The sequence below is a fragment of the Thermobia domestica genome, chromosome 15 (assembly GCF_964235325.1).
Source record: "Thermobia domestica chromosome 15, izTheDome1.hap1.1, whole genome shotgun sequence".
NCBI lineage: Eukaryota > Metazoa > Arthropoda > Insecta > Zygentoma > Lepismatidae > Thermobia > Thermobia domestica.
The window spans coordinates 183,016,467-183,088,555 of NC_137468.1; positions in this window are offsets into that span (position 1 = coordinate 183,016,467).

The window sequence follows — 72,089 nt, forward strand, 5'->3', positions numbered from 1 at the left end:
TATGTTTTATAATACTTTCCGTATAAGTGTTCCATTTGTATGTACTTTCCGTATGAAAGAAAGAACTGTATATAGGTGGTAAGGATCTCATGCACGTATGTTTTATAATACTTTCCGTATAAGTGTTCCATCTACACGTACTTCCCGTATGAAAGAAAGAACTGTATATAGGTAGTAAGGATCTCACACACGTATGTTTTATTATACTTTCCGTATAAGTGTTCCATTTATACGTACTTCCCGTATGAAAGAAAGAACTGTATATAGGTTGTAAGGATCTCACACACGTATGTTTTATAATACTTTCCGTATAAGTGTTCCATCTACACGTACTTCCCGTATGAAAGAAAGAACTGTATATAGGTAGTAAGGATCTCACACACGTATGTTTTATTATACTTTCCGTATAAGTGTTCCATTTATACGTACTTTCCGTATGAAAGAAAGAACTGTATATAGGTTGTAAGGATCTCATACACGTATGTTTTATAATACTTTCCGTATAAGTGTTCCATCTACACGTACTTCCCGTATGAAAGAAAGAACTGTATATAGGTAGTAAGGATCTCACACACGTATGTTTTATTATACTTTCCGTATAAGTGTTCCATTTATACGTACTTCCTGTATGAAAGAAAGAACTGTATATAGGTTGTAAGGATCTCACACACGTATGTTTTATAATACTTTCCGTATAAGTGTTCCATCTACACGTACTTCCCGTATGAAAGAAAGAACTGTATATAGGTAGTAAGGATCTCACACACGTATGTTTTATTATACTTTCCGTATAATTGTTCCATTTATACGTACTTTCCGTATGAAACAAAGAACTGTATATAGGTTGTAAGGATCTCACACACGTATGTTTTATAATACTTTCCGTATAAGTGTTCCATTTATACGTACTTTCCGTATGAAAGAAAGAACTGTATATAGGTTGTAAGGATCTCACACACGTATGTTTTATAATACTTTCCGTATAAGTGTTCCATCTATACGTACTTTCCGTATGAAAGTAAGAACTGTATATATGTGGTAAGGATCTCACATGCAGATGGACGTACATATCACATAACTGAAATATGTAACATACGTATATCTATGTAATATACGAAACACTGTTAGATGTCAGACATTTTGCAGCAGCATGACGTAACATCTAAGCGAGAAAAAACAGTAAGTATGTAGTATATGGATAATGTATACTTCGTACAGTTTTCCGTAGTAAATATATGGATTCCTTACATTTGTACAATATACCGCTGTACGGATAACGGATTTCTCTCAGTGCGCTGGACAAACATTGATGATTATTTCTGGTTTGTTTTGTTTCTTTTTCTGGTTAAGCCTTCTGTGCTCAGTATTCGTTCAAGTAAGCATTACTTCAAATAAAACTGCAGCGTAATTGAAAACGAATTAATAATACTATATATTTAACGTGATCAAATTTTGCAGAACAGGAACTTCTTGACTTTACTCAAGATACGTGAACCCGTTAAATGAATTGAAAGTTACCGTATACATACACCAACATACATCAACACATATGAAATTACAGCTCGAACACATATGCTTCACCTCAATAAATCAAAAGTAAAGTATGATCGGCCTTCCCAATACACAATTTAGATTTTTTTCTTTTTAATACATGCTTGCAAAAATTCCTACGTTTCACTTTGCAGAAGGAAATAAAAAGAAATAATGTGAAACTGTTAATATAATTTGCTTAGTATCTCACCTATGACAATCTGAGGCACGTAATACATTCAATATTTTCGCTCTGTACTTACTGAACCTGAAATAAATTACAAAGATAAATAATTCCAGCAGTCTTCTTACACCAGAAATAACTAGTTCAAACGATAAATGCATGCGTGATAACATCTCACCATAAATCTACCCTGAGATTTACGGTTTCTTTTTTTTTTTTTTGGGGGGGGGGGTTATTTTAAGTTTTCTTTAAATCAAATATTAAAGATGATTTATTAGAGATTTGGTCTTTCTCACCTCCACAGATGTCTCTGTAATTAACATTAATTGAATCATATCTTTAGTTAACTTTTAGGTATTTTGTGAAACAAGTAACGTACATGAAGAACAGATACTTAAATAAGTTTTCTCATTTTGAGTACTCATTCATATTACTATGATTTTTGTTAGAAGATATTTCAGTAAGAACAAACAGTTCAGGGTGCTTTTTTTATGGTTTTTAGTTTATTTACCAACCTTTCGTTGCATAAGTAGAGTAATAAAATGGAATTACCCACGGACTTAATTATTCCATGATATCCTTTAACACTCTGCACTCTAAATTTTCGTGGTATAAGTGCAAGCAATATTAAAATTGTATATATTCCGTGTCAGGTCAAGAGACGTTAAAGGGACAGGTAAGGGCGTCCGTAAGTTGTAGGCGAGAAGTGACGAAGGGTAATATACAAAAATTTTGCAGATCAAATTTAGGCATACTACTCGAAGTAACTGTTGAAAAATTAAATCTTTTCACTCAGGAGTAAACATGAGGGAGAACTCGGGCGAACATCGTTCCTCACAAAAAATATGTAGGCCTATGTGTTCCCTCGGCACGAAGGACGGCTTGACGTCAAGCATTCCCCTACCATTTCAGATCTACTTTTCCCCCTGCTTTCACTAATTTCCTTCTATTGTTCTTTCAAAATTTGTACTTGACGACATGACATTAATTTACCTAGTATAGATGAATTTAAGGGAGCCAGCAGAAGTACTGTTGAATAATTACATTTCTTTTACAATTTGTGTATCAATACAGCATCCAGATATATAGACCCTACCATAAAAACTACAGTGCAAAAAAAAAAATAAATAAATAAAAATAAAAAAAATAAACCTAAAAAATTGCAAACTGTAAGGGGGCTCAAGCAGCATATCGTTGGAAGCCTGTTGGGAAATGAGAGAAGACAGAACAATTCTCGACTCTCTAAAATTACTTTGTTCAAAATGGCAGCAGGTCAAAATGTCAGCAAAAACGTAATTGTAAAGTCTATGACCATCCCCATAAATCTGAGGCAGTGACACAGATATCAAAACAGGAAAACGCGTGTGTCATCATATCAAAAGTTCAATAATTGAAAGTAAAAATATTTGTCCCATGGTCTTCCACAAGGTCCCAGACGGGGCACTACTCAAAATTTTCTAATGACAAGGGGGGTTAAGTAGCATTGTTTGAAAGCTGTTGGGAAATACAAGTAGATGGAATAAGCCTGGACACTCTATGATAACACTGCACAAACATCTTGCGTTTTAGTTCTTCTTTCTGTAATCGGGTTTTAGTTTGTTTTCACTTTAATTCTTGTACTCAACGGAAAGGAAGGAAATGCCCCTACTGTAAGATTCTGCTCTTTGAGCCCAGTAATGTCCAAAGAAATAAAGAAATATAATAAAATGAAAGAAAATTAAGAAATAAAGAAAAGAAAAGAAATAATATTTAACATCTTTGAGTATAGAACTGACTAATTAAGATATAATGTACAATTGTATTATTAATGCTCGTTGATTGGATTATCAAGTATAAAATGATTCAAACAAAAAATGTTCTTGCAACAGGAATAGCGAATACGTAGAAGTGTCATACAATGACAACAAGTGCCGATTGCAAAATGGAAAGCAAATGCGCTCGGAGAATCGAAATGAGGATGTACATTTTGACCGGCCGCCATTTTGCACAGGGTAATTTTAGAGAGTCGAGACTTGTTCCATCTTCTTTCATTTCCCAACAGCTTTCCAATTATATGCTACTTGGTCCCCGTTGCCATTTGAAAATTTTGAGTAGGACCCCGTCTGGGACCTTGTGCAGGACCCTGGGACAAATATTTTTACTTTCAATGATTGTACTTTTGATATGATGACACAAGCGTTTTCCTGTTTTGATATCTGTGTCACTGTCTCAGATTTATGGGGATGGTCATAGACTTTACAATTACGTTTTTGCTGACATTTTGACCGGCCGCAATTTTGCACAAGGTAATTTTAGTTAGTCGAAAATTGTTCTGCCTTCTTTCATTTCCCAACAGGTTTCCAACGGTATGCTACTTTACCCCCTTACCATTTGCAATTTTTGAGTTGGGCCCCGCCTGGGACCTTGTGGGTAGCCCTGGGACAACACTTCTTTCTTTGACATGTTGTACTTTTAAAATGTTCAAACACGTGTTTTCCTGTTTTGACATCTCTGTCACCGTTTGCTATTTCTAGGGGTGGAAACGGATTTTCGGGACACCCTGTATATTCATATAACTCGCACAGTATATGCATTCGTAAAAGTTTTATTACGGTTTTGCAATAGACGTCATTAGTGCTATCGATTGGTGTATAAAACATCTTCCACCTCGATATATAATCTCCCTCTCTTCCCTTGTATGACTAGAGTTACTGAAAAATAAGTATCTATGCAATAACATTTTATATAGACCGCAATTGTACGACCTGCTCGGGAGATTAATACTCCCGGAAGTGCGTTTATTTACGCGCTACCCTAGCTAGTTGTTTTACGCGCTACCCTAGCCAGTTGTTTTAAGTTGATCACAAAATTTTTATCATGGGGTCAAGGTAGAACAAAACGAGCCCTGCGGGGCTTCTAACCCATTCCTACTACTACTCCTACTCCTATCCTACTACTACTACTACTACTATTACTACTACTACCCTACTACTACTACTACTAGTACTACTGCTCTACTACTACTATCTGCACAAAAGTAAATAATTTTTTAGTACGATTTTAATCTTATTTTAATGAAAAAAGTGTTATGAAAATTTAATAAAACTCCTTGGGCCGAGTTCGAACCCACGCCAGAAACGATTCCCGTTACAAGCCTATAGCGCACGGTCACGAGGGCCAACAGCAAAAAGCGTCTGATTTCTGTTATATGTATGCTACTTCTCAAGAAACGGATAACACCAACCGATCAGAACCGTATATTTAGTTCCTTCTTCCTAAACTATTACTCTCCCGAGGTAGTCCTGTTATTGTCATAAATATGCACTAAAACCAGCTATTTTACTTATCAATAAAAATGTTTGAATGTTAATTAGGTTGCAATTCAAGAAAACTGATGTAAAATACAACACTTCTATTGTGAAACTTACTACACAGTAAACTTATCGCTACAATATATTTATTCCTGAAAGATAATCGATCATTACCGGTACTTCGAAAATTTTGAGAGAAAATTCACTACGATAGAATGAAACTGCAAAAAATGTCCAATATATTATCTTATATTCAGTGTTGCCAACAACCTCTGAAAAAATAGGCTAAATGGTCTTCAGAAATAAGTTTTTTTTACGCAAAAAATGGCTAGATTTTGAACTGCTAACCTATAACTTATATTGCAGATTTTAAACCACTTTTTTGTGTGTAGAATTGAAAGTGACTTAGCCCCTATAGTAAAATTTGAAATGTTAAAATTTGAAAACTAACAAGTAAGATAAGCGTGACGAACAAGGAAGACTTTAAATTACAATAAAATCCATCAACAACTCATTGGATTTTTTAATATCAGTCGAATTGATAATCGATGACGTCGGAGCTAGCCAACGCGCTGGAACTGGATGCACCATCGTTGGATTGTAGATAGGCTGTGTTTGTGTAGACTGCCATCAGTATTACTTCTTTCGGCAGGTCATATAGTTCTTACAAACACTTCTTATTTCTCTTTACACCCACATGAATCATCATGATTGCATTGAGAGTTTTCAAGCTAATTAGACACCCTATTTGTTTCCTTTAAAAAAAAAAAAAAAAAAAAAAAAACAGTCTCTGTGGCTTGAAGAACCAAACAGTTTACTTAATCTGCGTGGAAAAATTTTCGTTTTTGCAATGAAATGCGAAAATTAAAATAATTGAAAAGTAGCAAACGGAGCCGTTACGGGAGTGACATCAAAAATTCTTTCTAAGCCGATTAGTATTACTAAGTAGTGGTAAATCTGTGGGTGGGGAGAGAGAAGCAGAATGAAAAACAAGTGTTTGTTGCGTAATAAAACACCCTCTGTCTAGAGAAATCAATTAATACAATAATATATAATGACAAATATAACGACTAATAAAAAAGTCAAAAATGGCAAGAGAGTTTCATAAAATAAGCATTACTTAAGGCTACAAGTTGTTTTAAGGTTTTAAGGCTATATAAACATTTAGTAGATTTGTATGGCTAAATAGCTCTCCAAATAGGCTAGATTTAGCCAAAATTAGGCTAAATTGGCACCACTGCTTATATTTAATTTAATTTGTTTTTTGTATAGGTCATAGTAATCAAACTCCAGACAAAAGTATCGAATTCCAATTATTTTTAGTATTCACTACCACCAGTGGCGTATTTAGGAAGGCTTCCGGGCTTAAGCCCCCCCGAAATCTTTCTTACTATAGTAAAGTATATGAAATATCTTGCAGAATTTTTACATTTTCAGGCAAAGCCCCCCTCCGAAAGTTAGTAAAGCCCTCCCCGAAACAAAATCGTAAATACGCCACTGACTACCACTAAAGGCATCATTCCAGTAGAGAACATTTCTCTTGATTCCCTAAAACCACGTAAATCAAAGAAGAGTGAGTACATATGGTTGTTAGCACAGAGTAAATGAATTGTGATATGATAAATCATTCCCTTAGGTGGCATGTAAAGCATAAAATATTTTTATTTTATATAATTACTTTGAATACCTATTCATGTTTTCAATCTCTGCTGTTTCCACTATTTCAGAAAATACTTTTAAAATTAAGATTTTTACATTAATATGTTTAGTTTGAATAAAGTAATGGTTTCATTATTACAAAATTTAATATGGCAGAGGAATACAACCCTTCTGATGAGAATATGACTGATTCATCACAAAGCAGTGCTCGTAACACAAAGTAAATATTTTTTTTCGCAATTGTCAAAGATGGCATAATCTATTTCAACTTGAAGTCAGCTCAGTGCTGCTTATGGAAGATCTAATGTCAATATAGAAAATCAATGGTAACAACAGAATCGAATGAATTGTGAACTGTGTAAGTTAGCCCGCCAGGTGGCACGTCAAACATAAAGATATTTTAATTTCATACTAGCATCGATTACCCCCTTCGCTGGGCTAAAATAAAACCTTATCTAATATGTTTGGTACGTGTGAAATATGGTATTAGTGTTTTTAGTGGTATGGATTTAAACGGGATCGGAATTGTCATTGTTCATCTCAGCGATCCCGAGAAATATGGGTTAGACACTAATATGGGTCATTTTCGATCATTTTTATGTATCTCCCTCTCTCCCTCTCTCCCTCTCAAACGTTGCGGGGCTGAATTTGGATATTAACGGGAATGGAAGTGTCACTGTTCAACTCAGCTACCCGAAAACTATGAATTAGACACCAATATTGGTCATTTTCGATCATTTTTGAATATGTATATCTTCCCCTCTACAACGGTAACGGGCTAGAAGTGCTTACAATTAGCACTAGCCCGAAGATTAAAAAAAAGAAAAGAAAAACATAATTATAATTATTATAGAAATACAAGTGAAAGAAATGATTTGGGAGTTCCGGGGTGATCCAGACAGTGTAAACATCTCGGATAGTGAGCTGCTGAAGAGGAAGTGGTTAAAGTGGAAAATCTTCATCATTCACCATTTACACTCATCACATTAGAACACGAAAACATTTACACACAATTACAATTAATCTACACATACTCAATTCATTTCTTTTTCACTTTATCCAACATTTTCACCCCGATCATCTGGGTAACTGGCCCTCTTCTTCCCGCTGGAACTCCGTCCCGATTTTGACATTCTCTTACCTGATTATGACATTCCAATTATTACTCGGATTTGATTAATTGTTTTTTTTTTCATATACCTTAACTAACGAACAATTTATACTTATATACACTTAATACTACATGTTACAGGTAATACGACTAGTAAGTCGACCAACAAAAATGCAAATGGCGGCTTCCGCCATTTGCACGATTAGTTACAAATAATACAAACTTTTCAAAGAAATTATCCGACTTACAATATTCTTTTTAGCATTTATGGCACAAGCTGGTTATTTCCCGGTGCCCTTTTTCAAACACTTTTAAGAGTGAAGAAGACAAGACAAGACAAGAAATGATTTACAACGAAGGAATCTCGCAAGTACCGGTATTTAATTTAATGAACCAGGGAGTGTAAGTAACAAATAATTATCGTTTCATTTGCTCAATCAAGGAAACGGTGATGATGAGAAATGAATGAAATGGTGGAATGAAGAAAGTAGGTGGAAACGGGAGAACCCCGAGAAAAAAAAATCTCGTTTCTGTTTGCAAAGTTACGTACACATTTATGCCCTGACTTTCTTCTTAATTTCAACTGGAAGTTTTTAGAATGTTTCCACATCACGTGAGTTCCGCGAAGGGATGTGATATAACTACACTGAAACCATATTTGTTATGGAAGGTATCATGTACACTGAAAAAGATTGAAACACAGAATATTGTGTAGTTGATAATTGCTCTTAATCATATTCGTATAATTGCTATATCAATTTATAGTATTTTTCTATGAATTATGCAGCACTAAAGCAGAATTTCAGATCGAAGATTTGGGTGAACTAAACGGCGTGACAAACATCTTGGCATTTGAAGGCGGCGCTCCGAGTTCTCTTTAACTGCTGCTAGCAAAATGGGAGGCCAGCGGTATTGCCACATTTATTTTGTACATATCCACGTCTATCGTCTACCACCTGATCGCGCTATAGTTAGTCTGCTTAGCCATAGCCACGTCTCTTAGCACTCGGGAACGTCGCGTTAGAGCTTGCGTTTTATTCGTTTAGCTGAAATGTCAAGATATTTGTCACAGGTTTTAGCGTTGCCCACGAGAAAAGTGAAATTTCATGTTTCGTCTCGAATTTGAAAATAAACTTTTCGTCTCGTGTTCGAGACAAAAATCGAGACGAGATTTAAAAAAAATTCTCTTCTATATCTTGGGTAACAATAATACTTATTCCTACTCTCTAAGAAACAATGGAGTCGAGTTGAGTTTAACGTCCATTTCAGCAGCGAGGCTACATGATTTAGGATTTTAGATTTCTCGGCTTTCTGCATCTGCCATTTAACCCTTCACGATTTTGAAGGATGACGTTCCTCGGCGAGCACAATCCGGGGAAACGGAAGGAAGGAAGAGGCCTGGGACCTATAAGTTAGGTACCACCCCGGTATTTGCCTGGTTTGAATGAGGAAAACTCAGGAAAACCTCATTCAGGGTGGCTGGTCTGAAAAAGCGTGTTACACTTTTTCGACAGAGTGCCCCCATCGGGGATCGAACCCGGGACCGCGAGGCTATATGAGACGGGACCTATTGATTAACGTGGAATCCGAACCACATGACCTCCCGCCAGGAAACGAACCAAAATTTTCGAAGAAACAATGGACTAGAAATACTAAATTAACTAGAATTTTCAATTGAGTTCTCTATTTCGCTCCGGAATCAAATCAGAAATTTTGTATTTTGCTTGCAAGAAAATAATCGGAAGTGGATGGAAGTTCTACCACTTCCGGTTAGATAGAGAAATTAGCATGGAGATAAGAATTTCACGATTGCTTATATTTCGTGAATATATATTTGTCTGAACAAATAACTCAATGTTTTTAGAGTATTGGCCCTAGTTCCACGTCTGATATAAGCTCGCTGCTGATAGGGAATGCTAAAATTTAACAATAACTTAAAGAAAGGTAAGGCACGGTGGGTCAGTGGCAGTGCGCTCACCTCTAGTACACGGAGGTCTCTGGTTCGATCACAGACCATTTGGCCTCCTAATGGATAACATCATGTCCATGGGCTTTCTCGATATTCTCCCGTTACTTCCAACGTTTCCATTCTACCAATTATTCTAAAATTGTTCACATTCGTAACTCATCCGCCTCCTTCAGCCTACGGGACAAAACGTGGAGCGTAAAACTCGAATCTTCATTTTATTTCATTTCATTTGAAGAAAACTACTTGCCGAATTCCATTAAAAATTAAAATTTGATAAATTTTACAAAAAGCATCGTGAAATAGTTGACAGACACAAAAGTTTACATTGAGTCAAATGGCAGAGGCGAACGTGATTGAGACATATTTCCAACTGGAAAGTTAAGTGAAAGAGTCTCTTATACGCCAAAATAGATTTTTCCCGGCTATACCAAATGAACAGTCTCTGGTAGTAATTCTTTTATCCCAAAGATAAATCAACCCAGGGTTTCTCAACCTGAGGTCGCGAAGATAAGCGCAAAAGATCAATGTAATTAGAGTCTAATACCCGAAAATATTTTTAAACATTATTTTGAATTTTATTGTGAAGGGCATATTTTTATTTTATACATACTGTTAAGAATAACAAAAAATAGGTCTACTAAACATTTTCAACACTTTTTTTTTACCATACGATCCAAAATTAAGGGAGTTATGAAGTTTTCAAACTACCTCAATTTTGAAACTGTATGACGGATCTGATTCGATATTTGTAATATGGGTGAACTGACCATCCATTTAATCCATTCTCTTTTAGGGAAATTACTGTGATTTCTTGTTAAAACTTATGAAAAACTGGAATTTAGGTTTTATTTCCTCGAAAGGGGGCGCGTTGGCTCAGTGGCAGAGCCTTCACCTCCGATGCTTGGGGTCCCTGGTTCGATCCCAGCTCGCGCCGTGTGGACTTTGTGGTGGACAAACACAGTGCTCGTGGGTTTTCTCGGGGTTCTCCCGTTTCCTCCCACTTTCTTCATTTCACTCATCTCTCATCATCACCATCTCCTTTAGCCAAACCAGCATAACCGTGGGACGTAAAACTTAAAGATTTCATTTCATTTTTTATTTCTTCGAAAGTATGAATGTAGCACATAGATAACTTTGGCATTCAATCCTTGGATTGTCAGTATAAATAAAACTCACAAATGAATGAAAATTATTCAAAATAAAAAAGCAGAGCACGCACGAATTGAATTACAGCTGCACGGGCGATCTGTAACGTAGTTCATCCATCATTCTTCATCGTTTCGTTGGTATTCATAAGTGAAAAGAAATGATATGTGATAAGAGAAGTAAATGATAGTCATTAAGATGGATCAGCGGATAGGAAACGTTCATTGGCAACTGTCGAAAGCTTGACAAACTGTCTTCTTAATTGTAGATTGCTCCTTTGCTTCTCGTCGAGGCAGCTAGCTACCTACCTTCTTTATAGCCAAAGACCATTTTCGACGAATCAAGAGTTATTTGATACAAGAATAAAAGAAATACCAACGTTTATCGCTCTAGTCTTGTTATTGTTTGACAAAACAGTCTAACGAAAGTTATATATCTTATTTACAACACTGAGCATCATGGGCAGCCGAAGGGGGGCAGAATCGAGTCGTCCCCCCTGTCTCACGAAAATGTATACGTAATATAGAAAATTACGTAAATTAAATATCAGTCGTAAGTTAATATAGCAACCATGAAGATGCCCCCTAGAAAATTTTCTTCGGGCGCCACTGACGAGAATACGTATATTTTTTCCACTTCATTCATAGCTATTCCTGTTAATCACAATATATCCATCTGACAATTTTGAAGGAGTTTGGTTGAGCAAAGCTGGCTTAAGGTCTTTAGACACATTCCGGAAATCCGGAGAGGAATAACTGCACAGTTATTCCTTTAAAGATTTCTGAATTCAATAGAATAATAATAAAAAAAAAAACTAGCCCACACACGTTCAGGGAATCCGGAGAGGAATAACTGTACAGTTAGTTATTCCTTTAAGGATTTCTGAATTCGATTTTAAAAAAATGCCCATTATACAAATGACCATTATATTTTTCATTGACAACGATAAAAGCCATTTATTGGTAATTGAAACATAAAATATCCACTAAAATACCCATTTCGGGTAAATACACGGGTATTTACCCGCTGAAATAAATACCCAGGTATTTTACATCCCTAGTCCCGCCCAAATTTTTTTCTTATGAAAAGTTGGCAACCCTGCTGGTAAGTTGTCTGTCATGAGTCCGAATCTTACTTAGGGCATGGATGTTATATATTATTGTTATATTGCCGTCTATATCGTCTCCTTGAGACTAAAGGCAGAGAAGTGACACAAAACTCCAAACTAACTAACAACGAATTCTATATGTTATTAGAGTTTTAACAGATTGAAAAAAAAAAATGTCCAAAGATGCCACATATACAGAGTGCGGCACGTAAAACCGGCCCGTAAAGTGAACACATAAAATGAAATGTAATGTATTGAATATGATTAACTACAACACATAAATGAAATGTAATGTATTGAATATGACTACTCACCTTTACAGCAGCCTTCACAGCAGGTGCTGAAAGTGTCCTCCGCCCACTTCAACACACATGTGAGCACGATTGAGGAGATTCATATATACCCTTGTCAGTTCTTGTGTTGTAATGCTATTGGTGACATCCTGGATCCTGGTCTTGAGTTCTTCAATTGTGTGTGGATTTGTTTCGTATACTCTTCCCTTTAACAGTCCCCATAAGTAAAAGTCACACGTGGACAAGTCTGGTGACCGAGGAGGCCACAAGCCTTTGCTGATTGTCCTCTCTGGTGTAAACATCTCATGCACAAGGGACAATGATGCAGCTGATGTGTGGCATGTTGCACCGTCCTGCTGAAAGTAACATAACTGACGCTCCTCTTCGGTCAAGTGTGTATAAAACTCTTCCAGGATTCCCATATACACGTCACTGTTCACTGTCGTCTCAAAGAATATGGGCCCAATAACGCGTGTGGCGGAAATGGCACACCAAACACCAATCTTCTCATCATGCAAGGGTACCTGGTGGATTGCGTGTGGATTTTCTGTCGACCAATACCGGTTGTTTTGGGAATTTACGTACCCAGACAGGTGGAACCACGCCTCGTCACTCATGATGAGCATTAGTGGATCCAAGAAACCACTGGCAACATTGCTCAACAGCCATGAACAGAAATGCACCCTCTTCTGCAGGTCAGGCTCCTTCAGTTCTTGCACAACACTTATCCGGTACGGTTTTAACTTCAGTCCCCTTGAAACACGTCTGCAACTTCTCTCACTCGCATGAACCTTTTGACTCAATCTCCTGGTTGACTTTCTAGGACTTCTTGTCATTATCTCCTCCACCTGCATCTTTAATTCAGGTGTGCAGACAGATGGTCGTCTGTTCCTGGGAGCATTTTGAACCGATCCTGTACGCCGCCATTTTTCAATCAATTCCTGAATGGTGCTTTTTGCTGGCACAGAACGTCCTGGAAATTTCTCCCGAAACAAATTCTTTGTTTTCACAAAAGATCCAGTGAGAAAGAACCCTTCAACAATGGCAACACACTCGGGTATCGAATACGGCATTATCACACACTGACACTCACCCGGCTTAACACAACGAGGCCTTTTTCTCAACTGGTTTCGACAAGTTTCACTGGCTGCGGCTGCACGTGACTGCTGCAGGACACGTAAGTCGACCCGACCTCGACACGCCATCTCTTGGTAGGAAGGTAGATTATTTAAGTGTTGCCAAAAACACAATATACCAGAATATTACGACGGGCCGGTTTTACGTGCCGCACCCTGTACTAACCGATAGAAGTGGTTGATCTGAATATACATATGTATGTAATATACGTAAATAATATACGTAAAAAAACCGATGCTTAATATTTATATAATGGAGAGAAACTAATTTATTTGTAAGCCTAAAAATTGATACTATACAAAAACCGTGACATGTATTGAGGTGAAACTAAGACTCCCTTATTAAATTCTTTATTACGATACTTTACTCGTATTACCTGATGATAATACATTGAACGGTTCATGATATAACTAAAAATTGCACTGGCTTACAGTGGTTTTGGTGCCGGGTGTTTCTTAGCTGATTTGAAGTAGAATTGGGACGCTGAATCCAAATATGGCGTTAGTTTTCCCCTAACAGCTTTAGTTTTTGAGATATAGGAATTGCAAGACTGACCTGCTACAACGTTGAAAATTGCATAGGTGCTGTTTTACTGTAAGTGAAAAGAAAACTATGACATTTAAATCTGTTATTTGGAACACTTTGAAAATAATGAAAACCATATAAACACAAACATCAAGTACATAATAACTCTGTAACTACATTTTATAATAGTTTTTATGAATAAAAAATCAAATAATTTGTTCAAAACGATCTATTCAACACTTCGGAAGCTTCGTTTTCGTGACATCCTTGAATGTTTCTTTGCACAGTCTCTTTTTAGGTTCCAGCAGTAATCTGCCATCATATGGGCATCCCATCTTCCTTGGTAGCGGTCCTCCATTGTTTTAATATCTTGGTGAAATCTTTCACCTTGTTCTTCACTCAGACTGCCTACGTTGTCTGGGAAACGGTCCAAATGGCTGTGCAGGTAATGAATTTTGATACTCATATTACATCCAAGTTTTTGGAATGCGTTAAGCATCTGGTTCACTAGCTCAACATAGTTATCAGCTTTATTATTGCCAAGGAAATTCTTGATAACTTCTACAAATGAGGTCCAAGCTCTACGTTCAGTCTCATTCATGGACTCCACGAAAGCCGGATCTTTCATGAGTTGTCTTATTTGGGGACCATCAAATATTCCAGCTTTTAATTTTTCTGTGCTGATCTGAGGTAGCTTGTTTCCCATGTAAGCAAAGCACGGCCCGTCCTTATTTAGCGCCTTTACAAACTGCTTCATCAAACCGAGCTTGAGATGTAGAGGTGGCAAAATGATTTTGTCACACTCAACAATAGGCATGTTAATAATATTTTTCTTACCAACAACCATGTCGTCTCTCTGCGGCCACTCTTTTTTTGACCAATGGTTTGCTTTGTCTCTGCTATCCCACAGACATAGAAAACAAGGATATTTTGTGTAGCCACTTTGCTGTCCAAGAAGAAAGTTCACCATCTTTAAATCCACACAAATCACCCACTGATGGTCCTGATATTTAATTTTTTCCATAACCAAAGCAATTGCTTCATATTCTTCTATCAGTCGTGTTGAATGAGCGATTGGAATTGAGCCATATTTATTGCCATTGTGTAGAAGGACGCATTTTAAACTTCGCTTGGAGCTATCAATAAACAGGCGCCAATCATCTGGATTGTATTCTGGAAGACCCATGTGTTCTAGGAGACCTCTAACATCGTGACAGAATACGAGATTTGTGTCTTCAGTGAAAAATGGTAAAAACTCCTTTTCCCTTGTTCGGTAGAATGTGATTTTAGTTCCTTGTTCTAGTACGTTTTTCTCCTTCAAACTGGAAGCAAGTAATTCAGACGATTCTTTTGAAAGATTAAGGTCCCTAACTAGATCATTTAGCTCATCTTGATTAAACTGTTGAGGAATTGTTGACATTCCCTCATAATCACTGTCACTTCCATCATCCATGTCACAAGAATGTTCACTACGTTCGTTTTCAGTCTCACAAAGCTCTGGCAAGTGGTGAAACGTTGGGATTGGTATTTCATCGGAATGAACAACTGGACGTCTTGCTGAAGGCAGATCAGGATATGTCCACTTGTTCCGGTTATTTCTATTCATACCCGTAACATTTACCAGGCAGAAATAACAGTCATCAACATGGTTTGTGGGTTCCCTCCAAACCATTGGAACACCAAACTTAAGACTTTTTCTTTTTCCAGTTGTCCACTGTCGCAAGTGTTCAGTACACATTTTACACACAATATGTGGAGCCCACGTTTTATCTTGGTCCCCTAGGCGTACACCAAAATATGCATGATATGCTTTTTTTTTTACAAAGTCACTGATATGTTTTCTATTGTCTTTAAATGTGTACTCACCACATATGTAGCAAAACACATCAGGATGGTTAACACAACTTCTTCGACTTGAACTCATTTTATGTTCAGGCCACTAACACGGATGTTAAATATAAAGCCTTAGTATACGCGATACAAGTTATGATTTCAGAACAAAACTCACATGTTCCAACATGTCACTCCACCTGCAAGACAACAACTACGATCCACTAGCCAAGTAGAATACCAATGCAATCTAGTGGACGTTCCTGGACCTACTATATGACTAGTTTCCGTTTAGTACCGACAGATAGCAGCACTAATGAGAAAAGAGCGCCGTTCTTCCAAATAGAAATCTCTATAGAGCACAGTAGGATTTATTTGAGTTGCAGAGTTTATAAGATCATATTCAAACTTGTTATTACGAGAATATTTGTATTTCTTTTGCTTATTTTGTATACTATTGCAAGAAGCATGCAGAAATAGTGGTTACATCATTTATAATTTACATATTTATTTTGGATTGTAATATTTCTTCCACATACATTGTAACGTAAATAACACTACTGGTACAGTAGCCTGTATCTACCAAAGTAGAGCTGATAGAAAAAAACTGCTTACATTATTGGATTCAGCGCCCCACACATAGTTAAAATCAGCTCTAAAATTTTAGGCACCAAGAAAAAAAATTTTTTTCTGTAGGCCTGTGTTGTATTTAGCTCATAGGTCTACATTTTAAGCTCTGTTTAATTAAAATATTGTCCAGTACCAAAGGTAAGACAGGTTAAAAGGAAGTTATCGTGGCCCCATAGTTTTCAACATTTTAGGGGTTTAAAATGTAGATTTCGATGAGCTGTGTCCAATGGCACCACTTTTGATTTCTGGAACCGACCGCTTCACGGTCAAATTAGGGATCGAAAATAAAACGTGGGATCATTTGGGCAATGCAGACAATCAACCGACTGGGATTAAACGGGTCTCATTTGATTCCTATCCACACGTACATAAATAATTTATATGCCATTTTCCCGAAAATTCAGTTTTGATCTGGAAAGTTAACGAAAAGCCAAGATTCAAAATTCCAGATTTTCGTTCATTTTCGGGGCCGAAATAGAATTTTCGGGAGAAAAGAATATCAGTTATTCATATACGTGTGAATACGAATCGAATGCCACCCATTTCGTGCCAGTCGGTCACTGGTACGTATCGCCCAAAATCCTGGATTTTCGTTTATTTTCGAGGACAAAATAGAATTTTCGGGAAAATAGCATATCAATTATTCATATACGTGTGAATACGGATCGAATGATATCCATTTCGTTTTTCAACATTTTGTTTTTGAACCCTAGTTTGACCTTGAAACGGTTAGTTCCAGAAATCAAAAGCGGTGCCATTGAGCATAGCTAATGCAAATCTACAGGGTGCGGCACGTAAAACCGGCCCGTCATAATATTCTGGTATATTGTGTTTTTGGCAACACTTAAATAATCTACCTTCCTACCAAGAGATGGCGTGTCGAGGTCGGGTCGACTTACGTGACCTGCAGCAGTCACGTGCAGCCGCAGCCAGTGAAACTTGTCGAAACCAGTTGAGAAAAAGGCCTCGTTGTGTTAAGCCGGGTGAGTGTCAGTGTGTGATAATGCCGTATTCGATACCCGAGCGTGTTGCCATTGTTGAAGGGTTCATTCTCACTGGATCTTTTGTGAAAACAAAGAATTTGTTTCGGGAGAAATTTCCAGGATATTCTGTGCCAGCAAAAGCATCATTCAGGAATTGATTGAAAAATGGCGGCGTACAGGATCGGTTCAAAATGCTCCCAGGAACAGACGACCATCTGTCTGCACACCTGAATAAAAGATGCAGGTGGAGGAGATAATGACAAGAAGTCCTCGAAAGTCAACCAGGATATTGAGTCAACAGTTCAATACATTACATTTCATTTATGTGTTGTAGTTAATCATATTCAATACATTACATTTCATTTTATGTGTTCACTTTACGGGCCGGTTTTATGTGCCGCACCCTGTACATTTTAAATCCAAGAAAGTTGAAAAGTACGGGGCCATGGTAACTCCCTTTTAACCTATATCAGTAACGCAAAACCTCAAACTAAATAAACAAATTCTATATATTAAGAGTTTAATAACAGATAAGAAAACAGTATCCAAAGATGGCACGTACACAAACTGCTGAAATGTATTGCGCTGAACGAAATGGTATACATGAGAGTAAAAACTGATGTGTAGTTTTTGAGAAAATGGAGGGAGTCGAATCTATTTGTAAGCATAAAAATTGATACTCTCCGAGAACCATGCCATTTATTGAAGTAACTGAAACTGCCCCACTAAGGTCTTTATTACCATACTTTATTATGAGATGACGCAGGGAAGTCATTGAAAAATTCTTCTTTACTCATAATGCGGTTTATGTTAATGAGATCTGAACAACAGGTATGATTCGGTCATAGATTTTAAGTTCTGTTTAATGAAACTACCATCCAATCCGAAAATAAGACATGTATATCAGTCAGTGACGTATTTAAGGCGGTTTTCCGGGCTTAAGCTCCCCCGAAATTTCACTTACTATTATGAAATATCTTGCAGAATTTTTGCATTTCCAGTAATAAAGTTAGCAAACCCCACCCGAAACAAAATCTTAAATACGCCAATGATATCAGTCAATAGAACACGTCAAGCTAAACTAAACAAATATTTAGTGGTACATTCTCATGGTTAATTTTCGAGCAATTTTCGTGGGGCAGTTTAACGAACTTTTGTTGCACTAAAAAGTCTGTCGTTTATAACCAATATTAATTAACGTTTTTTTTTTTATTTTGCTGCAAGAAATTATTATTTAACTTACGCACTGTATACATAGTAAATTGGGCATTTGTTCTGTTTCGTATAACCACACGAAAATCGAAAATAAGTACAAAAATGTACTACATGTGGTTAGATTAGATTACGTTACATTAGGTTACGTTAAATTAGGCTAGGTTAGGTTGAGTTACAAGTGAGTCACCCTCAAAATAGAAGCGTTCTGATATATGACATAAAAACTACAGTACGTAAAACACAAACTAACTTGTTCTAGGTGGACACTAAAAAACACAAATGCTGTGTAACCGCGGCAGGGTAGGACGAAACTGGTGAGCCCGCTCGATAGCGCGGGTTTTCGTTCGAAGGGAGAACGCACGTGAGCGACGTTGGGTATGCGCGTAGACAAGGGTAATGAAAACAAGAGGGTCTTGGCAATGATACGAGTTTGAATAGTACTTCCCATGGTTGCATGAACAACAACCAATACACAACATATAGTAAAACCGTATTTAAAGTGAACGTACTTCCTTCGAAAAAACCGTCTTTCGTATGACCTTTTTGCCACTTACATTAATTGTCACGTACTCTTTTTCCACACTGAAATTATGTTCCACTTCTTTCTGTATTTTTAATTCGTTTCCACACTTTTAATGACAACTTGTTCGCCTGTTCATAGATCGTGTCGTTCACACAATTTCAACAGCTGACGCTCGTTATTTTTGAATAATTCTATAAAATTCCGACACGATATGTCACATCCTTGTCTTTCCCGTCACTAAATTATAACAAGTGTACCTCTCCGCGAAATAGTCCCTTCCGCCTACACATACAATGCCACTTACAACATGAAAAACACCCTAAAACCAGGGGCGTCATTTAAGGGAGAGGAAGAGGCAACAGAGGTATTTACAAGAGAGGAAGTGGGATATAGGTGTTGTCCAGTCCAGTCGCCTTCTCCAACTAATAAATGACCATAGTGAACAATATTACATACTTGGTGATCCGTTTAAACAGTAGGCTATTAAGGAATTAAAACTCGATTTTCTCAATAAGCTAGTTTCATGATATTTCTGGTTTTCTCCCGACATCCTCTATATTTGTAGACTTGTGTTACTTTAGTCTTTTACAGTGAGTTCTTATAAGACAATTTAGCACGGATTTCGCCAGGATTTTTAGTTTGGGGGTTTAAAGTCAAAATTGGGAGCGTATAAGTGTTTTTCACGGTTTGTATCGAATTTTGATTATAAAAAATTTAAAGTTGGTGGTTCATTCAATAATGTGGGGGCTCACTCCCCCACCACAGGGAGGGGGCAGCTGCCAGAAACCTTCTAATAAGATCTAAAGATGTCATAAATAGGGTGAAATGGAAGCAGATACAACAGGATCGTCATTTCAGACTTCCCTTGAGGAGGGCAAAAGTACCATTGACTTAACTTTTCACGTTTTGCACTAGTATATTAGTAGACAATCGATTAAAGTATATGTATTCCTCAAATGTTGCGGTGGGGGGGCACCCCCTCCTGCCCTCCCTAAATGCGCCCCTGAGATAAAATTTTAGTACTTTTTTCCAATGATCTAGTACTTTTTCCCGCGTAGATTAGTACGAAATATTTTTGCTGGGTGGTCACACTCTTATTCTACTGAGATCGATCCGAAAATTGTGCTCATGTCTTAGATTTTAAGCTCTGTTTAATTAAAATATTGTCCCACTCGAAGATTAAACATATATATCTGTCAATAGAATGCATCGAGGTAAACAGATTTAACGGTATATTCTCATTCACAATTTTCGAACAAATCATAAAAAAAAAAAAAAAAAAAAACGAACGTCTGTTTCACTAAAATGTTTGTCGTTTATAGTCAATATTAATTAACGGTGTTTATTTGCTGAAAGAAATTATTATTTAACTTACGTACTGCACACATACTAAATTGGAGTATGGACTAATAGATTGTATGAGTGTGTTTATGTTTGTTAGAGGAGGATCCAAGGGGATGCGATGCCCCCCCCCCCCCAGAAGAGGAAACTTTCTTATTTTATATATAAATAAAATCCATCCCCGAGTTTGGAGTTCTTAAAAGTAGCTCTAAGTAGCAGTATTACAACCTCCCCCCCTCCAGAAGTCCATCATGGGTCCGCCCCTGATGTTTGACCTTTCCTAACTGTGACTACACATTCTCCTTTTATTTACGCACATATTACTTGTTAGCAGTGGCGTATTTAGGGGGCTTCCGGGGTTAAGTCCCCCGAAATCTTAATAACTATAGTAAAATATATGACAAATCTTGCAGAATTTTCACATTTTCAGGCAAAGCCCCCCGAGACAAAATTGTAAATACACAACTGCTTGTTAGAATTAGGATTAGAAATTACAAGATTTCTGGGCTTTCAGCATCTATGGCAATGTTAGTCCGTCACACATATAAGGGATGACGTCACTCGGCGATCAAACTGTCCGAGGAAAGGGAAGAGAGGAAGCTGCTTGGGAAATGAAAAATGAAATTTTTGAGTTTTTCGTCCCACGGTTATGCCGGCTAAACTAAAGGAGACGATGATGATGAGAAATGAATGAAATGGTGGAATGAAGAAAGTGAGAGAACTCCGAGAAAACCCACGCACACGCTCTTTGTCCACCACAAAGTTTACTTGGCGGGAGCAGGGTTTGAACTCCGGATCTCACGTACCAGAGGTGAACGCTCTACCACTGAGTCACCGCGGTCCATAGGAAGCTGCTTAGGACCTATATGTTAGGAAACATCCGTATATACCTGGTATGAATGAGGAAAACCTAAGAAACCTCACTCAGAAAGGTTAGCCTAAAAAGCCTTTATAATTTTTAGACGGGGTCTCCATCGGGAATCGAACCCGGAACCGCTTCCCATCAAGATAATACTTGTAATCTCTGTTAATTTTGTAAAATTTTAATTTGAATTATTGTTAAGTTGAAATGAAATGAAATGAAATCTTTGAGTTTTACGTCCCACGGTTATGCCGGTTAGGCTAAAGGAGACGGTGATTATGAGAAATGAATGAAATGGTGGAATGAAGAAAGTGGGAGGAAACGGGAGAACCCCGAGAAAACCCACGCACACGGTGTTTGTCCACCACAAAGTTCACTTGGCGGGAGCAGGGTTTGAACCCGAGACCCCAAGCACCAGAGGTGAACGCTCTACCACTGAGCCACCGCGGCCCCTATTGTTAAGTTGATGACGTAACGTTTTATTTCATTTACTTTATCAAAAATGTAGTAAATTTTGAGCAAATCCTCCAGAAAAAGAAAAAGGGGCCGCGATGACTCAGTGGAAGAGCGTTCACTATTAGTTCTTGGGGTCTTTGGTTCGATCCTTGCTGACTTCAAGTGAGATTTGTGGTGGACAAACACCGTGTGCGTGGGTTTTCTCGGGGTTCTCCCGTTTCCTCCCACTTTATTCATTCCACTATTGCATTCATTTCTCATTATTATCACCATCTCCTTTAGCCTGGCATGCATAACCGTGGCGCGTAAAACTTAAAGATTTCATTTATATTTTATCTATATTATCAAAAATGTGGTAAATCTTGAGTCAGTACTGGAAAACGAAAAAAGAAAATACTTTTCAAGGCATAATCTTGGTAGGGAAGGAAGTCCTATCTTGAATTAGAACCGTAAATTATAAATCGAGGAATGTTGATTGGATCGTTGTATTATGGTTGATATCCGAAACTCGTCTTGACACATAACATTATATACATTTATATATTTTTTTTGTCTCTCGCTCCCCCTCCGTCACTGTTTAAGCTCGTTTTCTATGACGAGAAGAAGCAAATCTCCCAATTAACTTTAGAGTTTCAAGTTTTAATCAGATACACATGTTTAAAAGCCTATTGAATCCATGAAATGAAGTTACTTTAATGCAAGAACCATGTTAGGTTAAGGTGATCTCGCTACAAATAGGTCTACTTAATTTTTTTAAAAGATTTTTATTTTTATTTTTTGTGTTATACAAAGAGATCTTATTAGTGCTTCTGTTCAAAACTTATTTTATTTCTCTAGTCGTGCCCTCTAAGACCTTTACAGAACTTTTTATATTTATTTTCCGGTTTCAGCCAGTCTTAGTTACAAATAAAGGCATATTTGGAAAGTAGACTCGTTTAGTGTTGCAAACTCAATCATTTTTCTGCGCAAATATGAGTTTTTCTTCGTTTCAAAATATTTTGGCGTTTCAAGTATCTGTTTCAACTTTGTGTTCTTATTGATTAGGAAACAAAGGCTCCAGATATGCGTTGATCGATTCTCAGTGGGAGTGAACTCTTTTTTTTTTTCTTATCGAAATTTTATTTCGTTTAAATCATTAGTTAGTTGAAACAAAAATTCAAAGAAGTTATGGTGGGCCAGTGGTAAAGCGCTTACTTCTGATGCGCGACTTCCCTGGTTCGATTCCAGCCCGTGTCAGTTTATGTTGAGTAACGGGCCTATTGTGTCCATGGTATACTCGAAGTTCTGCTGTTTCACCCTATATTCTCATCTATTAATCCGTTTACATTCTATAGGTTAAAAGACATAAAATGGAACGTTAAATAATATCTATCTATCTATCTATCTATCTATCTATCTATCTATCTATCTATCTATCTATCTATATATATATATATATATATATATATATATATATATATATATATATACAGTGTGTCTGTAAAGTCGCGCAACCCAAACTTTGCGTATATCTTTTGTTCTAAGAATGATAAAGACCTGAGACTTAAAACAAATGTAAGCATGTTCAATGTAGATACTTTCGAGATCATGACCAATGCTGCAACCTGTAACGTTTTTGTGTAGTAACGAAAGAAATTAACGTAAGTGTAAAATACAAAATGTGCAAAATGAAGCAAATCAATATTCAGTTACTGAAAACTGATTTCCTGCGGGTGAATTCCTGTGTATACGTACAGTACGCATCAACATTTATCCATTGGTGCGAAAATGTGACAAAGTTGATGCAGTGTTACCATATAAAAAGACTATTTAATGCAAGTGTGTAAAATGGGTGTTTTTTTGACAGAAACGCGGCCCCTGGCAACACTGTTGTCGTAAAATTACTGCAACAGGTGTGTTTTTAGGTTAATTAATGATAAGCAATGAGAATTTGCACATAATTGATAACATGAATTTTTATTCCAAAATTTGCGATATTGTTCCATTCCACTAATTCTTCCATCATCCTTTATTTGCTTAATCATCGCCTCCCTTAGCTTAAGGGACATAGGCCTAACCGTAGGACGTTAAACTAAAAGATTTCATTTCATTTTATCTGAGCCACTACACTAAATATACATTACCTCAAATCTTCAATTTCTATACGGTGGTTGTTTCTTGAATTTTGTACCAAAATCTCTTTGCACGTTTACGACAGACGATGTTCATGCAAATTTCATCACACAATATGCACAATCTACTTTCATAGTCGCCGTTTGCATTGTAGAATGTTTACAGAGTAATTAAAAGCCTCTAGCAGTTTTAACCTAAACTTCAAACGGAGACCATAAAACCTACAACTTTTCTGTCCAAGTTTGGTTCGTATGTTGATTCAACACATAATAAACACAATTTAGTTTTGTACCATTGTTTTTGAATAATGCTTTGGCTATTGACTTGAATTTCAGCTGGGACCACGGCAGGGGCGGATCGGGGCGATCGCCTTCCCCAGAAGAAGAAACTTTATTGTTTTTTTATATATGAATAAAATCCATCCCAGAGTTTGGAGGCCTTAAAAGTAGCATTATGACAACCCACCGCCCCCCCAGAAGTCGGTCCTGGATCCGCCCCCTGGACCACGGTGGCTCAGTGGTAGAGCGTTCACCTCTGGTACATGGGGTCATTGGTTCTATCCTAGTTCGCACCAAGTGAACTTTGTGGTGGACAAACACCGTGTTGTAGATTTTCTCGGAGTTCTTCCGTTTCCTCCCACTTTTTCATCCCACCATTTCCTTCATTTATCATCATCATCGTCTCCTTTAGCCTCCTCGACATAATCGTGGGATGTAAAACTTAAAGATTTCATTTAATTTCATTCTTGAATTTCAGCTGTTTCAAGTGTTATTTAGCTAACAGCGGTTAGCAACACTGAACGTGATCAGTTTTTCTTTCTATATAACGACGACATAAGTGAAGCAAACCTATTTAGATAGTACGTTTTTCCTTATTAAGATGTTTAACATGCAAAAACTACTCACAATATTCTTTCGTAAGCTCGGGAATCACAGTTCGAAAGAACCCAATAAAAAACAGAAGAATATATATATAATGTTTCTTCTTTTGTGAATTTTATCACCCGGTTCTCGCTCTAATATATTTCTAGTTTTAAACGACCGTAGTGACACTGATTATGTTGTATTGAGCTATACAGGTTGGTGAGTTCCACACAAGAACTCTCCACGCACTACTTAAGAAGTTGTTGAACTAACTGCTTCACAATATTATTCTTAAACTTAATGGATTTGCCATATTTCCTTGGCAAATTATGTTGCTGATTTATATATAAAATATAAAAGTATAAATGAGGAGACCAGTATGTGATTGGCCGTGTTTCTCATTAAGATAGTGAACTCCTTGGTGACAAATTATCCTAATAGCTGTGAACTTCTTCTGTCGTTAGTCAGGCAAACCAGTAGCTATAACTCCTCGAAACATTTAGCTAATGTTTATGTATATATATATATATATATATATATATATATATATATATATATATAGGGGCGAATCCAGGATATGATAAAGGGAGGGGCTAAATCATATTTTGCCGTTTTATCCAGTGTAAAGCAGGATTGAAGCCCATTTTATCCAGTGTATATCTGAGTGATAAACATATATATGTATATATATATATAAACAACTATCAAGATGTATTTAAGAGCACGAATTATCATCGAGAAGAGGGGTGAGGCACAGGAGAATACAGAATTGAACTATAAGCATGTTTTTCTACAATATATATAGTTCTATTTAACGTTCTACAATATATATAGTTCTATTATTATTATTATTATTATTATTATTATTATTATTATTATTATTATTATTATTATTATTATTATTATTAAGTATTCTGCTTCTTGGCAGGTCCTGGAACTAATAAGTTTTTTTTTTCTTTTCTTCTTAATTTTCAGTTTGGACCCTGGAAATGTTTCTTCCACGTTTCTCGATTTTCAGCTTTCTCTTTTAAGTCCCAATATTTTCTTCTACTTCTCAAGTCATCGTTCAGTTGTGTTCTTCTTCTTCCTATTCCTAGCTTTCCTTCCATCTTTCATTCTATGGCGGTGCGAAGAAGACAATTTCTTCGCAAGATGTGCCCAACCCACTTGGTCTTTCTACGAAGAATGGTGGCTAAAATCCTATCCGTTTCAAAACATCTCCGTCTGTTACTTTCTCTCTCTGTCTGTTTTATCTTCTCTACCCTCCTCGAACACCATATTTCGAAGCTCTCTAAATATTTCTTCTCTAACTTCGGTAATGTCCAAGTTTCTGAACCATACAGTTCAATACTCCATATATAGCACTTGACCAATTTCTTCTTAAGTCCATAATAAGGCTACTAATTTTGAATGATCTTTTTTCGTTGAATGCTTCTTCAGGTATGGGAATTCTTGGCCTTATCTCTTTATTACAATAAGCGTCTCTCGTCAAAATACTTTCGAAATACTTGAAATTATAGACTTCTTCAAATTCTTTTTGTTCTACTCTGATCCATAAAATGGCGTGTTTCCACGGGATATTCTCATGATTTTTAAATTTTCAATGTTGATTTACATTCTATATAGTTTTCCAGTGACAGCTATTTTGTCAACAATCTCCTGTAGTCCTTCTTCGGTTCTAGCTATAATAACCATATCATCTGCATACCTTATCTTTTTAATGATCTGCCCTCCAATCTTGAAATCTTTCACTTCTCGTTAATGCTTCCTTCATTAAACAGATGTGTTCGAAACGATATCGAATTTCTGCTATAACATCTTTATTGCTCATTGTACAACATTTTAAGCACTCTCCCCCTTAAAGTAGTCCCCTCCACTGACAATACACCGTTCTCAACGTTTCTTCCATTTTTCGAAAACCTCCTGGTACGCAGGTCTCTTGTCGCATTGTCCTCAATCTTCTCTATGGTTTGGAAACGATGTCCTTTCAAAGTGATTTTAAGTTTGGGAAACAGGAAAATTAGACCTAGTCTGTTGGGGCTAGGTCCGGAGAATATGGTTAATGGGGCACAACAGGTATCTGATGTTTTGCCAGATAACTGCGGATGTAGAGCAAAGGGTGAGTAGGCGCATTGGCACGGTGTGTCATCCAAGTCTGGCTTTCCTTTAGTTCAGGCTCCTTTCTGCGTACAACATTTCTCAACCGTGCTAAATCAATTTAACAGAGAATAGTACTCATTTAACTTAATTTCTCCTAGAGTGTTTAGACGACCCTGCGAAAAAGTCGAGGTTGCCCTTTCTCGATACAAATTGTTAACTTCATTTACATGTTACTAAAACAGAAATTAGCATCGCGCGTTAGTCAAGATCTTAATACAACGCTAAAAGCGATTCTGTATCGGGCCTAATATATTTTAAAGCTTGCTACCCCACACTAATTCAACAGCAGAGTCTATCTATCGCTGTGGCGGGTTTCGCCTTGTTCCCGTTTCGTCATCTCACGTGGTTCTCCTCTAATGGATTCAGAGTGATTCAACGGCAGAGTCTGTCTCTCGGTATGGTGGGTGGGCGATGTCCAATGAACTGTTTCGCCTTGTTCCCGTTTCGTCATCTCACGGGGTTCTCCTCTATTGGCTTAGCGGAGATTGAATAAAAAGATTCCTCGTAATTGCAGTGCTTATAGATCATCGAGTTAGCAGTCCCGAATAAAAAGGTGTGACCCATGTGGTCCGATAACATCGTTGTCTACTATAAAAGCACACAGCTCTTTTCTATCCAATGTAAGGACATTTATTGTAACACGACGTATTTTTAACATTTACGGGAAGCACATTTTGTCTTAAATTTACTGGATAACATTGTACGCAGTTTGAGATCAATTTCTCGTAAGCAAAATGTGCTGTGAATGTGTGGACCTAGTCGAAACGATAATATCAATGTGATTTCCATTACGAAGAAAAACGGTAATGTATATTACTTGACGTAATCTGAGATATAGATATAGAACCCATCAGAGATATAGCGTATCATTAAGCCAAGTGGATAATTGGTGAAACTGTTACACGTTATTAATTTTTTACAATAAACATATCTGTTTTGCTCAGCTGGTAGTTTTAAGTCGGATTTAAGAAACTATCCTAAAAGATAGCAAAGTTTATGCATAATTAACTTTCCGAATTTTGATGGCAGGATAACACACGTAAGACGACATGTACGACCCAAAACGAATATTTGTATATGTAGTACGTAGAGTTATAATAAATAGAATTTGTAAAAAAGAAGAAGAAGAAGAAGAAGTGTCTTAATTGAGTATTTTATAGTTCCAATATTGCAAGGTGTTTCATTCTCTCGTAACTCCTCATTTCTCCTATTAAAAAAGCTAACTATTGACTACTTTGTACTACAATTCGCTACTGAAGTTCATTAATGTATATGAAGCAAAACTAAAGCGTTAGAAGTGACATCTCTTATTGTTACTGTGCAATAATTTCAGCCTCTCAATATAGTGAAGAAAGTAAATTATTGTTACTGCTTCAATTTGTCAATGAATATTCCAGAATCCTTGACGACACATGATTCTTCTACTGTAGTTTACTAAGAAACTTCGCATAGTGCACGAAATACCTTTTCACGATAAAAAAAAGTTAAGTACGTACTATTATTGATTCCAGATGTCTACACAATAGGGCAGGGTTTCTCTACCTAGGGGTCGCGACTCCTACGGAGGTCACACGAGGGTTTCATGAGGGCCGCGAAGATAAGCAGAAGAGATAAATATAACTAGAATCTAATACAGGAATATATTTTTAAATATTATTTTGAATTTTGTTCTGATATGTGTATTTTTATTTTCATACATACTGCTAAGAACAATAAGAAATACGTGTATTAAACTTTTTCAACAGGCAGAGTTGTTTAAAAATCAATTTAAAGGAAAGAGGTACGATACGAAAGTAATGAGAACTGCATATTGAAATACCAGAAAAATACAAAATGCAACAAAACCTTGCATATTGAAATACAATTAAAATTGAAAGCTAATGAGATACCTGAGCCTGGTATGATTTCACTAGTACAGCTATGTCCGGTTCAATCTTCGTGACGCACATTATCAAGTCATTTAAAATAATCAATATATATTTTTAAACAACTGTCCAAGTTTTTTAAACCAAAATACGAAATCGCTTTATTTTTTTCATCGTGTTCCAAAATTAGGGGAGTTATGAAGTTTTAAAATTTCCAAACGACTTCCATTTTGAAACAGTATGACGGATCGAATTCGATATTTGTAATGTGAATGAACTGATCAAATTTGGTTTTAATCCACTCGCTTTTAGGGAAGTTATTGTATCCATTATATACAAGGAATGGATTCTACTATTATAGGAATAGGTATGTTAAAAGTTCTCACACAAACTCATTACAAACCAGAAACTATAAAGGGGTAGCTGGAAAGAGAATGTGATAAAATAGGGGTCGTGATAGAAATTAGGTTGAGAACCACTGGAATAGGGAATACAGTCTACGTCGAAGTCTATGTTTGAGTAACTAGGTACTCCGTAATGGTTAATTTCAGCAGGATGGCGTCAATTTTCGCATTTCTAACGCCAACATGTAAGAAATTGTCCTTCTTTTAAGATAGTCTCATTTTCAAACCAGTTGGTCATTCAGATAGTCTGACCTTACTCCATCAAATTTATTTTTATCGGATATGCTGAAAAGAAAATACTATCGCTATAAGACCAGGAAACTGCAGTACATCATATGACAGAAAACTGACACTGTCCCTAGTAGCAAGAAAGCTTTCCGCCAGTTGGCACGTGCTTGGCTTTTGGCTTTCTACGCTTGCACTAGAAACGCATGCTTTTATACAATCTGCCTTTTGTTATACTTGCAAACGATGCTTTAAACCCTTCGCAGAGCGTCATAGCATGACTGTCCGTTCATTGGCTATTGATTTTACTTATAAAACGCTTGCGTCAAGCTTGAATGGAACACTGGATGCAAGCTTGCCCTCATGTAACTTCTTTACTGGAATCCAGCTTGCGGCATGCTTGCACGTTTTCCAATCAAAGTGAATGCAAGCTTGGCCGACTTGCAATTCAAGTTTACAGCAAGCGGTTTGCAAGTTGTCTTTGCTACTAAGGGTCGTTCATACATGTTGGTACTATCTTCTGTAACATAAAGAGGCGTCTACAGAGTGAATTAGCTTTTTACATACAGCAAAGTAGGCTACATCCATATCAAATTTCACTTCATTTGTATAAGTGAAAATCAGGGTTCCGGAACGAGTGAAACACCCTGTATTATATTCTTAAGAATATAACTCATTAATACTTGGGCAGTTTACTTGCTTGTGTTAACTGTTCCAAGCACCGTCACTAAAAGATAAATTTGTCTCTTATTTATCGAAGCTAAAACTCAGACAAAAATAATTTATTTGCAGAAGCAGTTTAACTTAAAATAACAATGGTAAAAGAACATCGGACAGTACAATTTATACGTTTATTCTGTTGTGGTATTTGAAAAAGGAAACAAAATGGTCTACTGGTATTTCCACGTTACGCTACAAGTATATAAACGCTACATAGCCACAAGGCATTAAGACTAACGAAGAAAAATGTAATTGTTTTGTTTCTTACATTTTAAAAGCAGCATATCCTACTTTATTTCAGCTCTGACTTTCAATTTTCGTAATGAATAACTAAAGAGAAAATAATGACAGTATTTAAAATACATTTACGTTAATACAAATTGAAGAAAAATTACAGTATGGGGGGGAACACTAGTTTCTGGGACTGGGTATATCTGCGATTGCTTACATCTACTAGTAGTCCGCATATCGATAAATTTCTCTTTTACGAAAGAATACGAATGGTACCAAAACTAGACACTTCCGGTACACAACATTATTTTTCATTTCCGGTACACGGAAAAGTGGATATATAGGTTGCATGTACGCAATCGCTGAACGTATCATACCCACGAAAGAAAAAAAAAATCCAGAGTACTAGAACTTTCTGATCTGAAGTGCTCAATATTTGTACAAATCACGTTTTTCAACAAGACGAGTTTAGCTATATATAGGGTGTCCCGGAAGAAAGTGGCAATACTTTGGTAAATGCCAGTATGGATGATAAGAAGTTCATATGAACATGGGTCCAATTTTGAAGAACAACTGAGATATGAAGAGAAATTAAAATACCACCAGAAAAAAATCATTCACTCCATATTTTAGAAGTAAATAATTTATTGAAATAGATAGGAACTACGTAGTAGCTAGTAGATAAACCACCATGTTCCCTGGCAATTACTGAATAGTAAGTAGCTTCAAAACTCACACCTCTTGAAACGATCGTCGATTACAAAAACTTCATAACGAGTTCACAAGTTTGCCAACAGATGGCAGCACATGTGACAGATGCTAATTGAAGCGTCACACCTACAGTATTGTGAGAGTGTCTAACTGGAATAAGTGTACATCTGTTGGTTGCTGATATCAGGTTGTTTCCGAACCTTGCCACATACAGCTATCATAAAATGGCACCTACGTATATGAATGGCGAGCATGAAAATATAGTGTTTGTGTACGAGATTTTTAATGCAAGTACTCATGTGGCTGTTGAAGAATGCAGGAGGACACCAAATAAGACAGTGTCTACTAATACATTTCGGGCATTGAGAGAGCATGGAACAGTTTCCAATGCTGCAGTGACTTCCTAACGTGAAACCAGGTAATCTGTGGAAGAATAGGAAAAAATAATTGCCTCGGTACAACGAAGCCCTACCACAAATACTAGACGAATGTCAACACATCTGGGTATTCCACGTACTCGTGTGTGGCGTACACTACACGCGAAAAATTTGTATCAAATTCACCACTCACCGGTGCAACGCGTACACCCTGCTGATTTTGCTTCCTGTCTTGAATTTTGGCGTTGGTTATTGCATTCTTGTTGCCCCCTGAATGCACAGCGATATTTTTATCTATTACAAAATGATTTGACAGATCAGTTAGGTGATGTTCCTTTGTACACAATATGGAACATCATCTTGCAGCTTCTCGTGGGAGACTCGGGTTCGATTCACGGCGGGAGCTCATGTGGTTCGGATTCCACGTTAATCAGTAGGTCCACGTCTCATATAGCCTCGCTACTGAAAGGGACGCTAAACTAAAATCAACTCAACTCAACTCAACTCATCATCTTACAGCACGACGGAGCACTGGCTCATTCAATCGGTAGATTATTGAACATCTGAATGCTACCTGCTCTAATCAATGGACTGGTCGTGGTAGAATGGTTACGTGGCCACCTCGTTCTCCTGAGCTTACCCCCTCTTGATTCCTGTTTCTGAGTGGTGGATGAAAGGGAGACTTACCAGGAAATGATGAAGTTCGCGTTAGGAATGCGCGGACATAACTGGGAGCTTTGTCATGAAAAAAAAAAATGTCTTCTGACGCTCTCAGAAGTACATTGACTAGTGACGGCATTTTAAAGAAACACCTGTGACCTGCTAGTGCCCTTTTCACTTCCTTACAACCGTTCATGTCAGTACTGGCCAGCACGTGCTAACATTGTAATTTTCACCATTATTACTTGCTTAATTACTTAATTATCATGTACTAATTTGAGGTACACCATAAATTTGTGCAGTAACAATTATTATCAGCATGTTACTTTTAGTATTCACTTACACAAATCCTCTACATTTCCATGTTTCACGTTACTTATTTTGTCTGTCTACATGTTTCAACTTCATTTTTTTTATTTGTCCATGTCTCAGTTATCATTCAAAATCGGACACATGTTATTTTAGGGTGATAAGAGGATTGCTAAAAATAACAGTTGATGAAACACTCTTAGATAGATTAGAAGACGAGAACAAATTAATTCATGTATAATTTAATTTTAAGCTTGTTTATATCTTGTGCTGTACATCATTATGTGGATCGAATTTATTTGTTATATTTTTTTTTATAAAATTATTATTTAGGATGTGTTTTGGAGTTTTGTAAATACACGTATTAGAGTTATTTTGCTGGTGTGTTTATAAGACCTCTTTTCATGATAAACTTGTTGCAGTTCGTTTTTGATAATTTCGGCCATCTTAAGTACGGAAATATACTAATTTAACAATTTCTTACAGTTCACATAAACTTTTCTTCTGTGCCTATTGCCATTTCTTCTCGGAACACCCAGTATATGTTGGGTTTATTCAATTCTTCGATATATCCCATCTCCGGAAACTAAGTTAATTTCGTATTTGGGTATTCATAAGCATCATATTTCCATATTTCACTCAGACGCTACAACAGTCTATAGCCTAACTCTATGCCCTATAGAACCCGAAAGTGCAATGCCGTATTCACAAAAGCTTTTTCATTGACTTCTGTCCTCAACCTACTGATCTAATAGTGAGGTGCACTATGTCTGAAATTACACATCCGTGTGCATTTCTTGTTAAAATTGAACTAACACTTGATTTTTGTCCTTTCGATAATGCTTTAAAATTCTGACACAGTTGCCATTTTTTCGTTCATCCAAATCCAATATGGCGGCTATCAAAGATGGCCGCCTCCGCGAATGCACAGCGCTGTCTTCAAAAGTCTATATCTCCCAAACTAATTGACCAATCTTCATGCAATAAACACCAAACGACATAGAAAATAATACATTTAAAAACATGACAAGAATTATTACTTATCAATGCAAATAATAACGTGAGAAATAATTTTATTTCAAGTTTTGCACATTTTATAATGTATTTTATTTATATTTTTTAAATAACAAGCAAACGGCAAATAATTGAGAACAACGTTGTGTACCTTTTAAAGGAGTAATAAATTGTCTTTAAACTGTCACATTGGATTCGGATGAACGAAAAAAATGGCAACCATGTCAGAATTTCAAAGCATCACCGAAAGAATAAAAACCAAGTGTTAGTTCAATTTTAGCAAGAAATGCACTCGCAATTACACAATATTCCCCACTATAGCTTCGACTTTGTAGTTCTTTCTGCGAGATCCATCTTAAGAGTTCATCCCGGCGAAATTAAAATTCAGCGAATTTTACAGTAATTATGTGATATCTTCTAATAGATAAAAGATAATTGAAATATAGAACAAGAGCGCCCTAGACAATATTATTTAGTATCACAAGTCACCTAGTGGCTTTCCGTTTCAGCTGTTTAGAAACGCGAAAATAAATGCCGATTTTCAAAATGGCTCGAAATCGAAAGCAGATAAGTGAGTCGTGATAACGGTTTTTCATGTAAAATAATATTGTCTAGGGAGCTCTTGTTCCACATTTCGATTATCTTTTATCTATTTGAAGATATCACATAATTACTGTAAAATTAGCGGTATTTTAATTTCGCCGGGATGAAGACTCTTAATATTGTTCCTCCATATTCTTTCTATTTATCTTTTTCCGAATGGGCTTGCAGTTAAAATATTGCGTTTTTCTACCTACTTTTATTCTGGCAACATGACCTACTTACCTGAGGCTTCTAGACTTAACGACCGTAATAATGTTAGATAAACGCTGCAAAATATACAGTTCCTCATTATGAAGTTTCCGCCATTCCTCAGTTCCGTCCTTCTTGTGTCCAAGTATTCGCCTCAGGATTTTATTTTCAAATATTTCCAATCTGTGTTGTTACCACAAAGTACACAGAGAAAAATCCGTTCTCCGGACAGCGATATATTGTACAAATATACGGTATCCACTTGCTTACTAGAGAAATCAGTACGGAGCATACGTTATCCGTATGCTACATAGGCACTGACCTTAGATGTTACATCATGCCGTTGCAGCATGTCTGACATCTAACAGTTTTCCGTATATCACATGCATATACTTATGTTACCTTCGTCAGCTAGATGTTATATACGTCCATTTGTATGTGAGATCCTGACCGCCTACATTGCTTCATACAGAAAGTACGTATAGATGGAACACTTCTACCGAAAGTATTATAAAATATGCGTTTTCAGTTATACGTCTGTTGTACGTTAAGTCCAAAAACTACAGGAATTACGCATGTAACCTATCTTTTTAAGTACACCACCTACATTTTTTTCTCAGTGTAGCAGGGCCGAAAGCAGCCACAGAGGTTTGGGGGGGGGGCATGAATATGTTAGTGGGGAAGTCATAAAAAAGTTCTCTTACAAATTTCTAAATTGTGTTTTTGTTTTAATCTTACGTAAGTGTAATTACTAAGTACTAACCTAATCTAACCTAACCTAGCCTAAACCATTAAAAACACAGAAAATATAGGAAGAAAGTAGGAATTTTAAGCAAAGAATTCTTGCTCCCCAAATCCAAATATCCTAACCTAATCTAACCAAAACTAACCCAAACTAACCTAACCTTCCTAAGCCATCAAAAAATACGGAATATATGACAACAAAGCACGAAATTTAAGCAAAATATTCTGACTAGTTCCAAAAATATGCCTTCTACATATTTTATTATTGGGATTTAATCAGGCCCGTATCCAAGGGGGGTCTAGGGGGGCCGGGCCCCCTAAACTTTTGCTGGCCCCCTCTAAAATTTTCACGGTAGGTTTACAAATGAACTATAATAAGGTGATGAGCTATAATATTGTTGGATCGGGGCCCCCCTAACTTCAGCCGGGCCCCCCCTAAATTTTTGGGCTGGCTACCGGCCTGGATTTAATAGATATGTGTGTATTTTCCGTCACACATGCTCAAAAATTTAGAGGCCTAACTTGAAAGTTATTGACGTAACTAGGTTTACGAGATAAACTTATAATTTTTCACTTATATATATAGGATTCTTATTATAACGATGCATCTAAATGTTAAGTGTTAAAGAATGAGTTGAGCTGTGTTTAAGCGTTCCTTTGAGTAGCGAGGCTATATAAGACGTGGACCAGTAGTTGGCAAGAAAACCGATTTTTCGGTTTTAGAAAAGTCAAAATCAGCGTTTTAAAAACTTTAAGAAAACCAGGCAGGTTGAGTATTAAGAACGGATTTGAATTTTCTAAAACCGGTTCGACCAATTTCAGTTTTAACATCGGTTCGGTTTTCTATCAGACCGGCTTCGCTGAAAAATTAAACCGGCTTTTGAAAAACTTAAACCAGTTTCGGTGAAATAAACGAACCAGTTTTAGAGAAAACCGAAATGTCAGGAACTCTTTTTTCGGTTTTCCTAAAAACTGGTTTTCGGCTTCTACAGAAACTAGTTTTACAAAATCGTAAAAATGGACTCGCTCCAACTTAACTTGGGATCCAAACCATATAAGTTCCCACCGGGAATAGAAATAGGGGTTTCTTACGTCAAAGATGCTTATAGCTAGGAAATGAATACTTATGCCACTGGTAAAAAAGAAAAAAAAAAGCTAATGCTCACACTTCGGTAAATTTCTAATTGCCTTTTTTATGCTACGTACTTTGAGGACACCGAATCATTTGAACTTTCTCTATTCGTTTATGGGGTCATGAGAAAAATGACCTTAAAATGTTGGGATATTAAGCGCTCTTGTATACGATAGAATTGTCCACTTGTGGAAATAAAATCTAATTGATCTATTTACACTAATTTGGCGGATGCTCCATCCAATGACATTATTATTTTTTTTTTAAATCCATTCACTCATGAGGTCATGAGAAAAATTACATAAAGTTGAAATACTTCTATTTATTTCTGTCATAACTTTGAGGTCATTATTTCATTACCCTATGAACAAGACTAACTCTACCATACGTTCAACACAGACGAAGTACGGCAAAATGTGTCATGAAATATCTATTTAAAATAGATATTTCTTGTTGGAGGCAAACTTTATAATGATGGTAGTTAAATTTACTAAGCTGACCTTCTATTAAAATACTACATTCTTAAATCATGTTTAGGTCGCATTAGTTTAACGTTACATAGACAATGCTAAAGCAAATAGTCAAACAAATCCCAGTTTGTCAAATACAAGAACTCAATTCTCGGAACAGTAACGAAGACTTGTCGTATTTAGTTAGTTATCACAGTTTTGATATAAAAATTAATCTTGTCTTTGTCACAGGGAAAAAAAAATTGTCATTGTAGGTAGAAACAAGTTTTTTAAATATTTTTTTAACAGACGTAGGAGGAAAATGAAGAAATAAAGATAAAAAGCTAGTTGCACTGGAATTGCAAACTGGTATATTGAGATTGATGCTCGATATTGAATTCTATAAAAAGGATTATCATCTTTCCTCTGCATGTGTGTTTGCTTTATCTTTCACTAATATAATAGATTATTATTTAAAGAAAAAAACAGACATAATGAGATTGTATTCGTAGTGTTTAGGCCTTTCTGAGTGCATGTGCTATTTCCCTCCTTTTTGTTGTTCATGGTGGGGTAGGATCATCCTTAAAATCGTGACTTTTAAGATTTGCTCCTTCTGGAGAAAGAGAGCAAATAATGCCGCTGTATGAGACGACAAATTATCTACAGTCGGCCCTGCGTATGAACGAATAAGGTTTAGAACAATTCTATTAAATTCAGCGTGCTTAACTTAAAAAGAAAATCAGAAATCTATCCAAATTGGCTCGTTTACTACTGGCATGAGCGGTATCTCTTTTTACGGAAGTTTTCGTAAACAGATGGGTATATAGATACAACAAACGTATATTGATTCGAGTGGTAGAAGCTAATGATGTGTGCTGTTTTATTACAAAATTATTGAGGAACTCATCATGAACAGCGTCATTTAAATTTAAAATAATTCCCAACCCTGATTACATATTTAATAGTCTTGGTATTTTGTCATGCGAGTGACCCTTGCATGAAGACAATCTCCTATACGGGAAGAACAAAGAACTAGTTCGTCGCTTCTTCCAGAAAAAAAGGACAACAAAATTAAAGTTATTTAGTAAAAAAAAAAAAAAAAAAAAAAAAAAAAAAAAATCAGAACAATGAACCGAGGACCTGCACTTATTTGCACTCGGGTGCTTGTGCGTAATTCACTTCGAACAACAATGCAAGACATGTCCAACAGTAGCCAATTCTCTCCCGAAGCTTTTCTCTATAGCAGACTTTTTTTTTTCTTTTTCGGTTCTTCTCCTTGTGGTCAGATTCAAGCCGCATTCTTAATTACCTGATGGAAAAGAAGAATTTGACCTTTGACCTGCTAACAAGGTCACCGGACAATGTAACATTCCCTTCATTTTCCCCCCACCGCACCGCACCACAATTCTTCTGCTCTTATTCCTGTCTAGCCTCTGGACTTTAAGAATGTAATAACAGTGGTACAGAAGGTTTTTGGACTTGCCTTCCACACAAAAAAAATAAGAAAAGGCTGCTTCAGCGAGAGCCGAATTCTTTATGTTATTAATCTCTTCAAATTTGCTTTTGGATCGACAGGTTTCTCCTTATTAAAAAATCTACAAAATGATCAAACTGTCTGATAACAATGATAGAAGGGTTATTTTTTATTCTTCCTAGATAATACTGGGTCTCTTCTTCAACTTTGGCAAGTGCAATTTGCAATTGTTATCTTTTGTTGACTTCGTATGGCACGTAACAATTTAAGTCTCAATTATTGTTATTGTTTGGTGTTGGGTGTTCCAGCTTATCGGTCATTTGCACCGTTACTGTAGTGTGTTTAGATGTTTCAAATTTGCAGCACCCGCTGATTTTTTTTCTTTATTTCTTTGATCGACAATAGTTCTTTATAAACGATACAATATGGCGGGTTAGGTTCGGCAGAAAAAATCTTAATTCTACTCTTACTATTATTACGGATTGAGGAAGCGCCTCGTTCAAAGTGCAAGTTAAATAGAGAGGTTTGGGCGAATATTACGTACGTTTTTTTTCAAATGTGATATAGTGACAAACAAAACGTCATGGCGATTAGAACGAAGCGGTCGTTCTCAAATATGGAACTAGGAGGAGAGAAAATAGAACAGGTGACTAGTTTTCGATACCTCGGTAGAGCCTGTCTATCTCAAGTGTACCCTCGGAAAATATGCGAAATATACTTCGGCCCAACCCAAGCCACCCTCTGACGGAGGAAACCCTCTCTTTGGTTAGGGAAAAAGAAGTGAATGACCTTAGCTGTTCTGCCGATTTGTCATTCAGTCTTGACGAGTGAAGATCGTATCTACTTAGAACGGCTAACAAGAAAAAGCACAGCAAAGTCCGTGAAATAATTCATTGAGGCAACGCTTCCGCATCCAACAATTGAAAGAGCTCGGCCGCATCAATTTGTCCCTCCTCTTTCAAGGGAAAACACACATCGATAGTAGCCCCAGAAGGGACACAGTTCAAATAGAAAGGCTATAGCTTGTTAGTGATGATATGAAGTGTAAACGTGAAATAAAACAAGAATTTTAGAAATGATCCAAAAAATGAATCAAAAGATTTAGGAATGATCCAAAATGTGCAAAAAAATCGCGATCTTGGTCAGTAATTAGTTTTTGGATCAGGAGTCACAATTTTTTTGAACGACCCCTAAATCAAATTTTCGTATTTTCTATGGAATAAGCGCATCACACTGAGTTAAGTGATAGTTTGAGTTTGGCTACACTATATGTAATTGTTCAGATATAAGGCGTACAAAAAAATTTTGATTGAAATGTATTGGATCTTTTGATTCGATAAGAATAGAAATGGCGAAAGAAGTCTTTAGGAGGAAGAAAATACTATTTTGTGGGACCTTGAATAAAAAAATTGAGAAAAACTCATAAAATACTTCGCATGGAGCATTGTATTGTATGGGACAAAAACATGGACATTACGTAAAAATGATGAAAAACGACTGAAAGCTTTCGAAATGTGGGTGTGGAGAAGAATGGAGCGAATTAGCTGGGTCGAGCGGAAAACGGATGAGATTTTGGTGAAAATGGTGAGGAAAGAAAAAAAATAGATATTATTCAGAAGAGGAAGAGAAACTGATTGAGACGTTCACGAAGAAGGAATTGTATCATGAGGAACGTTCTAGAGGGTATGATGGCAGGAAAGAGAGGGAGGGGACGAAGGAGACCAATATTGATTGACGATATTAAAACAGAAAACATCGTACGTGAAGACGAAGAAGTTAACTGATGACCGTGGAAGCTTCTCAGTTGCTGCAAGTGACCTGCCACCTGATTGACAAGCATATTTTCTGCCCTTATTTATACACATATATTACAAGCACAAAAACATAAAGATCAGAAGAATGTACAGTCTTTATAAACAAGATATCATTATATGACTCTTCATATTCCATCCATGTTCTTTGTATTTTACACGGACTGACTTTTCAAACGCAAGTGAGCACTTTCATCATCAGAGTTGCAATAATTTAGAGAATTGGTATAATTTTCAGACATTGTTATCATTTTCATTTTCAATATACAACGATCAAATATTTGTTACAACTTTCTGTTTAATTCAAATTTATATTAACCGATTACTTCGAATCGGATCCCACGTTGGAGTGTCATCTACTCTTGAGTTTTGAAATACACACAAGAATATATTGCAGTATATGTTCTTCCTAACGATGTCAGTGACAGTGGAATCTGGAGCAGTGTTGCCAACAGACACCTTCAGAAAGTAACTAAATGACGCACAAAATCTAGCTTGAAAATAGTAAAAAATCTGTTAAATGTTTAGCTAAATTTATGGCTACCAAAATTTAACAATAAAACAAATAAAATGTAACTTAGTTTTTTGGGCACTGCTACCCTATTTGTAGTAGTATTCTGAAATCAATTACTTTCATCCAGGGCCGGATTAAGGGGGAGGGCTTAGGGGGGCTATAGCCCCGGGCTTTTAGGTGGAGCGTGTCGCCACGTTTGGCCTAATCCTCGTTTCGCCTAACCAATTATCTGACACTTTAATGACAGATATATGATAAGATTTGTGTCCGCCATTTTAGGCGAAAAAAGGATCCTCGTTTGGCCTAATCCTCGTTACGCCTAAAATGGCGGACAATAAGAAAAAATCGTGGAAATTCAACTAGAGGGAAATTATATAAGAGAAAATTCCCTAGTATATAAAGAATTAAGAAATGCAAAATATATAGATTAATATTATATTAACTATTTTCGAGGAGTTAGGATTACCAAAACTCCATAATGTATTTACTAGGACCATGAATATATACGAATATATATGAGTAGGTGAATAGCAAAACCCGTTAAATTCACATTTTAAAATTTGTGACAAATCGAGAAAAACTGTTTAAACACGTCATAATTGTAAAATAACATTAGAAACTAGAGAACATTAAAAAATTAAGAATAATGTGAGTGTTGGTCTGTCGAAAGCTGTATAATCACAATAGTCTGTGAATTGCGTTATTGAAGAAAATAGTTTGGATTTAACAGGTTTTGCGTATGTAAATGGAAAGAACACCTTTTGCATCTGGACGAGCGGCCATTTTTGTTGAGGCTCAAGGTACAAAACCTATCAAAAAGAAAGGGAGTCAGAGTCAGAAATCAATATTATGCCTACTAAAATATTGGGGAAGGAGGGGAATGTATTATCAACTATACATTGCACAAGATTGGCACAAATGAATGTGGATACATAAATGCTATATTAATTTTGTTCTAAATTGAAAACAATGCATCCAAATGTGCAAAAAATTGAATTATGTAACCTCGTCTCCATCATCATCTTCTAAATGGAAATCCATATCGTCGTCGTCCTCTGGTGCATCACCGTTTTCTCGGTTTTCTATTCCTCAAAAACCTCTTTGTAAAACGTGAGCTTTGAGTTGCTTTCAATCATCAAATCCTTCGTAACTACAAGCGGAGTTAATTATACCTATCCGTATACATTTCTAAACTGAATGACTATAATTTGGAAGAGTTTGTAACCTTTTATGGACTAACATAGGGTGAATATTAATTTGCCAATTATCCCAATATATGAGTTTGAAATATAGCAAAACAAAATGTGCAAATGTTGAGTTTGAGCAAAACAGTGGCAGAAAGAGAATCAGAAATGATAAATAAGTGACAAAATTTTTTAACATGTTGTACCAGAAGCATGTTATAATTTTGAATGATAATTGACACGAGACATTTTAAGAAAGAGGTTCTGCTGAAGCTGAAGAAACCGTTTAGAGAAGAACCTAATCCAACAATGTTCTGTTCAAAGTAAAGAGTTACCCTGAAATACAAAACAAACGACTTTTAACCATAGGATAGTCCACTCACCCTGTCTTTTTGGCTACATTTCGTTTCCAGTTTTTCATGTGTCTTGTACGTTTTCTAGACAATTTTGGTGTTGTCTGATAATAAAATTATGATCATCGCTGCTTGGAGTATCGTTTTCTTTCGATTTTTCGTGTATTTGTCTAGTAATTATTAAAGAAAAGCTAATAAGCACAGAAAAGTTTCACGAATAGTTAGGTTAAGACGTATAGTATCTCCATTTTCAGTCCAGGGTGCGCAGTGGCTCAGTAGTAGAGTGTTTACCTCCGGTGATTGCGGTCCCTGGTTCGATCCCAGCTCGCGCCATGTGTACTTTGTGGTGGACAAACACCGTGCTTGTGGGTTTTCTCGGGTTCTCCCGTTTCCTCCCACTTGCTTCATTCCACCTTTTCATTCATTTCTCATCATCACCGTCTCCTTTAGCCTAACCGGCATAATCGTGGGACATAAAACTAAAGATTTCATTTTCTTTTTTTTTTTTTAATTTTCAGTCCGAAAATAAAAAAAATAATGAAAGGACACACTCCAAATTCTGCCAAATAAAATTTCGAATGATTTACGAAGAGTTGCAATAAATATTCAGATACAGTATGAAACCTCAAATTGTTTGAAATATGGAATTAACCGGGTTTGATTGTGCTTTTCTCATTAGGTTATTTGTAGGTTTGGGATTTAACAGTTTATGAAACTGAATATGGAAGAGGAATTTAACTGGTTTTGCATCTGTATTTCTCAGTTCTTCACATAGGGAATATTTTTTTCGAAAAATTTCCCTCCAGTTTTATCTCCACAATTTTTTTATAGTCTACCATTTTAGGCAAAACGAGGATTAGGCCAAACGAGTATCCTTATTTCGCCTAAAATGGCGGACATAAAGCTTATCTTTTATCTGTCATAAAAGTGTCAGATAATTGGTTAGGCGAAACGAGGATTAGGCCAAACGATGCAAGATCAGGTGGAGAGGGGCCTCCAATCTAATCAAAATCTCAATTGCCTATCTAAAAACAATCACCAAGATACAATCATTATCATAAAATAAAAATGACCAAAAATATGAAATATATTCCCTTAACTTTCCTACTGTACTTTTCACAGAAATGTATTAGGTGAAGTCAGCAGAGGTCACATATTTTTTTTCTAGCTCCGGGCATCCAGATGGATTAATCCACCTATTTGTTTATCCTTATTTCATACTTAAAATATTTACAAATAACTACGTTTTGCTTCCATCACTGCCGAAGTATTCCATATCGCTTGAATTGTTTTCTTCGTCCCCAGTCGTTGCGGTAATGTCTACGTGTTGGTAATACTTATTTTTGCTACCACAACACTAAAAAGGGCTCCATCCATGCCGAACATACACTGAAAATGGTTATTCGGAAATTATTTTTGCAATTAAAGTAACTATAAGAAGGTGGGTGAGATCTTGCTGGTAAGCGAAAATGTTAAATAAAAAACGTAAAATAGATTTTGCTTTATCCAGGAGTAGCCATTTTTACCAGTGAAGTTAGCATTAGTTTTTTGAAATGAGGAAGAGATCTCAGTGTATACTTGAAGGATTAATGGAAATTTGTTATTAATTGTATTTCTTGGAAGCTACTGGCAAACACCTACAATACTATTAACGTATTAAATGCACTTAAAATCATTCTCCCTGTGACAAAATCACAAACCATGTACACTGGAAGCCAACGGCATCGAATTTTCAAAATTTATGTGGGTACATATCAATGGTGGAACGTGTTAGCCTATATGTTTTCAGGGAAATCTCGATACTTGGTTGATTTATTTGTAGTTAAAATCTTTTACGAACACTGTCATAAAGGGTTCTGCTGTCATAAAGTAAAATATACCGGAACTATAAGAATAAGTTGGAAATGTCCTAGCTCAGTCGGTAACACGGCTGAATCGGGTCCAAGAGAAACGTGTTCAAACTCGGGTCCAAACTAAAAATCTTGTGGGTGCAAAGCACCCACAGGATTATTTGTGTGGGTGTCGGAGCCCCATAGCACCCACGTATTCGGCGCGCATGCTCGATGTCATTGTATGTGCAAAGATGCGGAAATGAGAAGTCACAGACAGTGTTATCAGGTGGCGGGAAATTTCCCGCAAAACGGGAAATTGTTAGCATTGGCGGGAATGCGCGAAATTATGCTTGAAAATGCTAAATTCTGTCAACTTCCTTTCCATGTCGTCTCTTTCTCACTCCTTGTCTTCATCTGTTTGTACGTACATGAAGTAGGCTAATACATGGATTCGAAGCGCCTTTGAAGGTCAAAAGAACCAGAACAGAAAGAGAAGTTTACGTATAAACCTATCCAAATGGAACTGAGTGTTACTCGCGCTAATATCCATATTCTGCGAGCAGAATGAAGGGAGAAAGGGTTTACGTCCCTTTGCTTAGTATATTTATTATGGCCAGTCATTCACGGAATGTTAGGGTGAAGAGGAGGAAAAGAGGAAAGAATATAATGTTTGGAAGTAGCACACACATACACACACAATCACAATTTTTATTTATGTCTATACCAAATAAATTACTAACAGAAAATAAAAGGATAGCCCTATAATAGATTTCGCCTCCCGCAAGAAAACATGTACTTCTGATTGATTATTCTAATTAATTAACCATTAATATTAGTGAAATAATTAACGATTAATATTCTTTCGTGGCGGGAAATTTGAGAGCTTTGGGCGGGAAGTCTGTTATTCTGAGTCTGACAACACTGGTCACAGAAGTAAGACCATAAGAATTGTAAGCAAAGGGAAAAATATTTTTTGGGCTATATACAGACAAAAACTATGGGACGTACGTAAAAACGTAGGTACATGCAGAAATTCTGTTGTTCTTGGACTTAACGTACGACTATATGTAAGATCCTGTAGCGAACGTGTAACTGAAAGCGTATGTTTTATAATACTTTTCGTATAAGTTTCCGACTTAACGTACGACTATATGTAAGATCCTGTAGCGAACGTGTAACTGAAAGCGTATGTTTTATAATACTTTTCGTATAAGTTTCCGACTTAACGTACGACTATATGTAAGATCCTGTAGCGAACGTGTAACTGAAAGCGTATGTTTTATAATACTTTTCGTATAAGTTTCCGACTTAATGTACGACTATATGTAAGATCCTGTAGCGAACGTGTAACTAAAAGCGTATGTTTTATAATACTTTTCGTATACGTTTCCATCAATACGTGCTTTCCGTATGACTGTATATAGGCGGTAAAGATCTCACACACAAATGGACGTGTATAACATACAGCTGACACAAACAAACTATTTGCCGAGGAAAACAATATATTTACATAAAAAACTACATACGTGCTACAGTTTTGGCAACTAATACTTTTGCTTCATCATTCACTCTACAGCTGATGCATGTAACATACATATACGTATGTAACATACGGAAGACTGTTAGATGTCAGACATCCTGTAGCAGTATGATGTAACATCTAAGCTGTAAAAGACGAAACATTAGTAAAACGAGGATAACATATGTTCCGTACAAGATTTCCGTAGTAAACATAAGGATATCGTATATTTGTACAATATACCGCTATCCGGATAACGGGTTTTTCTCTGAGTATTTAGGCTGAAGCTGATCTGAAAATTTCAGAAGAGTTCAAAGAAATTGAACAAATATGCCCCTTAGTCGTGGAGGAATTTTAAAAACAAATAGGAATTTCAATCAAAAATTTTCTTGTATGCCTTATATCTGGTAAACTACATATAGTGTAGCCAAACCCAAACTATCACTTAACTCAGTATGATGTGTTTATTCCGTAGAAAACACGAAAACTCGATTTAGGGGCAGTTCAAACATTTTGTGGCAACCTGATTCAAAAACTGATTATTTGCCAAGACCGCTATCTTTCGATACATTTTTGTTTATTCATTCCTGAAATTCTTGGCCAAGATCGCAATCTTTTGATACATTTTTGTTTATTCATTTCTGAAATTCTTGGCCAAGATCACAATCTTTTGATACATTTTTGTTTATTCATTCCTGAAATTCTTGGCCAAGATCGCAATTTTTTGATACATTTTTGTTTATTCATTCCTGAAATTATTGGCCAAGATTGCAATCTTTTGATACATTTTGGTTTATTCATTCCTGAAATTCTTGGCCAAGATCGCAATCTTTTGATACATTTTTGTTTATTCATTCCTCAAATTCTTGGTCAAGATCGCAATCTTTTGATACATTTTTGTTTATTCATTCCTGAAATTCTTGGCCAAGATCACAATCTTTTGACACATTTTTGTTTATTCATTCCTGAAATTCTTGGCCAAGATCGCAATCTTTTGACACATTTTTGTTTATTCATTCCTGAAATTCTTGGCCAAGATCGCAATCTTTTGATACATTTTTGTTTATTCATTCCTGAAATTATTGGCCAAGATCGCAATCTTTTGATACATTTTTGTTTATTCATTCCTGAAATTCTTGGCCAAGATCGCAATCTTTTGACACATTTTTGTTTATTCATTCCTGAAATTCTTGGCCAAGATCGCAATCTTTTGATACATTTTTGTTTATTCATTCCTGAAATTCTTGGCCAAGATCGCAATCTTTTGACACATTTTTGTTTATTCATTCCTGAAATTCTTGGCAAAGGTCGCAATCTTTTGACACATTTTTGTTTATTCATTCCTGAAATTCTTGGCAAAGGTCGCAATCTTTTGATACATTTTTGTTTATTCATTCCTGAAATTCTTAGCCAAGATCGCAATCTTTTGATGCATTTTTGTTTATTCATTCCTGAAATTCTTGGCCAAGATCGCAATCTTTTGATACATTTTTGTTTATTCATTCCTGAAATTCTTGGCCAAGATCGCAATCTTTTGACACATTTTTGTTTATTCATTCCTGAAATTCTTGGCAAAGGTCGCAATCTTTTGATACATTTTTGTTTATTCATTCCTGAAATTCTTGGCCAAGATCACAATCTTTTGATACATTTTTGTTTATTCATTCCTGAAATTCTTGGCCAAGATCGCAATCTTTTGATACATTTTTGTTTATTCATTCCTGAAATTCTTGGCCAAGATCGCAATCTTTTGATCTATTCTTTAGTATCATTCCTAAAATTCTTGTTTTGATTAGTACGTAAATGAAAGAGTTGATTGTGTCCATTTATGACCAAGTGACTAAAGTCTATGCCCTCCATGATTGGTTTAGTTTGGCTTGATTTTTTTTCACATTCCATAGTTATGCCTGCTAGGCTAAAGGAGACGTGGACCTACTGATTATAGTGGATTCCGAACCACTTTAGTCGTTCAACTGTGCTCTCCACGAGTGGTACATGGTTTGATTGCCCATAGAGTTACTTATAGCTTCACTAAAGAAATACATATACAGGGTGTTTCAAAACAATAGCGACAACGTTTGGGAAGAGATTCCTGACACTAAGATAAGACAAAAAGTATAGACCATCCTTGGTGCACAAATGCTTTCTTTCGGAGTTATAGGTTCCAGAAAACATGAAAAAAAAATACTTTAAAGGAAGCATTTGTGCACCAAGGTTGGTCTATACTTTTTGTCTTACCTTGGTGTCAGGAATCACCTCCCAAACGTTGTCAGTGTTGTTTTGAAACAGCCTGTATAATTAAATAATATTTCTAAATTATATTTTCAAACGTAAATACGTACGTATATGAAATTATAAATTGCTTCGTTATCAGCACTTCACTTTACATTGACACTATAACGAAAAGTTTATAATTTAGTATATACGTATTTACATAATATCTCGTTTTCACCTTTACATGCTAGTTCATCAATAACTCCTAAGGTTAGTTTAAAGGGACAAGTTTAGCCGATAGATGTCACTACAGTCTTTGTATCTCTCTCATGTATTTCTTACCTTTCACGAAAATTCACGATTTCTCTTACAAATTTCAACTTAGAGATTTCAAATTTTTAGAGAAGGAACTTCATAACCTATCGAATGCAACAATCTGTGCCGATTTTTTATTTAAAATTTTCTTCATTGTTGAAATGGCTTGTTTATTGAAAGGAATATCCAAACCTTTAACAACATAACTCTTTCAACAATGAAGAAAATTCAAAATAAGAAATCGGCCCGGATTGTTGCCTTCGATAGGTTATGAAGTTCTTTCTCCAAAAGTTTGAAGTCTCTAGGTCGAAATTTGTAAGAGAAATTGTAAATTTTCGTGAAAGGTAAAAAATACATGATTGAGATACGAAGACTGTAGTGACATCTATTGGCAAAACTTGTCCCTTTACACCAACCTTAAGAGTTAATTCAGATCATGAATTATGTCAGGAAAAGAAATACAGTTATTTTTCAACATTTAACATAGTAATTCGCAATCAAAACAATAATAGTTGCCATGAAAAAGCATCTCAAGTTTAAAGCTATTCATTGGTGTCACAGATTTTCTTTCTTTCTTTAAAAAAAAAAAAAAAAAAAAAAATCAGCGAACTTCGCAGCAGTAGATAGATAATTGGGCTGGATTCTTTTGCGAGTTCTGGAAGGCCATATTTTATTGGTTCTTCTTCTTTTTTTCTTTCGCGTTATCGGTTAACGAGAGCAATATTCCTTAGGGTCGATTGGCCGACCAATAGTTTATCTGGTCCTTGAACATATGTTACGTGCACCAATAGCTCTTGAGCTGAATACTTTTTTTTTTAATGTACTTATTTGCTCTAGTTCTACCAAAAACATTCCAGCGGTAATCGTTCGATCATAATCAATATAAGTTTAATCATCTGGAGGGAAGTTGTTATATATACTGGACTCTCTCTCTCCATCAAGTCACCGACTTTACCACGCCTGCTTCCACACATTTGACCCCCGAGGGCAACAGCGCCCGGTCACCCACCAAACAAGGGTTGCAAACAAGAATCATATCATGTCAGTCGCTTGATTTAATTCTTTCTTTTCTTTTCTCTTACAGATTGTTTAATAATGTTGCTTCAACTATATACAGATCTTGATTTTGTAGGCTATAGGTTGGTCGGTAGGTTTAGATAGTTCATTTCTAACATCTTTCACCTCACCTCACCTTAACAGAGGACGTTCACATGATTCGTTTAAATACAACTAGAGACGCTCGTCAGAGGCGGATCTGGAGGGTAAAAACTGGGGGAAGGAAAACCAGAGCCTGGACTATGATCGGGCAGCAGGAAGATTCGGTGCACGGAAGATTTGGTGTACGGGAAACACGGTGTAGGGAATGCTAGGTGTAAAGAATGATTCGTTATAGTAGGCCGTAGGATCCATTAGAATCTTTACTTTGAGTTGAGTTGATTTTGAGTTTAACGTCCCGTTCAGCAGCAAGGCTATATGAGACGTGGACCTACCGATTAACGTGGAATCCGAACCACATGAGCTCCCGCCGGGAATCAAACCCGGGTCTCCCCCACCAAAGGCGCGTACGCTAACCGCTTAGCCACGAAGGAACTCTAATCTTTACTTTGAGGATAAAGGAATGTATTATTATTTTGAAGTTCATACTTCGTGTAGAACGTACTTTTACTTTCTACCATAAGGAATTAAAAAAAAAATGCCTTCGTGAGTTAACTTGAATTCGAGATTTCGACGGATTTTAACATTTCGGAACCGTTATATGACAAAATATTATTTTTAGATATCCGTTTGTGTGATTTAGCAAAGCATAGAGGCTACTCCATTCAATGTATCGACATTTAATTTGAAACTTAAGTTTTTTATGCTGTTTTAGAAGGTATCTTCTAGAACTTTCTACTTTCAAAACTTAAGTGTAGACTACTGGAGGAATGAAGTTGAAAACTGAGATTTTTCACCTTTTATATATTATCCATAATGTATGTTGTAGATGTTTTTAGGACGTAGTAAATATTTTACTAGACTTGTTATTTTCATTTATTACTTAAGACTTTGTTTTAATTATTACTTCAATACTATTTCAAGAACTACTATCTGATAAAACCATTCAACTTTATATTGCCCAACCTACTAAGATTTTTTGCATCAGTATATTTTTGCATCTTACATAGTATATATGTTCTATGGTGTACTATATGTAAAGTGTTTCTAGGACAAACAAATAATTTACAGAACGTTATTTTTACCCTTTATTCGTCTTATTCTCTGAATTCTGTTTCTATAACTATTCTCTGAACTTACAGTTGTGATTGTTTTATTTATGACAAAAAGTATCAGATATGATTATATGATGAAAACTAGAGTAATTATAGTAATCCTCCACAAAAGACATGTAAAATATATCGGACCTAATGCAAAAAAAAAAATTTTCTTTTCTTGAAATGTGTAATAACATTTTATTCGGTGCATTTTATGGCATTTCTTATTTCACAATATGAAGTTTTATAAGTTATCGTAAGTGGTAGTATGCAGTATGTTTTACACCGAATCCACCTTACATCTAACTTTCCCCACACCGATTTTACGTACACCGAATTTTCCGTGCACCGAATTTTCCTACACCGAATATTCCTAGACCCCTATGATTGGTGTATCATGAGTTTACTATAAACTTTTCAAAATATATATTACGTAATAGCTTCAACTATTTTTGTCACTCAAAAAACTGGGGGCCCTAGGCCTCCCCGGCCCCAGAATAGATCCGCTTCTGATACACACAGGAGTGTCTCCAAGGGAGGGGGCCAAAAGTGCGATTCCAGGGGGGGAAGACCGACACATAAGAACAGCTATGAATACACACCCACTTTGATGCAGAGCTCCTTCGTGGAGACACGGGTTCGATTCCCGGCGGGAGCTCATGTGGTTCGGGTTCCACGTTAATCAGTAGGTCCACGTTTCACATAGCCTCGCTGCTGAAAGGGACGCTAAACTAAAATCAACTGAACTCAACCACTTTGATGCACACGTGCATATAATACCAGGATTGGATTTAAGGGGGGGGGGGTATCGGTGCTCGTGCACTACGCCCTTCTTCGTTGTAAATATATACTATCTAAAGTGAGTAGCTAAGAGTGAAAATAGCAACTTTCCGAAAATTTGTGCTGTCATGTTTCCGTTTGGGGCTTAAAAGAAAGTGGGGTTTTGTAAAAGCAATAGTTTGAGTCTATTTTCTGAAGGTTGAAGAAAAAGGATTTATCGAGAGCAGACACAGCAGTTCCAGGGCAATTTCTCATTTGGTTGCCTTCTGTTTCGCAGAATGTGTTATCACTGTGCAACGTTGCCAATTTCATCCATTCCTGTTTCGTAGAATCACATGAAGAATTTTGGTAGCATCTCAATATTAGAAATATTTGACGAAAGGAGAAAACCCATCATCATAAATCTAAAGAGATCCGGTTCGCAATAGAGCCTTATCGCACAAGTCCAATCATGATTTACTGCAATGAGAACAAACTACAAATACACATAAATAATAATAATAAAAAAAAACTTTTGCATTGAACAATAATCGCCATATCTTCATTCGATTATAATTTCAACTATCCAAACGAATGCAATGAGATACTGCATTATTAAAGTATAGAATAAGGCCAACCTCGTCAGCTCTAAATCTATTTTTAAGAACACGGGTACGACTGTCTAATCGTCTTCACAACAATCTTCTACACAAAGTTAAATACCTGCCTGTAGCAGCCGCATTGAAGCATCATTCTCGGACTGAATTTGCTTCCTGTGCAATGTATATAACCAGGAAACCATTTATTTAATAGTTTATGAAATATTTTCTTTCTTACTTACAATTTGTATATGCTATTACTAGAGACCGGATCTTTAGGCATTAAAACCAGGAAAAAATAGGCAGGCAAATAGGCACTTAAAATTTTAAAAATAGGCATTAAAATATAACTCCAAATAATGAAGATAAATACTCAATACGTTTAAAAATAAATTCGCCATAGATAATGTTCAAAGAATATATACACACCCACTGGTTAATATTTTCTTTCACTGTATATATAAAAACGAAGCTTGATATGTATTCAATGTAAATATATTTTCTACAGCACTTTGTCACAGTCCAAATTTTATACACACATCAGTACAAATAGCAGCACAAAGTTTTACAGCACTTTATCAGTACAGATAGCAGTCCACGACATCTTATCACTACAAACAAGACAGGATCCTTTCTTGAAATACTAAATTATATATTTATCTTCAACGCTGTCTTATTTTGATGAAAATCCACAGAATAGACAACATTTGGCACTAAAGCAATTATTTAGGCAGAATTGAGCGAAATAGGCAAAATAGGCACAATAAAATTGGCTCAAATTGAAATTATAAACCCCCATATAAACTTTAAAATGTTATTTTTAATCATATATGTGATTATTAAAGAATAGGCATTTTGCCTAATATCCGGTCGCTAGTGATTACATTATTATTCAATGGAATCAGTTTCTTAACATGTATTACAAATATCGAAGTGCTTCTGGTGAAATACAGATTTTTGCACTAACCTATATGAAAAATAAAATATCTCAATCTGAGAAACAGAAACAAATTCATTAGATTATTTTTCTGTACTTCGAAACATGGCAATGCTGAGCGTGAAACAACAGTTTGAAGCCCTTTCTGCGAAACAGTAACATACGATCTCATTCAGATCACAGATGCTTAAAGGCATTTAAAAATTCAAATTTAATTCAAATGTATTGGTAGTTATTGTTGCACCCCCGCCGTCAGATAATCCTGGATCCGACCCTGTATAATACTTAATATAAAGCAAAATAATTTTCGCACACATTTTTGTTAACTACAGTAACTAAACTATAACATTTAATATAAATATATTAAATGCTATGGCATGAGAGTAAAACAAATTCTCACGAAATTGGGGCACGGTGGCTCAATGGTAGAACACTTATCTCTGGTGTGTGGGGTTCCTGGTTCGATTCCAGGCCAAGTAAGATTGTGGTGGACAACATCGTGTCCGTGAGTTGTCTCGGGGTACTCCCATTTACTCCCACTTTCTCATTCCACTAATTATTCCATCGTTTATCTATTTATTTATTTCGGAAAAACAAAGGCAAATGCCTAATTATAGTTTTCTATCGTTGTGTGGTAATAGACTTTAAAATACATACATAATTACATAATAATATGATAGCAAAATATATGTTTTATACGTTAAGATCAGTGGCGGCGATTAGGAGGGGCAAGACGGGGCAGTTGCCCCTGCACTTTTTTGTAGTGACCCCTTAATATATATAGTCTCATTTGGAAATGTGAAGTTTTTTTTATGTATTACTGGTTCATAGAAAAAACTGGTGTCATATAATATTTGCCGTTGCGTGAGTATGTATTGGTTATTTGTCTTCCCGTGGAGAAAGCTACAGGAATTGCGTTTTAATTGCAATTCAAAGCAATTAATATTGCAATTGCGTATTTCTTTAAATGTAGTAGGATGTGCTAGTGTGCTAGTAGTACGAGTATTTACTGTTTTTCATTTTCTACGAGTAATAACATACCTTTAATGGCATGTGTGGAATTTCATAGATATAAAAGTTGTTCATTAATCTCCCAGTTTTAATATAACATACAAAACAAGCCTCATTATTCATTACTATGATTGATATTAATGGGGTATTGAACAGCGAAGGATATAGAATGTTTTACTCAGGTAATGAAAAGGGAGGTCATAATGGCATAGGAATAATTCTTGGAAAGCGCTTAAAGGAGAAGATAGTGAAAGTAGAATTTATTGATGATAGAGTTATGATGTTAAGACTTAAAGGAAAAACGAAGGATCTAGTGGTGATACAGACATATGCACCGACGACTTCGCATGCAACTGAAGAAGTAGAGGAAAATTATGATAAAATAGAAAAAATTATAGATAGGGAGAAGAAGGGTGCATGCATAATTCTAATGGGAGATTTCAATGCAGTTGTGGGAGAAAAACAGGAAGGTAGTATTGCAGGCAAATATGGTTTAGGCGAAAGAAATGAAAGGGGAGAGGAACTGGTGAATTTCTGTAGACAGAATTCACTAGTAATTGGGAACACTTGGTTCAATCAGCACAAGAGAAGAAGATATACATGGAAATCACCAATAGACGGCGGAAGATATCAGATAGACTATGCTATGATTCAGGACAGGTATCGGAATAGCTTAAAGAACGCGAAGACCCTTCCCGGGGCTGATATTTTCTCTGATCATAATCTTGTGCTAGCCGAAGTAGATATTCAACTGAAAAATGTAGGCAGAAGAAAAGTAGGTAACAAAGTGTTGAATACTGAAAAGTTGATAAACAAGGAAATAAGAAATCTTTTCGTTAAAAAATTCGAAGAAAAATGTTCAAACGAGGAAAAATAGGTGCAGGTAGTAACGCACGGTGGGAACATATTAAACGTTGCATACAGCAGGCTGCAGAAGAAGCAGTAGGTTACCGCGAACACAAAACTGCTAAGAAACCATGGGTTACAGAACAGATGTTGCAGAAAATCAGGGAGAGGAAGATGTGGAAACAGACTGATACAGAAGAAGGCAGAAAGATATACAGAAAGTTAAATAATGAATTACGAAGAGAAACAGACAGAGCGAGGGAAGAGTTTTACAAAAGAAAATGCGAGGACATAGAAGAATTAGAAAGAGTTGGGAAATATGAGGAAATGTACAAGGAGATGAAATTTATGGAATTTCGGAAGAAACAAGGGGGTATTATGATGGCAGTAGAAAATAAGAATGGGAATGTAGTCAGCGAGAGAAATGAGGTCATAGGAAGGTGGAAAGAATACGTTGAAGACTTATATGAGAGTAGGGATAGACCGTGTAGCCTAAATGTTGAAGTAGAAAATGAAGTAGGCGAGGATGATAAAGGATTTAGTATTCTTAGGGATGAGTTCGAAAAGGCTATATCCGAGATTAGGAATGGAAAGGCAACCGGAATAGATAACATACCAATCGAATTCATTAAAAATATAGGAGACAAGGGAAAGAAAGAATTGTTCCGACTATGCAATGAGATATATGAAACAGGAGAATGGCCAAAAGACTTTCTGAAAACGATCATGATACCGATGGCTAAGAAATCCAACCCAAAGAGATGTGAGGATTATAGAACTATTAGTCTCATATCTCATGCAGCTAAAATTCTGCTCCGAATACTGAACAGAAGGTTATATGAAAGAACAAATAAAGAAGTTGAGGAGGAGCAGTTTGGGTTCAGAAGAGGCAAGGCCACAAGAGATGCAATTGGATTATTAAGGGCGATCGGTGAAAGATTTATAGAAAAAGGGAAAGAGGTGTATGTTATATTTATTGATCTAGAGAAGGCTTTTGACCGCGTGAATTGGGAATTGTTGTTGGGAGTTCTAACGAAGATAGGGTTGGAATGGAAAGATCTAAGACTCATAAGAAACTTATACATGAACCAACAAGTAAGTGTTAGGATAGGAGAAGAACTGACGGAAGAGAGTGCAATTGGAAGGGGAGTTCGACAAGGATGCTGCCTCTCGCCAACACTATTTAATGTCTATCTAGAAGAGATAGTGAAAAAAAGTTTACATGATGATGATGGCATTTCGGTAGGAGGTAGAATGATTAGATGCATAAGATTTGCAGACGATATGGCGCTTGTTGCAGAATATGAAAAGAAAATCAATAAAATGTTAGAAAAAATGAGAAAGGGCTTTGAAGAATACGGGATGAAAATAAATGTTAGAAAGACAAAAGCCATGGTGATTGGAACGAAGGGGTCTGTGTCAAATATAAAAGTAGGAGGGGAGAAAATAGAACAAGTGAATAGTTTTCGATATCTGGGTAGTATTCTTAGTAATAACATGAAGTGCGAACGTGAAATAAAAGCAAGGATAGGAATGGCGAAAGAAGCATTTAGGAGGAAGAAAAGTCTGTTTTGTGGGACCTTGAATAAAGAGTTGAGAAAAAGACTTATAAAATGCTTCGTGTGGAGTATTGTACTGTATGGGGCGGAAACGTGAACATTACGTAAAAGTGATGAAAATCGACTGGAACCCTTCGAAATGTGGGTGTGGAGAAGAATGGAAAGAATTAGTTGGGTCGAGCGGAAAACGAATGAGAGAGTGTTAGAAATGGTGGATGAGAAAAGAACACTTTTAGATATTATTAGGAAGAGGAAGAGAAACTGGTTGGGGCATTGCCTAAGAAGAAATTGTATCATGAGGGACGTCCTAGATGTATGGCGGCGGGAAAGAGAGGGAGGGGGCGAAGGAGACTACAATTAATGGATGATATAAAAACAGAAAGATCATACGCGAAGACGAAAAAGTTAGCGGAGGGCCGTGGAGCATGGAAGCTTCTCAGCTGTGGCAAGTGACCTGCCAATAAAGGCAGAATACCTATGATGATGATGATGATGATTGATGTTATCCTTTCTGTTTCTTTGTTTGGCAAATTTGTTATTAAATAATCTGGTCACACAATTTTCCAGACAGAGTTTTAAGATGTTCATGAGCAAAGAATCAAATCTCTTCTTACACTTTCATTGTTTAAGAGTACAAAGGGTTAGTACCTACTTGCGTTGCTCTTGTCAGTTTACTTAATAAAATTTGAAATAACGATATACGGTATTTTAATTGAAAAAAATAGTATCATATTAGTTATACAACCTTTTATCAAACGAAGTGTTAGAAACAACCAGGACAACTAACATTGATATAGTTAGATCATGTCTTTTCCCCCCACTTTTAACGGCCAATTGCCGCCACTGGTTAAGATACACATAGCACGATATACAGCTAATTTATTTAGTGTAAAAAAATTTTTTTTTATAACTAAAGATGTCTATTTCCGGGTGCTCTTGTGGCATCTTATTATACAATAAACAGATTCTTCTGACAAGCGGTACATCCAATGCATTAATCCTTTGCACTGAGAGATGGAATATGCGATTATGCGTTGCTCTATGTACGACGTGAATTTTGATTTCTGATAACAAATATTCTGAATCTATTGCACTATATAAGAAAGATAGAATGAAATGAGTTCTAATGCTTTCAAGCAACTGTAATGAATATCTGTTTCGAAGACCTTCATGTTTCTCAAATTTTGTGTATATATATCCCTGTGTCATTGTATAAGGTAACTGCAGGTATATACGCCAGTGCAGCTAAATACGCCACGTGTTCAGTGCTAGGACGTTTCTGACGAAATCCGTTAAAATGCGCCTCCAATATGTGCCACGGTCTTGGACAAGTCCGATTTGACGAATATTCCGGGAGGCAGCGCTGAGACCGCTACGCCGTGCAATGTTAATCGCTTCGGGAAGGTTCCGTGTAAGGACATTATTATTTCAATAGAGGTAAGAATTCGTTATTAGTACCGTGCTAATTCAGAACATTGCCGATTGTTTACAGCAATGTACGCCTTATTTCGTGTCCGTCTAGGAACACTTTGTTTTGTAAGTGTAATTTCAATATTTTTGATTCCATGGCTACTAATCAATATCAAGCATGGAACAGCAAAATACGCCAGGGCTTGTGCAGGACTGACTGCAAAAGACAAAGATGTTTTCATTTGTCCCACATGTTCCATGTAATATCGTTTTTTTTTTTCTTTTTTTAAGGCAGTACAGTGACACTGTTTGTTTATCTTCTTGTGGACTAAAACTTTTCAGTTTGGAACTTCATTTCAACTTTCGAGATTATCGTTTTTACATTTTATCTTTTTATCTTTATATTGCACTTTGGTTATTCTATTTTTTGCTTCAGCCATATTGTGCAGTAATATTTGAATTCGTATAATGCAGACAATGTAAGCAGTTGCAAGATTTATTACAGGTTCCTAGTAGTATCCTAGACTTGGCGTAATTACCTGCACGTGATGGCAAATACACCACTTTGTAACACCTTTTTTTTTACCTTGGGTACAAAACAGAAGTAGCAAGCGTCATTGCTTCATTTTTTTCTACACGCGGAAGAGGCTATTCTGCAACACACGTGTTTTTTTTCATGAAAATTAAGGCCATAAAAAATTCAACACCTTTAACATGGCGTATTTTCTTGCACCTACCTTATTAAAAAAAACTCACAAATTTATTATGAATGCTTTCGGTTTTGAGGTCTTTCAGCAGCGAGGCTATATGAGACGGTACTTACTGATTAACGTGGAATCCGATCCACATGAACTTCCGCTGGGAACCGAACCTTGGTCTCCCACGCCAAAGGCGCGTACGCTAATCACTTAGCCACGAAGAAGCTCGCTTTCGATTTTGTTTATGTATTTCTTACTATTAGAATCCCATATATTCGCTGCATATTCCACCTTAGACCTTGCATAGACAGTGTATAAGGTTTCCAGAACATTAGTATTAGTAAAATCACTTCCCAATCTCATCACAAAGCCAAGATCGAATGATAGGTTTGACTGCAGAGTGACTCCAAGATCAGTAACATAATCCACTCTCTCAATTGGCGTTTAATTAATAGTATACACATTGCGTACATAGTTCATTTTCCTTTTCAGTTCCTTTGCATTTTCTAATATTTAGCAGCAACTTGTTTGATTCATACCATTGGGAAATAGCATTAATGTCGCTTTGCTTTGACTCACTTGGCTTAATCATAATCTTCCTTAGCCTAAAGGCAGGGGCGTACGCAGGGGGTGGGTCCTGGAGATCCGGACCCCCCGAAATCCCGTCTTTTTTGTAAGTGTAGTCTACTTTTAGGTGCAATTTTAGAAATTTTCATATCATTTAGCCTCAAATTGTATTTGGACCCCCCGAAACGCTTTAGACTCCTCCCGAAATAAAATCCTGCGCACGTCCCTGCCTAAAGGGCATAACGCGGGGCGTTAAACTGAAATATTTCGTAACATTTTCATTTTTTACTTCCAAGACTTGAACACTTTTCGAAAATCAGGTGGGAGCAAGTGCCTCCCGTTATGGATACCTACGAATACCACAACTTAATGTTAGGTTAATATAGGAAATCCATCTTCGAAGTCCTTTGACCTTGCGAAGGTCAGTTGAAATCCACGAAACAGTAACTTGAATATTCCCTTTGTTGAAGATATTTGATCCGCCTGAGAAAAATCATCAACACTCTCAAAGAGGCAGAAGTCCTTGACAAGATGGACCAATGTTGAAAGCGAATGCGAAAGGGTCACTCAGTCAAGGGCCCTGAGGGCGCACTCTATGCTGCACCTGGGTGCTAAGTTCAGAAGCGTGGGCGAACCAGCCACTCACACTTCTTTCCTATATTAATGATTGGAGTCGCTAAAGAGATTGTTCATGAAAAAGAAAAAAAGAAAAAGAGAGACGAAGATTGGATGTATTAATTTCTTGGCTGTCTCCTCTTTGATTATCACGAAAGTTATGGCTTTGAGTTATAGAATAATAACACAGATTGAAGTAGCAAAAAAATTGAGCATCGAAATGCGAAGCTGTGAATTGAGTATCAGTCATAACAAGCGGCATCACTCACGAATACTGAAAAATAAAGAATTTCTTTTCTGGCTACTTTAAAAAAGAAGAGACTACAACATTAGCCTCTGAATTGAGAAACAATAAAAGAAACGTGAGGATTACAGCAATAAACTTTTTCTTTTTTAAAAAATACATTACAGTAAAATCTGTCTAATACGAACCCGTTGAAATAGTGTATATTAGGACCGACAAACTCTTTGAGACTTGTAATAAAAAGGTTTTAACACTGCTTCGTTTAGTTACGATATTTTGAGTTGATCGATTCTCTTAAAACATTGAAAAAATTTAGGAACAGAACTATGCACTTCTAAGGGATTCGGTGAGCTCCTCCGTGGCTAAGCGGTTAGCGTACGCGCCTTTGGCGCGGGAGACCTGGATTCGATTCCCGGCGGGAGCTCCTGTGGTTCGGATTCCACGTTGATCAGTAGGTCCACGTCTCATACAGCCTTGCTGCTGAACGGGACGTTAAACTCAAGATCAACTCAACTCTAAGGAATTCGAAAACAGGTTTTTCTTACTAAAGCCTAGAATGGGAAAAGAGGTCATTTATACTGGTGAGCAGTCATTGCAAAGTTGATAGCAAATAAATTGTATCCGTTAAATGAAATAATAAATAATTAAATACAAGTATGAACTGAGATGAAATCTTTCAGTTTAACGTCCCACGTTATGCCCTTTAGGCTAAAGAAAACGGGTGATTCAGGCAAGTAAATGATGATGGAAAAATTGGTGGAAGGAGAATGTAAGAGGAAACAGGAATATCCCCCCCAAAAAAACTCACGGTCACGGTGTTGTCCACCACAAACTTACTTGGCCGGGATCGAATCAGAATCGAGAGGCAAGTGCTCTGTACCGCCCCCATAAAAGTATGAAGAAGCAAAGAGTGGATATTCTATATTATCTCAGTGGTAGCACTATGTTATGTAATCTGTAAAATTTTAGTGTATATTTTATCTTTCAACAATTTTAATGGACTTCAGTTTCATGAGAAATTGTATAGTTTACATGACAATCGAAGCAGGCCCGTAGCCAGCCCAAAAATTTAGGAGGGGCTCGGTAGAAGTTAGGAGGGGCCCGACCGAATCATATTATACTTCATCACCATATTATAGTTCATTTGCATGCCTACCGTGAAATTTTATGGAGGCCAGCGATAGTTTAGGGGAGGTCCGGCCCCCTTGCCCCCCGTGGATACGGGCCTGAATCGAAGTAGTAATTCAGCTCCAGTTAAGGGCTGCACTTTGGCCCAGCTGTAAGGTGCTTACCTCTGGCGCGTGGATAACTGTTTCAATTCCCAGCCAAGTAAATTTGTATTGGGCAATATCGTGTTCGTGTGTTTTCTCGAGGTACTCCCGTTTCCTCCCACTTTCTCGTTCTACCAAATTTTCCATCATCATGCCCTTGCCTTAATCATGCATCTTCTTTACATACAGGGCATAATCATGGGACGTAAACCTGAAACATTTCATTTCGTTTCATCTCCAGTTAAATCGTTCAGGAGGGATGACCACTAATGTTGAGTCATAAAGCAATTTGCAATATGGGCATTTTAAGTGGTAAAAAACCTGAAATATTTGAGGATTATTAACAAATAAAAATTAAACCCTTATGTAACAGTTTTATGTAATACACAAGGTGAACCTGAAAGATGCACACAAACTCCGGGAGGTGATTTGTGTCATCAAAAGAACACTAAAAGTCCTGTTGCATGTTGTCGAATTCCGGGTCGTAAATGAGTGACAGGGGTATCAACGGTCTAATCCTGCCAATTGAAGCGGAACAGAAAGATGTGCACGAACTATCTCTGTCTGTGCAACAGCCTAATGTACATTTTGCTGCTGTTCAAAGCCACATTTTACTAGTTTTGTTGTTAAAAAATCACTTGCCGCATTTTGTGCATATCTTCCTGTTCTGTTCCAATTGTCAGGATTAGATTATCGATTACAAGGTGGCACCCCTGTCAGTCGTACACGACAACATGCAAGAGGACTTTTTTTTTTTTTTTTTTTTTTTGCATGTCACAAATCATCTCCCGGAGTTTGTACACATCCTTCAGGTTCACCCTGTATACAAAAACCTGTTTTCAGTCAAGATAGTATCTAGGTGTATGTTTATTAAAGTTTAGCGTCTCTTTTTTAGCAACGAGACTATATAAGATGTAGACAACAGTTTAAGGCGCGTTCAACGCTCTGATATCGACAATACTGTAGAACTCGGGAACCCGTGTACCAAAGGCAGCCATTAGGGCAGCGCGAGTGTTTATTTGCATCCTTGCATTAGGAGCTTTATGGATGGCGCGCTAAAAATTATGTTGTTCGTTCTTACGAGACGAGAAGTGCATTTTCGAGACAAGACAAGAAATATGGCGCTTCGTTTTGCAGACGCGAATCAAGAGAGGTCGAAAAGCTACGTATGTCTGAAGCACTGTTTCAGTGTCACATGATTCACAGTATATAAACTGTAAATTGATAAAACGGGGTGCACGGTGACTCAGAGGTAGAGTGCTTACCTCTGATGCTTGGGATTCCTGGTTTGATAAAACGGTGTGCACGGTGACTCAGAAGTAGAGCGCTTATCTCTGGTGCGTGGGATTCCTGGTTTAATAAAACGGGATGCACGGTGACTCAGTGGTAGAGCGCTTACATCTGGTGCGTGGGATTCCTGGTTTAATAAAACGGGATGCACGGTGACTCAGTGGTAGAGCGCTTATCTCTGGTGCGTGGGATTCCTGGTTTAATAAAACGGGATGCATGGTGACTCAGTGATAGAGCGCTTACCTCTGGTGCGTGGGATTCCTGGTTTAATAAAACGGGGTGCACGGTGACTCAGTGGTAGAGCGCTTATCTCTGGTGCGTGGGATTTCTGGTTTAATAAAACGGGATGCATGGTGACTCAGTGGTAGAACTCTTACCTCTGATGCGTGGGATTCCTGGTTTAATAAAACGGGATGCACGGTGACTCAGTGGTAGAGCGCTTATCTCTGGTGCGTGGGATTCCTGGTTTGATAAAACGGAGTAGACAGTGACTCAGTAGTAGAGCGCTTACCTCTGGTGCGTGGGATTCCTGGTTTGATAAAACGGAGTAGACAGTGACTCAGTAGTAGAGCGCTTATCTCTGGTGCGTGGGATTCCTGGTTTGATAAAACGGAGTAGACAGTGACTCAGTAGTAGAGCGCTTACCTCTGGTGCGTGGGATTCCTGGTTTGATAAAACGGGATGCATGGTGACTCAGTGGTAGAGCGCTTACCTCCGGTGCGTGGGATTCCTGGTTTGATAAAACGGGAGAAATTAAGAGAAAAAACCAAGGTATAAAGTTCGTACATAAATTTACAAAACGATACAAAAAGAAAACTTTCAGAGAATCGAGTCGGAGACAAGAAACAATACTTAGAGAAACGAGATGAGACGAAACAGAAAATAAAATGAAATGAAATCTTTGAGTTTTACGTCCCACGGTTATGCCGGTTAGGCTAAAGGAGACGTGATTATGATAAATTAATGAAATGGTGGAATGAAGAAAGTGGGACGAAACCGAGGACCCGAGAAAACCCACGCACACGGTGTTTCTCCACCACATAGTTCACTTGGCGGGAGCAGGGTTTGAACCCTGAACCCCAAACACCAGAGGTGAACGCTCTACTACTGAGCCACCCCAGCCCCTCGAGACGAAAAAGAATATTTAGAGAAACGAGATGAGACGAGAAGAATGAATATTTATAGAAACGATGTAAGACGAAAAAGAATACTTAGAGAAAGGTGATGAAACCGAAAAGAATACTTAGAGAAACGAGATGAGACGGGAAGGAGAAATACTTAGAGAAACGAGATGAGATGAAAAAAAAATATTTAGAGAAACGAGATGAGACGAGAAGAAGGAATATTTAAAGAAACGAGATAAGACGAGAACAAATACTTAGAGAAACAAGATGAGACCGGAAGAAGAAATACTTAGAAAAACGAGATTGGACAGGAAGAAGAAATACTTAGAGAAACGAGATGAGACGGAAAGAAGAAATACTTAGAGAAACGAGATGAGGCGAAAAAGAAAAAGAAATGAAATGAAATCTTTAGTAGTACTCGCAGCACTTGATCGCGTTTTGGACTTTGACCCCGACATTTATGACGTCATAGGTCAAAGGTCAATGACCTTGGCCCGGGAGCAATGACCTAGGGGTACATAGGACCACCCCCTCTAAAACTTGGCAGGGGTAACATGGCCCACCCCCTAAATTTTGGCAGGGGTACATAGGACCACCCCCCTTAAATTTTGGAAATTGTCAAATCTAAAAATTTGGTATGGTAGCCTAGGACCACAGTATGTACATCTATCAGTATTGGGGGTCTATGTCCTTCCCTTTCATGGGTAAAAAATTGCCAAAAATTCAAATTTCGGAGGTTTTTGACCTAATTTTTCCCTTTTATGAGGTGTTATTATCCCATATGGTTATATGGTCGTATACAGGGGTCCATTACCTTTCATAAGACATGGTTATATTAATGCACCCCTTTAAAAATTTGGGAGGGGTACCTTGGCCCACACCTTAAATTTTGGAAATTGCCCAATTTAAACATTGGATATTATAGTATAGGACCCTAATATGTATTATGATAAATTTGGATGATCCACCTCGTTTCCTTTTAGGGGTACAAAATTGCCAAAGTATAAACGTATGCAATACGTAGTACCATGTGTTTGGTTTTGACCTAAGTTATCCCTTTGCATGAGGTCCTATTACTTTATATGTTTATATGAGCGTATACAGGAGTCTATTTTCTTTCATAATGCATGGGTATATTGGTGCACCCCTTTAAAAATTTGGGAGGGGTACCTTGGCCCACCCCTTAAATTTTAGAAATTGCCCAATTTAAACATTTGGTATAATAGAATAGAACCCTAGTATGTATCACTATAAATTTGGGTGGTCAACCTCGTTCCCTTTCATGGGTACAAAATTGCCAAATTTTAGTACAACCACGTGTTTGGTCTTTTGGCCCAATTTATCCTCTTGGATGAGGTCCTATTACCTTATATGATCATATGGTTATGTGTAGGGGTCTATTCCCTATCATAAGACATAGGTACATTTGTGCACCCCTTTAAAAATTGGGAGGCGTACCTTGGCCCGCCCCTTAAATTTTAGAAATTGCCCATTTTATACAGCGGTATAATAGTATAGGACCCTAATATATATTACTATAACCTCGTTCCCTTTTAGGGGTACCAAATTGCCAAAATATAAACGTAAGCAATACGTTGTACCACGTGTTTCGTTTTTTACCTAATTTATTCCATTGGATGAGGTCCTATTACCTTATATGGTTATGTGGTCACGTATGGGGATTCTTTTCCTATCATAAGACATAGGTACATGTGTGCACCCGTTTAAATTTTTGGGAGGGGTACTTTGGCCAACCCCTTTAATTTTGGAAATTGACCATTTCATATATTTGGTATTATAGTAGGGGACCCTAATATAAATTACTATAAATTTTGGTGGTTCACCTCGTTTCCTTTCATGGGTACAAAATTGCCAAATTTTAGTACAACCACGTGTTTGGTTTTTTGGCCCAATTTATTCCCTTGGATGAGGTCCTATTACCTTATATGGTTTATGATTATGTATAGTGGTCCATTCCCTATCATAAAACATAGCTACATTGATGCACCCCTTTAAATTTTTGGGAGGGGTACCATGGTCAACCCCCTTAAATTTTGGAAATTTTCTAATTTAAGCATTCGGTATCAGAGTACATGCCTCAACGTGTATCATGATAAATTTTGGTGGTCCACCTTGTTCCCTTTCATGGGTAAAAAATTGCTAAAATATAAACATAAGCAATATGTTGTACCACGTGTTTGGTTTTTGGCCCAATTTCTCCCCTTTGATGAGGTTCTATTACCTTATATGGTTATATGGTCATGTATATGGGTTCATTTCCTATCATAAGACATGGGTACATTGATGCACCCTTTAAAAATTTGGGAGGGGTATCTTGGCTCATCCACTCGGTTTTAGAAATTGTTTAATATAAGCATTTTGTATCATAGTACAGGACTTCAATATGTATCACTATAAATTTGGATGGTCCACCTCGTTCACTTTCATGGGTAAAAAACTACCAAAAATCAAATTTCGGAGGTTATTGACCCCTTTTGATAAGGATTTAACACGTTATATGGGTATGTACAGAGGTTTATTACCTTCATATGTTTATGTTCCCTTTTAAATTTGGGAATTATCAAATAACAAAATTCGGTAAACGTTTTCTAGGACCCATTGTAGATGTTGGTGTTCCTCTTATGGCCAAATATTCAAAATTTAAAGGTTATTGACCTATTTTTTGATACGGCTTTATTATTGAATAACTACAGGATTTATTACTTTTTCATAAGACACAGATGTATTTGTGTACCAATCTTAAATTTTGGGAGGGGTACATTTCTTATTGTCATATCAATAATTGGTAATTGTTCTTAAAATTGGATAGCATCTCATTCATTGGGTAAATCATTGTGAAATATTAGTATGATCACGTGATCAGTTATTGACCTATGATAGAATTAGGAGTCCAGGACATTGGTACATTGAAACTTTGTAGGATAATTTGAGAATTGTCAAATGAAATTGCGTCATTGGTTTTGATTATTCCAGCCTATGGACCAAATATAAACGTAAGCAATACGATATACTACGTGATTGACCTTGATGAGGTAGTGTACAGGGATTCATTTCCTTTGTTGTGGTACTTCTTAAGTTTGAGTACACACTTGCAGAAAACAGTTGGTTCTACTCAGGTAAACAATTGACGAACATTATTGCCCTTATTGAACATATAATGATATGATTAATTCTAAGACTTAGGTATATCGAGAGAAGTATTCTTTAAATTTGGGAATTGTGATAAACAGAACTTTAACATAAGGCGCGAAATTTGAAACAATACTTTGAACTTTAGTCACAGATCATACTCTAGTCACAGCTCATAGGAAATGAACCCATATACATGACCATATAACCATATAAGGTAATAGAACCTCATCAAAGGGGAGAAATTGGGCCAAAAACCAAACACGTGGTACAACAAATTCCTTATGTATATGTTTTAGCAATTTTTTACCCATGAAAGGGAACAAGGTGGACCACCCAAATTTATCATGATACACGTTGAGGCATGTACTATGATACCGAATGCTTAAATTGGAAAATTTCCAAAATTTAAGGGGATTGACCATGGTACCCCACCCAAAAATTTAAAGGGGTGCATCAATGTAGCTATGTTTTATGATAGGGAATGGACCACTATACATAATCATAAACCATATAACGTAATAGGACCTCATCCAAGGGAATAAATTGGGCCAAAAAACGAAACACGTGGTTGTACTAAAATTTGGCAATTTTGTACCCCTAAAATGGAACGAGGTGGACCACCCAAATTTATAGTGATCTATATTAGGGTCCTATACTATAATACCAAATATACAAATTGGCAATTTCCAAAATTAAAGGGGTGGGCCAAGGTACCCATCCCAAAAAATTTAAAGGGATGTACAAATGTACCTATGTCTTATAATAGGAAATGGGCCAATATACATGACCATGTAACCATATAAGGTAATAGGACCTCATCCAAGGGGATAAATTGAGCCAAAACCAAACACGTGGTTGTACTAAAATTTGGCAATTTCGTACCCATGAAAGGGAACGAGGTGAACCACCCAAATTTATAGTAATCTATATTAGGGTCCTATGCTATAATACCAAATATATAAAATGGGCCTTTTCCAAAATTTAAGGGGTGGGCAAAGTACCCCTCCCAAATTTTTAAAGGGGTGCACAAATATACCTATGTCTTATGATAGGAAATGGACACCTGTATACGTCCATATAACTATATAAGGTAATAGGACCTCATCTAAGGTGGTAAAATGAGCCAAAATACCAAACATGTGGTTGTACTAAAATTTGGTAATTTTGTGCCCCTAAAAGGGAACGAGGTGGACCACCCAAATTAATAGAGAGGGTCCTATACTCTTATACCAAATGTTTAAATTGGGCAATTTCTAAAATTTAAGGGGTGGGCCAAGGTACCCCTCCCAAATTTTTAAAGGGGTGCACCAATATACCCATGTCTTATGAAAGGTAATAGACACCTGTATACGCTCATATTAACATATAAGGTAATAGGACCTCATGCAAGAGGATAACTTAGGTCAAAACCAAACACGTGGTACTACGTATTGCTTACGTTTATATTTTGACAATTTTGTACCCCTGAAAGGGAACGAGGTGGACGACCCAAATTTATAGTGAGGGTCCTATACTATAATACCCAATGTTTAAATTGGGCAATTTCTAAAATTTAAGGTGTGGGCCAAGGTACCCCTCCCAAATTTTTCAAGGGGTGCACCAATATACCCATGTCTTATGAAAGGTAATGGACCCCTGTATACGACCATATAACCATATGGGATAATAACACTTCATAAAAGGGGAAAAATTAGGTCAAAACCTCCGAAATTTGAATTTTTGGCAATTTTTTACCCATGAAAGGGAAGAACATAGACCCCCAATACTGACAGATGTACATACTGTAGTCCTAGGCTACCATACCAAATTGTTAGATTTGGCAATTTCCAAAATTTAAGGGGGGTGGTCCTATGTACCCCTGCCAAAATTTAGGGGGTGGGCCATGGTACCCCCGCTAAATTTTAGAGTGGGTGGTCCTATGTACCCCTAGGTCATTGCCCCGGACCAAGGTCATTGACCTTTGACCTATGACGTCATAAAGGTCGGGGTCTAAGTCCAAAACGCGATCAAGTGCTGCGACTACTGCTTCTTTGAGTTTTACGCCCCACGGTTATGCCGGTTATGCTAAAGGAGACGTGATTATGATAAACAAATTAAATTGTGGAATGAAGAAAGTGGGAGGAAACGGCAAAACCCCGAGAAAACCCACGCACACGGTGTTTCTACACCACAAAGTTCTATTGGCGGGAGCAGGGTTTGAACTCGGAACCCCAAGCACCAGAGGTGAACGATCTACCACTGAGCTACCGCGACCCCTCGAGACGAAAAAGAATATTTAGAGAAACGAGATGAGTCGAAAAAAAGAAATATTTAGAGAAACGATGTGAGACGAAAAAGAATACTTAGAGATACAAGGTGAGACGAGAAAAAGAAATATTTAGAGAAACGATTTGGGACGAAAAAGAATACTTAGAGAAACAAGGTGAGACGAGAAGAAGAAATATTTAGAGAAACGATGTGAGACGAAAAAGAATACTTAGAGAAACAAGGTGAGACGAGAAGAAGAAATATTTAGAGAAACGATGTGAGACGAAAAAGAATACTTAGGGATACAAGGTGAGACGAGAAGAAGAAATATTTAGAGAAACGATGTGAGACGAAAAAGAATACTTAGAGAACAAGATGAGGCGGGAAGAAGAAATAATTAGATTAACGAGATAAGACGAGAAGAAATACTTAGAGAAACAAGATGAGACGGGAAGAAGAAATACTTAGAGACACGAGATTGGACAGGAAGAAGAAATACTTAGAGAAACGAGATGAGACGGAAAGAAGAAATACTTAGAGAAAGGAGATGAGACGGGAAGAGGAAAATTTTAGAGAAGCGAGATTGGATAGGAAGAAGAAATACTTAGAGAAAGGAGATGAGACGGGAAGAAGAAATACTTAGAGAAACGAGATTGGATAGGAAGAAGAAATACTTAGAGAAACGAGATGAAACGGAAAGAAGAAATACTTGGAGAAACGATGTGAGACGAAAAAGAATACTTAGAGATACAAGGTGAGACGAAAAGAAGAAATATTTAGAGAAACGATGTGCGACGAAAAAGATTACTTAGAGAAACAAGGTGAGACGAGAAGAAGAAATATTTAGAGAAACGATGTGAGATGAAAAAGAATACTTAGAGAAACAAGGTGAGACGAGAAAAAGAAATTTTTAGAGAAACGATGTGAGACGAAAAAGAATACTTAGAGATACAAGGTGAGACGAGAAGAAGAAATATTTAGAGAAACGATGTGAGACGAAAAAGAATACTTAGAGAACAAGATGAGGCGGGAAGAAGAAATAATTAGATTAACGAGATAAGACGAGAAGAAATACTTAGAGAAACAAGATGAGACGGGAAGAAGAAATATTTAGAGAAACGATATGAGACGAAAAAGAATACTTAGAGAAACAAGGTGAGACGAGAAGAAGAAATATTTAGAGAAACGATTTGAGACGAAAAAGAATACTTAGAGAAACAAGGTGAGACGAGAAGAAGAAATATTTAGAGAAACGATGTGAGACGAAAAAGAATACTTAGAGATACAAGGTGAGACGAGAAAAAGAAATATTTAGAGAAACGATGTGAGACGAAAAAGAATACCTAGAGAACAAGATGAGGCGGGAAGAAGAAATAATTAGATTAACGAGATAAGACGAGAAAAAATACTTAGAGAAACAAGATGAGACGGGAAGAAGAAATACTTAGAGACACGAGATTGGACAGGAAGAAGAAAGAAATACTTAGAGAAAGGAGATGAGACGGGAAGAAGAAATACTTAGAGAAGCGAGATTGGATAGGAAGAAGAAATACTTAGAGAAAGGAGATGAGACGGGAAGAAGAAATACTTAGAGAAACGAGATTGGATAGGAAGAAGAAATACTTAGAGAAACGAGATGAGACGGAAAGAAGAAATACTTGGAGAAATGAGATGAGACGAAAAAGAATACTTAGAGAAACGAGATGAGATGAAAATGAATACTTAGAGAAATGAGACGAAACGAGAAAGTATACTTAGTGAAACGAGACGAGACGAGAAAACATTATTTCTCGTCTCGCGGGGAACACTAGTTGCCAGTAGTAATAATTTTTACTCCTTGGAAAGATTTTTTTATTCATAGTAACTTATAGGTAAGAATTTGCACTATTAACCTGCAGATTATGTTTATTGTTGTTAGTCTGTTTCTAACATTACCATCATACTAATAGTAACCTATCAAGATGAAATTATCTCATCTATAAATTAGATCTCTGGCAAAGGTAATGAACAACCAATCCAATTCCAGTTTGAATGTATATATAAAAAATATTTTTAATTAAAACCGTAGTAGAACAAAAACATTTGAAAAGCAATGTATTGACAAAAGCATTTATTGGCACTGGAAACCGTACCTGTAATGAAGATGTGCAGAGCGTAATAAGCTAATTCACTGCTCTGTTGCTTTACGATTTCTATTCCTTTCGGTAGCTGTAAATTATGTATAAGCAATTTAAAAGTTGGCGTATTCAGGCGCAACAAGGCGTTCGGCCACTGAATGGATGCTGCTACCCGTTTATACGAGCTGCACCTTTTGGCTAGGGTGTGGCTCTTGAGTTGAGAGGTCCTAGCAAAGACCCAGATGGCGATGACCTACCATTTACAGCACGCGGTATATATATATATATATACATATGTAAGAACAAGAAGTTATTCTACACGTCTCTCCCCCTTTACCGTTTCTCATCCTTAAGAGACCAACCAGTCCATAATTCCCATATCTGCTATAAACATCTCCGCCCCATTTTTCTGTTCATGCATGTTTCTTGCATGTGTATGTTTCGAAAATGGACACTCCCTAATGTAACTTCACATCTTCCACATGAAGGGAACTCGGCAGGTCTTCATTACAATCTATGTACTTTGCCCTCGTGGTAGCTAGTTTTCTTGAAATCTATGCATACTTCCATGTATAAACACATGAACGTCAATGTTTATGTGTATGTGTGTGCGTGTGTGTGTGGAAGAGTGCTCCAATATATCTATTGCCCGCCTCTTTCCTTCATATTCTTCTGTGCAACAGTTATTTATTTGGTACGCTAAGAATGCAATACGTGTTTCACATATTTATATTCTTTAATATGATTTTACATATACCGAGTCTTCTAAACTTTTTAGTATATATATATTTTTTTTAAATATGGCAAAGTTGCACAAAGAAAAATCACAAAATATGTTTTTTTTTCAATTTATTCAAAATCAGACTAATGAATTGATTTTATTTTGAGTACGTATACACACTGAGTGCTGTTCTAGGTCTAGAGTAAGGCGTTCGTCTACCTTCCAATGGTGGCCAAGGTTAAATCTCATGTATTTTTAACCGTGCTTGAAAAAGTACTACCCAATAATACTTTTAACTACTTCAACACTCAGAATTCCCACTCAATCCCCATTTGAACCACAGAACACTCAATTCTCATTTGAATATTGAGAAGTTCTAGGCACGGCTGAACCTTCCCAGTGAGTGTTGGTACGGAAGAGCGTAGAATTAGCATTGACCATTTATATTTTGAATAATAATTACGGGACACCTGGGTCATGTTTGCTTAAAAACGGGACATTTAGGCGTCCCGTTTGAGAATCAGAAAAAAACGGCACAACGGTTGAAAATAAGGGACTGTCCCGGCTAAAACGGGACGTCCGGTCATCTTGCTTTCTGTATATACGCACCTCTAAGGTGCACACAAGTGATAAGGAAAACTGACTCGAGCAGATATCTCTTTACAGTGCATTAAGTAGAAAGTTCATTAAATATGAAAGAAATTGGTTGCATAAAATATTCATAAATAGATTAAGATATTTAGAATACTTAATATATAGTAAATATTATACATTATACACGATTAATGTAAAACAATGATTGAAATTAACAATAAAGCATAATAAAGTATAATTTGGGAAAAAATAAAGCATAATTAAACAAAAAAGCATAATGTGGGTTACTCTACTGATTA